Source organism: Amblyraja radiata, chromosome 35, assembly GCF_010909765.2.
Source record: "Amblyraja radiata isolate CabotCenter1 chromosome 35, sAmbRad1.1.pri, whole genome shotgun sequence".
NCBI classification, from domain to species: Eukaryota; Metazoa; Chordata; class Chondrichthyes; order Rajiformes; family Rajidae; genus Amblyraja; species Amblyraja radiata.
In genome coordinates, this window is record NC_045990.1 from 2,480,700 (window position 1) to 2,538,751 (window position 58,052).

At 46.3% G+C, this 58,052-nt stretch overlaps 2 protein-coding genes and 1 long non-coding RNA gene across 6 annotated transcripts; 2 read left to right on the forward strand and 1 right to left on the reverse strand.

The window, feature by feature from the left end:
• Positions 1-2,814: 2,814 nt before the first annotated feature.
• Positions 2,815-20,689, forward strand: LOC116966032 (TLC domain-containing protein 4-B-like). Its single transcript, XM_033012165.1, has 7 exons — positions 2,815-2,900; positions 9,673-9,828; positions 11,949-12,038; positions 14,534-14,592; positions 16,696-16,790; positions 16,911-16,984; positions 19,586-20,689. The coding sequence occupies exons 2-7, from the start codon at positions 9,686-9,688 to the stop codon at positions 19,893-19,895; spliced, it is 771 nt and encodes a 256-aa protein (XP_032868056.1). The 5' UTR covers positions 2,815-2,900; positions 9,673-9,685; the 3' UTR covers positions 19,896-20,689.
• Positions 17,539-26,459, reverse strand: LOC116966034. Its single transcript, XR_004409881.1, has 3 exons — positions 25,950-26,459; positions 19,029-19,031; positions 17,539-17,920 (listed from the first exon to the last, which is right to left on the reverse strand). It is a non-coding gene; the product is annotated as an uncharacterized LOC116966034 (long non-coding RNA).
• Positions 26,460-38,240: 11,781 nt separating this feature from the next.
• cnn1 (calponin 1) lies at positions 38,241-57,286 on the forward strand. 4 transcript variants are annotated; one of them, XM_033012162.1, is made up of 7 exons: positions 38,241-38,448; positions 43,916-44,037; positions 45,329-45,395; positions 53,632-53,769; positions 53,878-53,994; positions 54,598-54,744; positions 55,381-57,286. In XM_033012162.1, exons 1-7 carry the CDS (start codon positions 38,389-38,391, stop codon positions 55,690-55,692), a joined length of 963 nt encoding a protein of 320 aa, XP_032868053.1. In that variant the 5' UTR covers positions 38,241-38,388; the 3' UTR covers positions 55,693-57,286. The 4 variants fall into 4 exon arrangements, with proteins under 4 accessions (XP_032868053.1, XP_032868051.1, XP_032868054.1 ...); XM_033012163.1 differs by lacking the exon at positions 38,241-38,448 and adding an exon at positions 38,788-38,823; XM_033012164.1 differs by lacking the exon at positions 38,241-38,448 and adding an exon at positions 39,796-39,816.
• Positions 57,287-58,052: the final 766 nt, after the last annotated feature.

The following is a 58,052-nucleotide window of genomic DNA, read 5'->3' on the forward strand; positions in this document are numbered from 1 at the left end:
GCCAATGAACTGTGGCCTCAACTACCTTCTGTGGCAGAGAGTTCCAGAGATTCACCACTCTCTGCATGAAAAATGTTTTTCTCATCTCAGTCCTAAAGGATTTCCCCCTTATCCTTAAACTATGACCCCTTGTTCTGGACTTCCCCAACATCGGGAACAATCTTCCTGCATCTAGCCTGTCCAACCCCTTAAGAATTTTGTAAGTTTCTATAAGAAACATTACAAGAAACATTAGCAAAGTAATGGAAAGTGGTGTTGGATGTGCTATCAAACTATTTACTCACCGATAATCTGAACACTACGCCAAACGTGGATTTCACTAAGACCACGAGGCTTTAGACTTCATCTGAGCCTCGGTCCAAAACAGGACCAAAGACCTGAATTCCAGAGATGAGGTGCCGGTGAAGGAAATAACTGCAGGTGCAGATTTACACCAAAGAAAGACACAAAATACTGAAGTAACTCAGCGGGTAAGGCAGCATCTCTGGAGAAGAGGATTAGGCGACGTTTCGGGTCGAAACCCAAAAAAGAGTTTTGACCCGAAACGTCACCCATTTATTTCCTCCAGAGAAGCTGCCTGACCCGCTGAGTTCCATGAGGTTACAGTGTCTGTCATTGACATCAAGGCCACAGATCATGGTGTGCTGCATCAAAGATCCATGGTGAATCTGAAGTCAATGGGCATCAAGTGGAAACACATCAATGGTTAGAATTATACCTCCTGCAAAGAAATGTGTCGGAAGGAACTGCAGATGTTGGTTTAAACCGAAGATAGACTCAAAGAGATGGAGTAACACAGCGGGACAGACCAGCATCTCTGGAGAGAAGGAATGGGTGATGCCTTGGGTCGAGGGTCTGAAGAAGGGCCTCGACCCGAAACGTCACCCATTCCTTTTCTCCAGAGATGCTGCCTGACCCACTGAGTTACTCCAGCTTTTTGTGTCTATCATATACAAAGAAAGGTAGTCGTGGCTGGGGGAGCGCAAGGACTTCACTGCAGGAGTTCTTCATGATGGTGTGTGAGGCTCAGCCATCTACAGTTGCTTCATCATCAATGGCTTTCCATAGGAGGATGTTCACGGATTATTGCAGCTGTTGGATCCCAGCTGTTTACAATCTTTGTCAATGACTTGAGTACAAGTATCAAGTATCTATTCAATGCAGAAACAAGGAACTACAGATGCTGGTTAATACACAAAAGGACACAGAGTGCTGGAGTAACTCAGCAGGTCAGGCAGCATCTCTTCTAGGATTGAGCTCCTAGCCCTGAATCATCATCTATCTCATGTTCTCCAGTAATGCTCAGGGGCAGATTTACATATAAGCTTCACAAGTTGAATCTTAGGGGCTTGAGATCTAGGGGGGCCTCGGCAGGGCTGGATTTACCAACAGGCTTCATAGGCTGATTGGGAGGGGCCTTACATAGGGGATTGTGAGGGGCCTTTCTTCATCTAAATCCCACCCTGGTAATGCTGCCTGACTAGTTGAGTGTTCCCAGCTCATTGCCATCATAATAATACCCTGTACAACCCCTTTGCCTTGCTACTGCAGATGCTCCTGCAGATGCTCAGCTGCTCCCTCTGCCGACCACATGAGTTTACTACATACTCCCCTTGCCTTGTTGAAGATAGAAGTGCAGATCTTGCCTTGGGTACACTAGAATGCTGGAGAAACTCAGCGGCTGCAGCAGCATCTATGGAGCGAAGGAAATAGGCGACGTTTGGGGCCGAAACCCTTCTTCAAACTGGATCTTGCCTTGATCTTGATGATGTGGATTCAATCTGGACCAGGAGTTACTGCAGGCGTCCAGCTGCTCCCTCTGTCGACCACAGGCCGCTACTACCACTGCCCTTGATCTTGACGACGACTCCGCTGCGCCGCCGCTGGTGAGCACGGGCTACTGCAGAGCGCTCAGCTGCTCCCTCTGCCGACCACAGGCGGCAACTACTGCCCTTGATCTTGACGATGACTCCGCTGGTTTACTCCGCTGCGCCGCCGCTGGTGACCGGGCGCCACTGCATGGTCGTTACGTTACGTTGCGTTGTGCCGCCCCTTGCTGGCGACGCGCCGCCACTGCAGGTTCACTACGTTACGTTGCGTGTGCCGCCCCCTGCTGGCGACGCGCCGCCACTGCATGATCGTTACGCTACTTTGCGTTGTGCCGCCCCCTGCTGGCGACGCGCCGCCACTGCATGGTCGTTACGTTGCGTTGCGTTGTGCCGCCCCTTGCTGGTGACCGGGCGTCACTGCAGGTTCACTACGTTACGTTGCGTTATGCCGCTCCCTGCTGGCGACGCGCCGCCACTGCATGATCGTTACGTTGCGTTGTGCCGCCCCCTGCTGGCGACGCGCCGCCACTGCATGGTCGTTACGTTGCGTTGCGTTGTGCCGCCCCTTGCTGGTGACCGGGCGTCACTGCAGGTTCACTACGTTACGTTGCGTGTGCCGCCCCCTGCTGGCGACGCGCCGCCACTGCATGATCGTTACGCTACGTTGAGTTATGCCGCCCCCTGCTGGCGACGCGCCGCCACTGCACGTTGCGTTGTACCGCCCCCTGCTGGCGACGCGCCGCCACTGCATGATCGTTACGCTACGTTGCGTGTGCCGCCCCCTGCTGGCGACGCGCCGCCACTGCATGATCGTTACGCTACGTTGCGTTGTGCCGCCCCCTGCTGGCGACGCGCCGCCACTGCATGATCGTTACGCTACGTTGCGTTGTGCCGCCCCCTGCTGGCGACGCGCCGCCACTGCACGTTGCGTTGTACCGCCCCCTGCTGGCGACGCGCCGCCACTGCGCCACCCCCGACGCGTCGAGGAGTCCGGAAATGCGCGTGGCGTCTTCCGGCTGGGAGTTCTATTGATGTGGAAGAGCCACTTGAGCATGAATTCATCATAAATCAGTTAAGTGCAATGAATAATTCAAACAAATGCTGAGTTTGGGGGCTGTGGGTTGGTGAGGGGGGGAATGGGGAAGAGGGAGGAAGAGTTTTGCAAGGATTTAGACCAAAACTGGAGGAATTATGTTGGTTCAGAAAGAAATGGCAGGGAAATTAAACAGTTTGTGTCTTATCTGCACAGAAATTCTAGCAGAACCAGTGGAAATCACTGCTGAGCTGAGAGAAACTTGCATTGGTTTTAAAAGCATTGGGCAGCTTGACAGGGTAAAGGTGATGCAGCCCCATTTGTATCATGGGAGCAAGGTGGATAGGACAGGGTTAGAGGGAGTCTGGAGAAGGGTCTCGACATGAACCTTCTCTCCAGAGATGCTGCCTGTCCCGTTGAGTTACGCCAGCATTTTGTGTCCATCTGCGGTATACACTAGCATCTGCTGTTCATTCCTAAACAATCTTCTTGCAAATGAAACATAAACCAAAGGAATAGTTAGATCTCAAGCCGGGTGTTGAGCAGCCAGGTTGTTGTCTCTGTTGGTGTCAATGTCTGCCAGGCCCTGACACAGCTCCATTTGGTGGGTGGTAGAATGCGCACCCAGAGATGACATGGTTGGTTAAACAGTGAGGGGTTCAATCTCAGAGGAAAACCTGCAGGTGCTGTTGTACCTGTGGCTCCGCAGCCCTTTCGCTTCATGGTGATAGAGTTAGTGAATGTTGAAAGTTTGGTCAGAGTTGCCTGGGGCAAGTAATTGTGTAATCTATGTTTTCTATGTTTTCTATGACACAAAAATTTCTATGTTTTTGTGTAGGAACTGTAGATGCTGGTTTATACCGAAGATAGACACAAAATGTTGGAGAAACTCAGCGGGACAGGCAGCATCCATGGAGAAAAGGAACAGGTGACAGCTGTCACAGTCTCTCCATCTGAAGAAGAGGCCTGACCCCAAACATCACCTATTTCTCCAGAGATGCTGCCTGACCTGCTGAGTTACACCAGCATTTTGTGTCTAATGTTTTTGTGTGTTGTCTGAGTCTATGCATCTGTAATGCTGCTGCAAGCATGAATATAATTGTGTTCAAGAAGGAACTGCAGATGCTGGAAGATCGAAGGTACACAAAAATGCTGGAGAAACTCAGCGGGTGCAGCAGCATCTATGGAGCGAAGGAAATAGGCGACGTTTCGGGCCAAAACCCTTCCTCAGACATATTATTGTACTGAATATAATTGTACTTGTACCCCACCGTACTTGTGTACGTGACAATAAATGGGGCCATTACAGTGCTTGCAGCGCCAGAGACCTGTGTTTGATTCCGACTACAGGTGCTGCCTGTACGGAGTTTGTATGTTCTCCCTGTAACCGCGTGGTTTTTCCAGGTACTCCAGTTTCCTCCATGGTATTTCTGTGGCAGATCCCATTAGGTTTCTGGCAGCTGGTGGTTCAGGAGTTTTCAATGATGGAAGTGAACTTATACTAATTGTAAAGTAGCTCACCGGTCCATTCAGTAGGTTGTTAAAGATATTAGACACAAAAAGCTAAAGTAACTCAGCAGGACAGGCAGCATCTGTGGAGAGAAGGAATTGGTGACGTTTCGGGTCGAAAACCTTCTTTACATTTAATTTTTAAGATGTTAAATACCTTTGAAAAAGATCACCAAGATCATTCAATACAAGGCCACTGAATCTCAAGGACAGATGAAGAAACAGACACTGCAGATTCTGCCATTTTGCACAAAACACAAAGTGCTGGAGGAACTCAGCGGATCAGGCAGCATCTGTGGTGGGAATGGACAGGCGACGTTTCAGTTTCAGACTGAAGAAAGGCCCCAACCAAAAATATTGTCTGTCCCCTCACTCCCCGCCACACATGCTGCCTGACCCACTGAGTTGCTCCAGCACTGTGAGTTTAGCTCCAGGGCATCTGGTTGGAGATGCCCGTTACCTGCCACACTTGTTGTTGGAAGGAACTGCAGATGCTGGTTTAAACCGAAGACAGACACAGAATGCTGGAGTAACTCAGCGGGACAGGCAGTATCTCTGGAGAGAAGGAATGGGTGATGTTTCAGCTCGAGACCCTTCTTCAGACTGAAACGCCCCCCTATTCTTTCTCTCCAGAGATGCTGCCCGTCATCACAGATTAACTCCAGCATTTTGTGTCTACCTGCCACACTTGTCATTGCCATGGCACTTATACAGTTCAGTACAGGTATCACTCTACATAGGCACCTAGATACATATTACAGAAGCATGTCAGACACTATACAAGTGTGTAGCAGTAGTGTGCTAAGACAGTATACTGCAGCGTTTCTCAAGCAGGGTTCCCCGGAACGCTAGGGTTCCACGAGAGGTCGCTAGGAGTTCCGACAGAAATAGTGATAAATAGGCTAATCATATGTCAATGCATTTTTGAATCATTTTTTTGTTTAATTTCATATTTGTAATTTTATCATACACATGCGGCATGTTCTTGGGTATTCTAATAAAGTCCTCAACCTGTTATATCATTTTAAATGATAATAATCATAGGGAATATATTTAGCGATATCTATACGGCGCCAGTGTGAAACAGCCTTTAGTGGTCAATGGACAGGAGCTGTACGTGACGGATTTGTGTATCATCAAGTGACTGACTCGAGTACAGATGCAAGCACGGTACCATCAGTCCTGTCTGTGCTTCCTGCCGTGCAGGTACAGTCCCTCATTCACCCACAGCATCTAGTCATGTGTACCCATCATTTAGGGATGTTATATGAATTAAAAAAAATTTAAGTATGTTTATTTTTATTAGTTTATCAAAAATGTATTTATGTATGTTTTTGTTAGTTTATGCAAAGTTTATGCGTGTTGTCTCTCTGTCTCCCTCTGTCCCCCCCTGTCCCCCCCTGTCTCTCTCCTCCAAGGTTAGTTCTTCTGTTTGCCTTTATTTGCTTCAGTTTTGAACAAGCAGTTTGATTTCAGTTTTTTTTATTGCATTGTCAATAAACTTGAGAAAAACGTAAGCTATTTTTTGATTAAACCAGTTATCAGAAATATATATTATGTTTGCCCTATGAACTTTAAGTTTATTAAAGAGAAAGAGAGAGATTAATGAAGATACATGGATAGGACAGGTTTGGAGGGATATGGACCAAGCGCAGGCATATGGGACTAGTGTATCTGGGACATGTTGGCCAGTGTGGGCAAGTTGGGCTGAAGAGCCTATTTCCACACTGTATCACTCTATGACACTATCTTGAAAACTAAACAAGGGTGAGGTGACAGTAAATGCCCTTGACATCAAGGCAGCATTTGACAGAGTCTGATATCACGATAGCCGAATAAATCTGGTCTTAATGGCCATTCAAGTAATTGAAAACGTACCTCATTCAAAGGGATTGTCACTGGGCAATTACCCCAGACCCAAGTTATCACAGCAGGGGGGTTCTTCAGAGCAGTGTCCTGGGCCCGACCTGCTTCATGAACGACCTTCCATTCTAATGTAGACGTTCACTAATGAAACATAGAAATCTAAAATAGGTGCAGGAGTAGGCCATTCGGCCCTTCGAGCCTGCACCGCCATTCAATGTGATCAATGCTGATCATCTAAAATCAGTACCCCGTTCCTGCTTTCTCCCCATATCCCTTGATTCCTTTCGCCCCAAGAGCTATATCTAACTCTCTCTTGAAAACATCCAGTGAATTGGCCTCCGCTGCCTTCTGTGGCAGAGAATTCCACAGATTCACAACTCTCTGGGTGAAGAGGTTTTTCCTCATCTCCGTCCTAAATGGCCGACCCCTTATTGTTAAACTGTGACCCCCTGGCTCTGGGCTCCCCCAACATGGGGAACATTTTTCCTGCATCTAGCCTGTCCAATCTTTTAAGAATGTTGTAGGTTTCTATAAGATCCCCTCTCATCCATCTAAATTCCAGTGAATACAAGCCCAATCGAGCCATTCTTTCATCATATGTCAGTCCCGCCATCCCGGGAATTAACCTCATGACCATATGGTGCACTCCTTCACTAGCATTAATGTCCTTCCGCAAATTAGGAGACCAAAATTGCACACAATACTCCAGGTGTGGTCCTACCAGGGTCCTGTACAACTGCAGGAGGACCTCCTTGCTCCTCGGAGGTGATCAATTCCAGTTGCCAACTCCTTAGCAAAGGCAGCACGTCATGCCTGCATGCAGACAGACCTAGACAAATTAAATCTATGATTTACAGCAAGCAACCTTTCCTAAAATCCACGTAGACAACATCTACCCTCATCGATCATTTTTGGCACTTCCTCAAAAAACCCCCAAAAAACATATAACCTACCGTGGATAAAGCCACGATTACTGTCCCTGATTAACTCTCTCTTGAAGATCCTGGACCCGAAACGCCACCCATTCCTTCTCTCCAGAGATGCTGCCTGTCCCGCTGAGTTGCTCCAGCTTTTTGTGTATAGCTTTGGTGTAAACCAGCATCTGCAGTTCCTTCCTACACATTAAACCTATGATGTTGCGATCACTGAAATAACCAAAATGCTCTTCTGCTGAAACACCAGTTCGCTGACCAGGCTTGTTTCCCAATACGAGATTCAGTACCATCCCCTCTCAAGTTGGACCAAAGATCCTATAGCGGAGCCCGCTATAGGATCTTTGAGTTGGACTATCCACATACTGTTTCAAGTAACCCTTTTGAATACAACTAACAAATTCTAATGCATCTAAGCGTTTTGCATTAAGGAAGTCCCAGTCACTAATACGGTCGTTAAATCACCCACTTTGATAACCCTGTTCTTTGTAATCTTGTAATCTGTCTACATATTTGCTTCTTATCAGTATCTGTTCTGAGTCTAACCCATTTAGCATGTTTATCAAGTGGAGCTACACAATGGAAAGTGCCCCAGGGATTGGTGTTGGAATCTCAGCTGTATGCAATCAATGCGTTGGAAATATTAGGCCAAACACAAAATGCTGGCGGAACTCAACGGGTCAGGCAGCATCCGTGGAGGGAATGGGCGGGTGACGTTTCGGGTCAAGGCCCTTCTTCAAACTGACGGAGAAGGGAAGAGAAAGCTGAAAAAGAGAAGTGGGGTTGGGACGCAGCCTGGTACCAAGTGATAGGTGGATACGGGTGAGGGGGGTTTGATTGTTACTTATTACATGCATCTACCAAAGGTTAGAAATGAGGGAGAAGGCAGGAGAATGGGGTTGAGAGGGAGAGATAGATCAGCCATGATTGAATGGCGGAGTAGACTTGATGGGCTGAATGGCCTTATTTTGCCTCCTGGAACTTATGAAAAGAGTCAACAAAACACTGACAGGAGGGGGACAAATTGTAGACTTGTCCCTAGTGTGTAGGATAGCGCTAGTATACGGGTTGAACAATGGTCGGCGCGAACATGGTGGGCCGAAGGGTCTGTTTCCGCACTGGATCTCCAAAATCCAAAGCCTGTATGGATCTACAGCTTGCAATCTTTCAAAATTCCCTTCACTCTCGTGTGTTTAAAGCTCAGGAAAGTATCTTCACAACAGAGCTGGGTAGATATTTGAATATTAAGGAAAGAACTGCAGATGCTGGTTTCGATCAATGTTAGACACAAAATGCTGGAGTAACTCAGCGGGACAGGCAGTATCTCTGGAGAGAAGGAATGGGTAGATATTTGAATATTCAGCTTATCAAGAAAATTGGGTTGGTGCAGGAAGTATTGCTGTGCTAAAAGATGAGTTATCTTTTTAAACAGGACTGACATACCGTGTGTGTGTGTGTGTGTATCGAAGATAAACACAAAATGCTGGAGTAACTCAGCGGGACAGGCAGCATCTCTGGAGAGAAGGAATGGGTGACGTGTCGAGATTGAAGAAGGGTCTCGACCCGAAACGGCACCCATTCCATTTCTCCAGAGATGCTGCCTGTCCCGCTGAGTTACTCCAGCATTTTGTGTCTGCCATCAGTATAAATACTGTAAGAATGAATTGCCGTATAAGTTGCAGGATAATGTCTGACTTGATGAATAATATTCTGATTTTAGGATATTTGTTTTTACTTTGCAACCATCCAGAGTCTGTGAGGGTAGTTTGTTGAGAACGACCTTTTCTGAATGTGAAAGTGGGATTTGGCTCAGCGGGACAGGCCCTTAACTCTTGGACTGTGGTGAGCTCTTAATCCAGGAGCAAGCTGGAAATGGCCAGTGCTTCAGTTTTCAAGCAGAAATCGGAGAGGATTAACTTTGTAGCTGTGGGAACAAGGCACTTCTATTTAGTGCCGTGATCAGGCCACATTGGACCTGTCGCCCTTTAAGTGAGCAGTGCTACAAATTTGCAGATGCTGTTTTAAAGCAACGATAGACACAAAATGCTGGAGTAACTCAGCGGGACAGGCAGCATCTCTGGAGAGAAGGAATGGGTGACGTTTCGGGTCGAGGCCCTTCTTCAGGCTGACGTCAGGGGGGAGGGAGATAGATAGATGGATAAGGAAGTGTGAAAACAGGGCAAAGGGAATGGAGATCAATGATAATGTAGAATAGATTATTAGCTGGGAGAAGGTAACATCACACCAATCTTAATATAGTTATATATAATGTAGTCAGAGAGATAGTGAAACTGGTCGGAGAAGGGTGGAGAGAGAGAGAGAGAGAGAGAGAGAGAGGGAAAGCAAGGGTTACTTGAAGTACTACAAATGTGCTTGGCCTTCCTGTCCAGAGACGGGTGTTGGCGCACATACGGATGTACAACATCGGGCGGGAGTCGGTCATGCTCCTGAGATGTGAGTAGACGCGTTGTTCATTGTTCATTGGGTTGTGTTCTCTCCTCAGGGGTCCTGCAGGAATGGACAGCTCGTACCAGGTGGTCATCGGCAGCTTCATTGTCTTCCAGGTCCTCTTTCACGTGGTCACCCCGCGCCTCTCCGCACGGTTCAGCTGGGGATACAGCAACCTGTCTGGGGCGCAGAAAACCGAATGGCACTCCAGGTACTTGGTCTCTGCTCGACACAAGAAGCTGGAGTAACTCAGCGGGACAGGCAGCGTCTCTGGAGAGAAGGAACGGGTCGAGACCCTTCTTCAGGCGTCTCAACCCTAAACATCACCCATTCCTTCTCTCCAGAGATGCTGCCTGTCCCGCTGAGTTACTCCAGCTTCTTGTGCCTATCTTCAGTGTAAAGGTCGAGGTAGATTATCGGCGGCTGGCACTTGATCAATGCTCTCGGCTAGGTAGTGCAAAGGTCCAGGTAGATTATCAGTCGTCTACCTGCGCTGGCTTACTGTGCTTGGTCTGTATTTATGAGTCGCAGCAGTAATCGGAGACAGCGATTGTTATTACCAGCCTCTGGGTCAAACCCACATTCTGCAAACGTAAATGCACTTGAGATGTCATCGTTTGCATTTGATTTTAGTTTAGTTTAGTTTAGAAATCCAACGTGGAAACAGGCCCTTCAGCCCACCGAGTCCACACCGACCAGCACATTATCACTATCCTACACACACTAGGGACAATTTACACTTATACCAAGCCAATTAACCAGCAAACCTGTACGTCTTTGGAGTGATTGTCAGATGTTAATTTTTCCCTTCAGTTCTAATCTTGCTTGGTGTCAATTATTAACCATGCCAGGATGTCAGATTCTGAAACTACCCCAGATAACCAAAGAGGGCTGGGACATTAATAATAATAATAATGGATGGGATTTATATACCGCCTTTCTAATACTCAAGGTGCTTTACATCGCATTATTCATTCACTCCTCAGTCACACTCGGTGGTGGTAAGCTACTTCTGTAGCCACAGCTGCCCTGGGGCAGACTGACGGAAGCGTGGCTGCCAATCTGCGCCTACGGCCCCTCCGACCACCACCAATCACTCACACACATTCACACACAGGCAAAGGTGGGTGAAGTGTCTTGCCCAAGGACACAACGACAGTATGCACTCCAAGCGGGATTCGAACCGGCCACCTTCCGGTTGCCAGCCGAACACTTAGCTCATTGTGCCATCTGTCGTCCCGAATTGTGGCTAGAATCTTCACAATACCCACTCTTTCTTCCCTCGGTAACCTGGAATATCGCCCACTGACCCGAGTGATATTTTTTGTTTCGAGATACAGTGCGGAAACAGGCCCTTTGGCCCACCGAGTCTGCGCCGACCAGCGATTTCCCCCCCCCCCCCCCCCCCCCGCATACGACCACTAGCCTACACACACACACACACACACCGGGGACAATTTACATTTATACCGAAACCAATTAGCCTACAAGCCTGTGCGTCTTCGGAGTGTGGGAGGAAACCGAAGATCTTGGAGAAAACCCAAGCAGGCCACGGGGAGAACGTGCAAACTCCGTACAGACAGCACCTGTCGTCTAGATCGATCCGGGGTCTCTGGCGCTGTGAGGCAGCAACTCTACCTGCTACGCCACCGTGCCGACCCTATGAGAATAGATATACCATTCTTGAGTAAAAATGCTGAAGGAACTCAGTGGTAATCTGACGATGTGTCGTGACCCGAAAAATCATCTGCCCCTTCCCTCGACAGATACTGCCTGACCCTCTGAGTTCCTCCAGCACTCTGTGTGTGGTTAGATACTGGTCAATGCAGATGAGTAGTTCCATCCAAACGCAGTGGTTCATGTTAGTCTTAGTTACAGAAATATTGCTGCCTCACTAAAGGGCCTGTCCCACTTATGTGATTTTTTTTTCGGCGACTGCCGGCACCCGTCATATCGCAGCAGGTCGTCGAAAATGTTCAACGTGTTGAAAATCCAGCGGCGGCCAGAACAAGGTACGACTCTTTGGGCGACTGCTCACGACCATACTGGCTTCATTCACCCTGCGACATGTCGCCTGTACGGTCGTGAGTCGTCTCCTCAGTCGCCCAAAGAGTCGTAGCGTCTTTCTGGTCGCCGCTGGATTTTCAGCGACCTGCAACAACCTATGATGGGTGCCGGCAGTCGCCGAAAAAGTCACGTAAGTGGGACAGGAAACTCACCTGATGTAAGAGTCGTCAGCATTAGCACTTGTCCAGTCTAACCCAGGACTGAGCCACATCTAGCGCAGACAGTTACTGCGGCCTGGCCTCATTCTGAGCTGTCTCTCTTCAGGTGTGTTTCCACCGTCCATGCGCTCATCGTTGGAGGTCTAGCGTTGTACATCCTCTGGTTCGACGATGACGTAAACAGAGACCGCATCTGGTAAGAGCCTGAAATGTCACAGCTTGGACCTTGAAGTGAAACCTGCCGGATACAAAGAGTGAATCAGGACTCTCGGCAGGCACCAAGATTAGTAGCTGGTGCCAAGGTGGCACAAGTAGCAGCTCAGATAGTAGCAATGTCCACCAACCCTAAGTAGGGCTGGGGTGGTGGGTATAGAACAGCAGTGTCCCCCTAACTTAAGGTGGTGGTCTGGAGACAATATAGTGGAGCCCCAGCTCACGTTTAGCTTGGTGATACTGCCAGCTGTTGGCCCACTAACTGTCTCCATCTATATCACCACATTCAGTTTTATTTTCTCTATTTCCCCTTCAATCACACATTTCCCTCCTACTCCACTGCATGTTAAGATCTTATTGCCAGTTCATAAGTTCTAGGAATAAAATTGGGCCATTCGGCCATTCAATCATGGCTGACCTATCTTTCCATCTTAACCCTATTCTCTTGCCCTCCCCATAATACATGACACCCATACTAATCAATAATCTATTTCTGGCTTAAAGATATCCATTGACTTGGCCTCCACAGCCTTCTGTGGCAATGAGTTCAACTGATTCACCACCCTCTGACTAAATAATTCCTCCTGATCTCCTTCCTAAGGGAATGTCTTTTAATTCTGAGGCTGTGACCTCTGGTCCTAGACTCTCCCGCTAGTGGAATCATCCTCTCCACATCCACTCTATCCAGGCCTGTCATCTCACTATAAGCTTCTGAGGTCTGACATGTCTTGCATCTATCTCCCTCTGCCCCCCCCCCCCACTAATCTCTGGTTCAGAGCTCACCCTTGTATTCTCAGTAACTCGGGATCCCGATGTTTAACTATAGTTTAGAGATATAGAATGAAAACAGGCCCTTCGGCCCACCGAGTCTGTGCCAACAAGCAACCACCCGTACACTAGTTCTATCTCACACACTAGGGGCAATTTACAGAAGCCATTTAACCTACAAACCTGTACATCTTAAGAGTGTGGGAGGAAACCGGAGCACCAGGAGAAAACCCACGCAGGTAACAGGGAGAAGGTACAAACTCCGTACAGACAGCACCCGTAGTCAGAATAGAACCCGGGTCTCTGGCGCTGTGAGGCAGCAACTCTACCGCTGCGCCACCATGCCGCCCACATGGATGAACATGTCCTGGATTCTGAGCCCATGGGCAAGAATTGGGCATGGTTCCTAGTCTGCGGATTTCCACTTAATCCGCCTTGGATCGCGTGGCATCCCAGTTCTCTGCCAAGAAAGGTAGTCTTGTGATTATGGATTATCCCTCGGTCATAAGTGATAGGAGTAGGATTAGGACATTCGGCCCAACAAGTCTACTCCGCTATTCAATCATGGCTGACCTATCCCTCCCTCTTAAGCCCATCCTTCTGCCTTCTCCCCATAACCTCTGACACCCGTACTAATTAAGAATCTATCTATCTGTGCCTTAAAAATATCCATTGACTTAGCCTTCTGGGCAATGAATCCACAGATTCACCACCCTCTGACTACAGAAATTTGTCCTCATCTCCTTCCTAAAAGAACATCCTTTAATTCTGAGGCTGTGACCTCTGGTCCTAGACTCTCCCACTAGTGGAAACATCCTCTCCACATCCACTCTATCCAAGCCTTTCATTATTCTGTATGCTTATAGACATAGACAATAGGTGCAGGAGTAGGCCATTCGGCCCTTCGAGCCAGCACCGCCATTCAATGTGATCATGGCTGATCATCCCCAATCAGTACCCCGTTCCTGCCTTCTCCCCATATCCCCTGACTCCGCTATCTTTAAGAGCCCTATCCAGCTCTCTCTTGAAAGCATCCAGAGAACCTGCCCTCTGAGGCAGAGAATTCCACAGACTCACCACTCTCTGTGAGGAAAAGTGTTTCCTCGTCTCCGTTCTTCAATTATGTTCTCGCACTCTAACGATTATTACAGCAACTAGCCACACAGTCCATAGATGCTCTACAGGTGAGATGTTCCTTGAAATCTGTGTTAGAGATTCAAAGAGGAGGCATTTTCCCTGATTATTTAATTAATGACCACTTCTTTTCCAGGAAAGCCTACCTTGAAGAAGTTCTGATCTCTCAGGCAGGATTTCAGATTGTTTCGTTTAACTTGTTCATCTTCATTGCTTCCTGTTGTATCTCCGCGTGTTTGATCAAGTCTATCCAAATGTGCTTTCCTGGGCAATTGTTGCTTTCCTCCAACCCTGTGTCCCCTCACATTTCCCAATCGCACCCAATCGCTGCCGTTACCGTCAGATTCAGAGTCTACTCAAGCTGTTGCTGCCCACCTCACTGCCCTCTTTAACCCGCTCCTCTCTTCCATCTTCAAACATTTCCTCGGTCGGGAGTTTTGTGCCCTGAAGATCAGCTAATCTGTGAAATCTTATCTGTAAACTGTGCTAGTTGCCAATATGTGATTCTTGCTGATAATTGGGGTAATGAGCACAGGAGCCTTTGACAACTGAAGCTTTTGAACTTGTGTTTTACAGGGGGGATCCCAGGCTAGTGAAGGTTAACATAGCAATCGCTTCAGGCTACTTGATCAATGGTGAGCATTGCACACACACTCCCACCTAGTCTTTAGATGGACCACCTTCACATTTGAATCTCTCTCTCTCTCTCTCTCTCTGAGCTTTCATTCCAGGCCTTTGACTCTTCCCATTCAGGGTAGGTCATGCATTGTGAAGCTTCCATTCCTTCACCCACTTCCAGGGTTGGCACAAGCACAGGTTAGACAGGGAGTACATTTTCTCTACACCGCTCCATCAAACAACCCAGGAAAGAGACAGAAAAATGTTAGATACCGAATAAAAATGCCTCTTGCTCTGTCCCATCAAACACTGCCAAGGATGATGCAGTACAGTTAGATATAGAGTACAACTCACTCTAACTGTCCCATCTAACACTGCCAGGGCTAGTACAACAGATGCAGAATAAAGCTCCCTCTGAACTGTCCGATTAAATCCACCCAGGACAGATATGACATGTGTCATGCAGGTACGGGATACTGAGTTGGATGATCAGCCATGATCATATTGAATGGCGGTGCAGGCTCGAAGGGCCGAATGGCCTACTCCTGCACCTAATTTCTATGTTTCTATGTGTCGGAAAGGTAACCTTTGCCGAGCTAGGCAGTGAGCCTTCAGCCTCCGTGCCAACTCTGACCCCTCTCTGGAGTTGACGTCTGTGCCATGGTGTCCTTGGATAGGAAGTGCATAGTGTCCACTAACTTAGAGTGGTGTAGAGTATATGGATCTTGATGCACGTCTATGTCAGTGATGGGTGACATTATGATGGTGAGATGGAAGATCTAGTCAACATTGCTATCATGCAAATTCTCAACAACATACTTGGTTTAGAGTTCTTACAGATCCATAGAGTGATACAGCGTGGAAACAGACTCTTTAGTCCAACTTGCCCACACCGACTAACATGTCCCATCTGCGCTAGTCCCACCTGCCTGCGTTTGACCCATATATCCCTCTAAACATGTCCTATCCACGTTCTTGTCCAAATGTTTCTTAAACGTTGCAATAATACCTGCAAACATATTTGAAACCATTTGGACTAGTGGGTACTATGGCAACACGTGTATCCTAGACAGTGGCGTTAACATCTTAATTGAAACCAAGTTGATGTTTTTCTAAACTTTTTTATAACTTAAAAAAAAAGTTATTTTAAATAAGCACAAGACAGGTGCCCGGGGATAAAGGCCACAATAAAGAGAGATCGGATAGAGATGGAGCTTCATCTGTACTGTCCTGTCTAAAGCTTCCCATGGTCGAGACACCATGGGTTAAAAACTAAACAAGGCACACCCCCATCTATGCTATCCAACATTCCCAGGTGGGAAGAACATGAATGAGATTGTGTAAAGCATTGTGTGCCCATGAAACTTGCCTCAACTATTGCAGGTAGATGTTAAATGACTGATTATTCTGCACTTGTTTACTGGCCCAGAGATTGTCCAAAGACTATTTAACCTAATGTATCCACAAGATGCTGGAGTGATTCAGCGGTGCAGGAGAGAAGGAATATGTGATGTTTCGGGTCGAGACCCTTCTTCTCGATTCCTTCTCTCCAGAGATGCTGCCTGTCCCGCCCAGTTACTACAGCATTTTGTGTCTACCTTTGATTTAAACCAGCATCTGCAGTTCTTCCCTACAAAAAGACTATTTAGCCTAACCTTGTCACGGTCTTGAACTAACCTGGCTCGGGAGCGTTGCTGGCTTTGCACGTAGCTCACTGCCCTCTCTATCATTCACCCTCTCACTCCGCACCTGATGGGTTCACTCTGTTCCCTGGTGGTGCCCTCTCACCTCCTGCTCTGGCCGTTGGCTTTGACCACATGGACACCCGGCTCCCATTAGCCGCTGGCTTTGCCCGCTGCACCACACCGCTGCTCTAATTGGTTGCCCACTTCATAACCTTGCTCTCATTGGCTGTCGGCTCTGCCCATTTCTGCATCTTCACTCATTGGCTGGTGGCTTTGTGCCTTTTACACTCTTGCTTTTATTGGCTGCCGGCTTTGCCCACTTCACCCCTTGTGCGCTTTGTACTCTTGCCCTCTCTAGTTTGGTGCCCAGTTCACACACACTTGCTGCCATTGGTCGCTGGCTATGCCTGGCTTACACTCTCACTCTTATTACAGATTTAGTGCTTCTCCTGTGGCACTGGAAGACATTAGGAGACAGGTATTTCATCAGCCACCATTTGGCAGCGCTGTATGCCTACCAGTACGTGCTGGTAAGTTGAGGGGCAAGCAGCTTTCCTCATCGGTCCTTGGCGGGTGCAGGAATGAACCCAATGCTCTGTTCCCATCCCCATCCCGGGTCATCTTTATCACCTTGGTTCTCTCCTTCACAGGCTCGAGGTCTCCTACCTTACTTTGCTAATTTCCGATTGATTGCAGAACTCTCCACGCCCTTCGTAAACCAGCGGTAAGTTTCATTTCAGTTTTGGCCTGCTTTTATATCTGAGGTGGGGAGAAGGCAGGAAAATGGGGTTAGGAGGGAGAGATCGATCGGCCATGATTGAATGGCAGAGTAGACTTGATGGGCTGAATGGCCTCAGTTTCTCCTATCACATATGACCTTATGAGCCTATCTCATGTATCTCAGGTTACAGGAGCTCATGGGCCCCAGTTTCAGGGAAGCCTTCACTTTTCTCAAGGAAGGAAGCTATTGAAACCTAAAATAATGAACATCTTATTTACCTAGTTTGGTGTTTTGTTGGTTGGAATAAGTTCTCGTGCAGGCAGAAGAGATTAGTTTCACTTGGGGATACGAAGTGCTGGAGTAACTCAGCAGGTCAAGCAGCATCTCTGGAGAACATGGACAGGTGATGTTTCGGGTCAAAATCCTTCTTCAGACCCTTCTTCAGGTCGAGACCCGAAGCATCACCCGTCCCCATGTTCTCCGGAGACGCTGACTGACCTGCTGAGATACTCCAGCAATTTGAGTCCTTTTGTGTATTAACCAGCATCTGCAGTTCCTTGTCGCTAGTTTAATCTGGCATCAAGTGCAGCACAGAAATGATGGGCTGAAGGGCCTGTTCCTGTGCTGTACTGTTCTATGAATCTATTTTTCCAGTTCACATAGAATGTGAATCCCCACCTCTGTGGGCTCATAGCTCACACGTACTCACCAAAAACATGCCTTTATGGAGCTCCTTTAGCCCAGTAAAAGCCAAAGTCAATGGGCTGGCGGTGGTGGGAGATGTGTATTGTATGTGGTTGTGAGGAAAACAATGGTGGCATTTTCTATCTGGTAGTTATCAATGGGTAGGTAAGAGCAGAACCTGCTGGGGATAGACAATAGACAATAGGTACAGGAGTAGGCCATTCGAGCCAGCACCGCCATTCAATGTGATCATGGCTGATCATCCCCAATCAGTACCCCGTTCCTGCCTTCTCCCCATATCCCCTGACTCCGCTATTTTTAAGAGCCCTATCTAGCTCTCTCTTGAAAGCATCCAGAGAACCTGCCTCCGCCGCCCTCTGGATGTTCTACCAGTTGGATAACTATGGGTCCATACAGCATTGGACCTTCAGCCCGACTTGCCCATGCCGACCAACATACCCCATCTACATCTGCCCCACCTGCCTGAGTTTGGCCTATATCCCTCTAAATCTGTCCTGTCCACGTACCTGAAAGCAGCAGACCCTGCAGCCGACCACGGCAAAGGCAGCAATCAAGTCAAAGGGTGAGCAGCAGAGGTACCACATCTTAGACCATTGTCATTGAGGATTTCGATCCACTCGGGTTTGTACCTGCTGGTGGGTGGGATGCAGACAGGAAGTGATTGGCCGCTGTAAGGACGGCGTTGCGGGATCCTGCACTACAGCTGTGCGGCACGGTGGCGCAGCGGTAGAGTTGCTGCCTCACAGCGCCAGTGACCCAGATCCCATCCTGACAACAGGTGCTGTCTGTACGGAGTTTGTACGTTCTCCCCGTGACCCGTGTGGGTTTTCTCTGGGTGCTCCGGTTTCCTCCCACACGCCAATGACGTGCAGGTTAGTAGATTAATTGAATTGTTAAGATTATAAATTGTCCCCGTGGGTGTAGGATAATTCTAGTGTGGCATGGGTGAAGGGCCTGTTTCCGCGCTGTATCTCTAAACTAAACTAAACGAAGCTGGTGAAATGTATGGGAAGGAACTGCAGATGCTGGTTTGAACCGAAGATACACATAAAAAGCTGGAGTAACTCAGCGGGACAGGCAGCATCGCTGGAGAGAAGGAATAGGCGACGCTTCGGGTCAAGACCCTTCTTCAAACTGAAGGGTCTCGACCTGAAACGTCACCTTTTCTTTTCCATCAGAGATGCTGCCTTGTGCTGCTGAGTTACTCCAGCATTTTGTGTGTATGTTTGGTGTAAACCAGCATCTGGAGTTCCTTCCTAAACTAAGCTGGTGGTGGGAGGATGGTGCAGATGAAGGCCCTGTGTATTGCGTACAGTTTTGGTCTCCTAATCTGAGGAAAGACATTCTTGCCATAGAGGGAGCACAGAGAAGGTTCACCAGACTGATTCCTGGGATGTCAGGACTCTCACATGAAGAAAGGCTGGATAGACTCGGCTTGTACTCGCTAGAATTTAGAAGATTGAGGGGGGATCTTATAGAAACTTACAAAATTCTTAAGGGGTTGGACAGGCTAGATGCAGGAAGATTGTTCCCGATGTTGGGGAAGTCCAGAACAAGGGATCACAGTTTAAGGATAAGGGGGAAGTCTTTTAGGACCGAGATGAGAAAAAAAAAATTCACACAGAGAGTGGTGAGTCTGTGGAATTCTCTGCCACAGAAAGTAGTTGAGGCCACAGTTCATTGGCTATATTTAAGAGGGAGTTAGATGTGGCCCTTGTGGCTAAAGGGATCAGGGGGTATGGAGAGAAGGCAGGGATGGGATACTGTGTTGGATGATCAGCCATGATCATATTGAATGGCGGTGCAGGCTCGAAGGGCCGAATGGCCTCTACTCCTGCACCTATTGTCTATGTTTCTATGAGCAATGACGGTCCTGTACCTGTGTGTGCCCCCCTGCAGATGGTTTTTCGAGGTGCTGGCGGTACCCCGCAGTGCCCGGCTGGTGGTACTGAATGGCACGGCCATGTCAATCAGCTTCTTTCTGGTGAGGATCGCTGTGATCCCATCCTACTATCGGCAAGTGGCGTCCAGCTTTGGCACGGCTGCCTTCCACCGCCTTGGCCTGGGCCCACAGTGTGCTTGGATCATATCCAGCCTGGCCCTGGATATTCTCAACACAATCTGGATGTACAAAATCGCCAGAGGCTGCTGGAAAATTCTCGTCAGATCTCACATGCATCGGAAAACGGAACTCAGCAAGAGTTTCTAAGCACATGGACAAGATTGATCAGCTTCTACATTAATAATTCAATTGATCAGTGGCAAATCAACACTGTTTAAAGAAAAATTACTTCAAAGTCTCAATTATTATAGTAAATCCAGCAAATCTATAAATGTTGGTATTCCCAAATATAGACTCGGAGGAGACTAGAGACTGATTACTCCCAGATTTTTATTTCTGCAATCTCCCGGAAGTGCATCTCAGTTTCTCCATCTTGCCTGTATCTGAGCCTTGTGAGTGGGAGGTGCCTCGGTACAAAGGGGACAGGTGTCATCAACACTGGGGCCAGCTCTCTCCGCCCTGCGCTCCATTGCCAAGCCTGCTCACGCACTACAGAAGCCCGCTCCAGTGCAGTCCCGCGCAGTGGTCCCACACACCTGCAGCCCCGAGAATGCTGCACTGCACAATGCCTTATCCACCCGTCCTTGACTGTTAGTTGAGCTGTGCTCCAGAACGCAAACTGGAGTCAGATTTTATTTAAAAGAATTGTATCATACTTTAAGGCAATAACCCCGTGTGTCTCCCCCCCCCCCCCCCCTGTAGATCAATTGGCCTTTCTGATATATTCCCACACACAAACTATTCCCCAGCTACTATAGAGACTATGCAGCCTCCAAATGCAACCCCTCACCCTCACACTCCAGAGTTTTATGATTCCTGTTTCATTAGTTCATGTGATAGGAGCAGAAGAGATAAATTCATAAGTGATAGGGGCAGAATTAGGCCAGTGAGCCCAGCCAGTCGACTCTGCCATTCAACCATGGCTGATCTACCTTCCCCTCTAATTCTCAATCTCCTGCCTTCTCCCCATAACCCCTGACACCCGTACCAATCAAGAATCTCTGTCTATGCCTTAAATATAATCCATTAACTTGGCCTCCGCGGCATTCTGTGGCAATGAATTCCACAGATTCACCACTCACAGACTAAAGAAATTCTTCCTCATCTCCTTCCTAAAGGAACGCCCTTTTGTCCTCTCGTCCTGGACTCTCCCACCAGTGGAAACATCCTCTCCACATCCACTCCATCCAGGCCTTTCACTTTCAAGCCCCGTCTAAGGTTCATGAGGGATTTGCCTTCCTCATTGTAACGGACACTGACTCAATTCCTTGGCCTTCCAATGGTGAATGATGGTCAGGAGATGTTGTTCCCCTATCCACCAACTCACATGCAGTTGCCATCACGAGCAGTGCACCACACTGATTGTGACCAGCATTGCTTTAACCGTTCTAGCACAGGGATGTTTTATTTCAATTTCAGCTTAGTTGGTAAACGTAGGGGATTTACTGGATCACTATCACATGTTGAAAAGAGCGTTTATTGTTGCTCGTAACTATCTCCCACTGATATATTATAATTTCATCCGAGAGCCAACATGGACTCATAATTTGGACATCATGTCCATTGACTTTTCAAGCAGCTAACCAGCATAGTAGGTACGTGGATGCCTGTTAATGCTACTTTATTTATACAAGATGTTAAACAAAGTTTTACACAAGAAACTGTCAGAATATGTATGTGTATGGAATTGGATGGGGTTAGAGTAAATGAGTTTGGACAATGTTATGGGACTCATGTGGTACCGACAAGGATTTATGACCATGGCTCCAGGAAGAGAGGTCAACACTAGGTTAGTGTTCCAACACTGGATGTTGCAGAGAATGTTGTTCAGAGTGGGCAAAGCTGTGGCAGATAGAGTTCAGTGTGGGGAGATGTGTGGATCACAGGGTCCATCCAGATCTGAGATGGATCTGAATATTTTTTTCAATAGTGGAAGCCAGGAACTATGAAAGATTTAGAGAGTCGGTGTATAGAAACATTAAAAGCTACTGAACAGGAACAGAAAATAACGTACACACTAAAGGAATGTTAGTCATTAGCTATGGAGGACTGGGATGCAGTGATATCCATTGACTTACCTCCACAACGTTCTGTGGCAGTGATTTCCACAGATTCACCACCCACTGAGTAAAGAAATTGCTCCTCATCTTCCTAAAGAAACGTCCTTTAGGAAGATACACTGAAACTTGAGCTTCTCCCAGTGAGTGTGTGTGTGTGGAGTGGCTGTATTCAGTTCTGGGCACTGCAACTGAGCAGAGGAAATGTTACATAGAAACAAAGAAAATAGGTGCAGGAGTAGGCCATTCTGCCCTTCGAGCCTGCACCGCCATTCAATATGATCATGGCTGATCATCCAACTCAGTATCCTGTACCTGCCTTCTCTCCATACCCCCTGATCCCTTTAGCCACAAGAGCCACATCTAACTCCCTCTTAAATATAGCCAATGAACTGGCCTCAACTACCTTCTGTGGCAGAGAATTCCAGAGATTCACCACTCTGTGTGTGGAAAAATATATTCTCATCTCGGTCCTTTTTCCCCACATGTCCCCACACTGAACTCCATCTGCCACAGCTTCCTCAACACCAACATCCACAGAGATTTCCTTTCTTCTCCAAATGCCTGGATTCTGCCATTCACTCGTTCCCACACTCATCTTGTGTGGATCTTGCGAGACTTTCATGGGCTGGGCACTACCTCAGCAATCTCATCCCTGTGAGGATAGTCTCCACGATGATACCTGGAGATGTGTAGGTCAGTTTCCAAAGTCATTCTGGCTGTACCAGTGCCATATCCCTACATCTCTGTTCCTCCATTGCTTGCCCACTGTACTGTCTAAATTGAGATCTGACTTTCTCCCAACACACTGCTGGGAGGATCATAGCCATTGTGTCCCCACCCGATACGCATCCACCTCTCCCTCCCATACACAAACCAACCAGCCCCTGGATAACTAGATTCGTAGAAAGACACAAAAGGCTGGAGTAACTCAGCGGGTCAGGCAGCATCATTGGAGAAAAGGAATAGGTGACATTTTGGGTCGAGACCCTTCTTCAATCTCGACCCGATATGTCACCTATTCCTTTTCCCCAAGATGCTGCCTGACCCGCTGAGTTACTCCAGCTTTTTGTGTCTACGGTTTAAACCAGCATCTGCAGTTCTTTCCTACACATGACTAGATTGTCCCCAGTCTCAATGCTGATAGTTTCATGTGTTCTCCTGTGGAGAGGTCTCATCACTCCCTGCCCTTTCTCACTAAATCCCTCATTTGTGCCTGGTCACCTCCAGCCCACCAGGGATCTTTCCTCCAACGTTGCCTTGTTTGCCCACATCCTCTCCCAGAGAGAGGTTTGCACACAAAGCACCGTACGGTGGCGCAGCGGTAGAGTTGCTGCCTTCCACCGGTTGCGGGTTCGATCCCGACTACTGTCTGTAGGGAGTTTGTACGTTCTCCGCCTGGGTTTTCTCCGCTTCTTCCCACACTCCCAAAAACGTACAGGTATGTAGGTTAATTGTCTGGGTGTATGTGCAAATTGTCCCTAGAGCGTGTACGATAACGTTAATATGCAGGGATCGTAGGTCAGTGCTGACTCGATGGGCCGAAGGGCCTGTTTCCGCGCTGAGTCTCTAAACTAAGCACACTGAGATACGCTGCAGAATAATGTCTATTGTCAGCTGTGCCTTCACACAGGGAGCTTTGCCAACACACAACTAATAGTGAAGATAGACAAAATGCTGGAGTAACGCAGCGGGTCAGGCAGCATCTCTGGAGAGAAGAAATAGGTGATGTTACAGGTCAGAGCCCTTCTTCAGACTCCTTTCTCTAAAGGGATGCTGCCTGTCCCACTGAGTTACTCCCTTTCTCTAAAGGGATGCTGCCTGTCCCACTGAGTTACTCCAGCATTTTGGGTCTACGATATAAACCAGCATCTCCAGTTCCTTCCTACACACTACTAATAGTCATTTTTATCACTAAAATCAGTTCAGTACATTAAAAAGTTGGCATAAGAGATCGCAGATGCTTGATTCCTTAATGAAAAAGCAGAGTTGCTGGAGAAACTGATCGGTGCTAGTTCATGTTCACATTATAGGAGCAGAATTAGGCCATTTGACCCATCAAGCCTACTCCACCATTCAACCATGGCTGATCTATCTTTCCCTCTCAACCCCATTCTCCTGCCTTCTCCCCATAAACCCTTGACGCCCTTACTAATTAAGAATCTGCCAATCTCCGCCTTAAAAATACCCATTGATGGCCTCCACAATCTTCTTGTTCCCTGGATGGAGGTGAGGAGGAAGGTGTTACATCTCCTGTGGTTTCAGGCGAAAGTGCCAGGGGACAGATGGGTGAATAGACCAGGGAGTCAAATAGAGAGTGGTTCCTGCAGAAAAGGGTGGGGAGGGGAAGATGTGACTGGTGGTGGGATAGTGTTGTAGATGGCAGAAATGAAGAATAATGCCAAAGCTAACCCTAGATGAAGGATCTCGGCCCGAAACATCAACCATCCATTTCCCCCATAGATGCTGTCCAATCCACTTGGTTCTTCAATCTGAAGAAGGGTTTCGGCCCGAAACGTTGCCTATTTCCTTCGCTCCATAGATGCTGCTGCACCCGCTGAGTTTCCCCAGCACTTTTGTCTACCTTCGATTTTCCAGCATCTGCAGTTCCTTCTTAAACACATGGTTCTTCTGACAGCTCCCCTCTTGTTGCTACCTTTACAGATTTGTCCCTATGCATAAATGGACACAAAGTGCTGGAGTAACTCAGCGGGTCAGGCAGCGTCTCTGGAGAACATGGATAGGTGAGGTCTCGGGTCGAGACCCTTCTTCAGACTTTGTGTCCTTTTGTGTATTGACCAGCATCTGCAGTTCTTTGTCCCTTTGCACTAGTGTAATGTTACTTTGTGCAAATTGGCTGCTACGTAACTCCACTAGAAGATAACTAATTGTCCGCAAAGCACTTTTGGGATGTCTAGGAAATGCCACAATCAAGCCTTAAGACATGCTGTAGTTTCCAACTGCAGATATGAGCTGTGTCTTGGCTGCAAAGACAAGCAGCAGTAGTGAGCAGGTGTGCACAAGATGAGTGTCAGGGATTTGTCTCTAACATCAATAAACAATAGGTGCAGGAGTAGGCCATTTGGCCCTACGAGCCAGCACCACCATTCAATGTGATCATGGCTGATCATCCCCAATCAGTACCCCGTTCCTGCCTTCTCTCCATATCCCCTGACTCCGCTATTTTTAAGAGCCCTATCTAGCTCTCTCTTGAAAGCATCCAGAGAACCTGCCTCCATCACCCTCTGAGGCAGAGAATTCCACAGTCTCACCACTCTCTGTGAGAAAGAGTGTTTCCTCGTCTCCGTTCTAAATGGCTTACTCCTTATTCTTAAACTGTGTGGCCCCTGGTTCTGGACTCCCCCTACATCGGAAACATCTTGCATGGAACAATGGCTAATTCTGCAGCAGCTAGAAATGACATGAGGAGGGAGACAAGGACAGGGACATTACCTGGGGAGCTTGTCTTTCCCACTGCTGCACTAGCTGAGGTTTCTCCCTGCCCAAACGCCTTCAATTCTTTATTTTCACCCTGGCTCAGTTATTTTCTTATGTTCACTGGACTGAACTTGGTTCATATATTAAAAACTTTGCAGATCATTATCTTACAAATATCTCTTCAACAAAGTTAACAGCCCACTCTGTTTAATCTTGGCATTTAGAATGACGCAAGGCGTTTCCTTGTGTTCACCAGTAACCGTCCACCCATCAAGCAGCTGAGATATGATCATCTTTTCTCTTGCATTCTGTCCCACATGTGCCTTGTGCTGTAGTAGCCAATTCACCACAGGCAGAGGGTTAGTATTTGTAGTGTGTGTGTACTGAAAGACTGGTTTTGTGTTTCTCGACAAAAGGACACATGGTACTGGAGTAACTCAGCTGGTCAGGCATCATCTGTGGAGAACATGGATAGACAATGTTTCGGGTCTCCAGTTACTCCAGCACTTTGTGTCCTTTTGTGCAGCAGCTTCTTCAGTTTTCCGTAAGGGTGTCAGGGGTTATGGGAAGAAGGCAGGAGAATGGAGTTGAGGGGGAGTTAGATCAGCCATAATTGAATGGCGGAGTAGACGATGGGCCGAATGGCCTAATTCTGCTCCTATCACATGAACTTTCACTGTCCAGTTGATACCTGTGTGGATTGAACGTATACTTGGTGTGGATAGAGAATTCTACAAACAGGCCATGTTTCTTTGTCTTGTCTCTGTATGGATTTGAGTAAGATACCAGATAAAGTCCCTTATGGTCGACTAATCCTGAAGATTAAGATGCATTGGATCCATGGTGGCGTGGTCATATGGATTTAGAACTGGCTACTTCATAGAAGACAGGGTTGTGGTGGGAGATAGATATTCTGGCTGGAGGTCTGTGAGCAGTGGAGTATCACAGAGATATGTGCTGGGATCTCTCTTTGTGAGTTGTATAAACGACTTGTATGTAAGGTTGGTTAGTAAATGTGCAGATGGCGTCAAAATTGGTGGAATTGCAATCAGTGAGGAGGGCTGTCAAATTGTTCAGTTGGATCTAAGATTAGGTGTAGAAGTGGGCAGAGAAATGGCAGATGGAGTTTAATCCAAACAAGTTGCGAGGTCGAATGAAATGGGAAAGCTCCGCTCAGACAGCACCCATCGTCAGGATCGAACCTGAGTCTCTGACGCTGTAAGGCAGCAACACTACCGCTGCGCCACTGTGCCAGGTAGTGCAGTGGCGTAGCTCGTATCATTATCACTACAGTAACCAGGCTCAGTCCTGACATCCGGTGCTATCCAATGCTGTCTGTGACTGCGTGGGCTTTCTCCAGGCACTCCGATCTCCTCCGACAAGCCAAGCGTGCAGGTTAATTGGCCATTGCAAATCGACTGAGCAGGGGAGAGTGGTTGAGAATGGGGGGAGAATGGGTTTACTCTGTGGGCTGGTACAGGCTTGATGGCCAGAATGGTCTCCAATATCATGAGGAAACATGGAAAAAATATGATGTATTAGATTGTAGTACAGTGAGACAAGATGGGCTGAATGGCTTTCTGCACCTTATTGATTCCACGATTACTGCAAGATTTTCAATGTTCCTGCATCCAATGTGAAAGGATTTCTAACTAATAATCAACCTGGAGTCATAGGCATTGTATAAAATGTTATGGATTATGAGTCACACAGTACTGTAACTTACTGCCTTTTGTACTGAGATCATGTGAACTGATTGAATAAATTAATTTGAAATCGGTATCTGGTTGACTCTTTTCATAAGGTCTAGGAGCAGAAATAGGCCATTCGGCCCATCAAGTCTACTCCCCCATTCAATCATGGCTGATCTATCTCTCCCTCCTAACCCCATTCTCTGCCTTCCCAAACACCCGTACTAATCAAGAATCTGTCAATCTCTGCCTTAAAAAATATCTATTGACAGCTTCCACAACTGTCTGTGGCAATGAATTCCACAGATTCAACATCCTCTGAGTAAAGAAATTCATCCATCTCCTTCTAAAGGTACGTTCTTTCATTCTGACAACATGGTCCTAGACTCTTCCACCAGTGGAAACACCCTCTCCACATCCAGGCCTTTCACTATGCAGTAAGTTTTACTGGGGTGCCCACTCATCCTATGTTAACCCAATCATTCCCGTAAACCTCCTCTGGACCCTCTTCAACGTCAGCACATCCTTCCTCAGATGTGGGGTGCAAAACTGCTCACCTTACTCCAAATGTGGTCTGACCACTGCCCGATAAAGCCTCAGCACTGCGTCCCTCTTTATATATTCTAGCCCTCAAAATAAATGCTAACATTGCATTTGCCTTCCTGGTCTACCGATTCCTTTTGCTGGTTTAGAGACATCAGGGTGGATCAGTGACAGTTGCTGAGGGTAAGTGGTGGCTGCCTTGTTTCTCTGGCAGTTTTAACAGTAACAGCCATGTGCCGGGTGAAAGCGATTGCATGTCAGTGCACTGTGAGCCACACACACATGCGGGAGAGGGAGGTTGGAGTGGGCACTGTGGTCTGAAGCAGTCGGGGGTGGGGGTGTAAGTCTCCCTGTCGGTTTGCTCCTGGGCCTGGCGAAGATGACCATTCGTGGGTCCAGTCAGGGCTTCTGCCCGGGTCAACTGCCTGCCCCTCTTCCGACCCTACACCCCATGCTGGCGTGTTCCTGGAGAGGGAGCACGCACTGCCCTTGGGGACCCTGGAGGCCTTCCGTGAATGCTGGTCGCAGCATGGGGTCGAGTGTATACGTAGATAAAGTTGAGGACATTTCAATCTGATAATTGTCTTGATTTTGTAACTACTAGTGCTTCAGTGAATAAAAGTTCTTTGTTGTTCAAAAAACCCAGTGGTCTGAGGTAGCCAACCTGATCTAGGCCAGTGATGCGTACATCACATGCCAGCATCCATGTGGATATTATCAAGCTACCACTCCGAACACTTTTCACCGATTTGTCAGGTTGTGTCGAGAAGGTTAGCAATGACACGTGAAGCACTTGCAGCTGGAAGGAATTATAAACAGAAGCACAATTTCTCCCGCTTTAGGAAGCAAGTCAGAAGGAATACTACGGGGAACTAAACTCTTTGTAGACACTTACCAAATAGGGTAACAGAAGTACCCTCTCACGGTTTATGGGACACCCAGCCTATTGTTATCCATCAGCCTATAGGTCACTCTGACCTGACTGATTCTAGGGCGGCACAGCGATAGAGTTGCTGCCTCACAGCGCCAGAGTCCCGGGTTCAATCCTGACTACAGGTGCTAACTGCAGAATTCATATGTGGTTCTCCCTGTGACCGCGTGGGTGGCCTCCAGGTGCTCCAGTTTCCTCCCACATTCCAAGGACGGGCAGGTTTGTAGGTTAATTGGCTTCTGAAAATCACCCCTAGTGTGTAGGATGTGTAGGTGCATTGAACATGGAACTAGTGTACGGGAGATTGATGGTCGGTGTGGACTCGCTGGGCCAAAGGGCTTGTTTCCACGCTGTCCAGAACCAGGGGTCGCTGTTTAAGAATAAGGGGTAGGCCAATTTGGACTGAGATGAGCAAAAAACCTTTCCACCCAGAGAGTTGTGAATCTGTGGGATTCTCTGCCACAGAAGGCAGTGGAGGCCAATTCACTGGATGTTTTCAAGAGGGAGGTAGATTTAGCTTTTAGGGCTAACGGAAATAAGGGGTATGGAGAAAGCAGGATTTTAGATGATCATATTGAATGGCAGTGCTGGCTTGAAAAGCTGAATGGCCTACTCCTGCACATATTTTCTGTTCCTATGTTTTAACGTATCTCCAAACTGAACATTATTGTGCATCTTAGAAGAGAAAATGGGCAACATTTGTCCAACCATCATCCCTTTCGCTAATGCATTGATCTGGCCTCTTTCATCTCCCCATGCTCAGTCAGTGGAACGATTCTTAGTAGGGAAAGTGAGGGTGCAGCGATGGGACCGATGAAGTAGCAGAAGTGGACCATTCAGTCCCCCAAGCTAACTCCGCTGATCTGATTCTTGTACACCCAAGTTAACCTTTAGGGAGCTGATTCTGGAACTCGGGTGGTGCTGGTGGGCGGTGGCAAGGCAGAGTCACAAGCAGTGGCCAGTGTTTCGTTCTGGCCTTCTCTCACAGTCCGAAGAAGGGTTCCGACCTGAAATGTCATCTATTCCTTTTCTCCAGAGATGCTGCCTGACCCGCTGAGATACTCCAGCATTCTGTGTCTATCCTCGGTATAAGCCAGCATCTGCAGTTCCTTCCGACACATTTAAACTTTTACCCCTTTGCTCATCAAGAAACTATCCCCCTCTGCTTTAGAAAATATTGAAATGCTCTGGTGGTGACGGTGGAGAGACCTGGGATAGGGAGACCAAGCAAAGTAAAGTGGCTCCAACAGATTGTTACATGGTAAACAGACACAAAGTGCTGGAGTAACTCAGCGGGTCAGGCAGCATCTCTGGAGTAATGAAGTAGGTGACGTTTCAGGTCTGAAGAAGGGTCTCTGAAGATGAGATGCTGCCTGACCCGCTAAGTTACTCCAGCATTTTGTATCTATCTTCGTTATAAGCCAGTTCCTTCCGACACATTTAAACTTTTATCCATTTGCTCATCAAGAAACTATCTTGGGCAGCAGTGAGTGGCGCAGCGGTAGAGTTGCTGCCTTATGCCCCTCTCCCACTTTCCGGAGGTTTTTGTCAGTCTCCCTACCTGCTTCCATTACCTGCAACCTCCGGCAACCACCTGCAGCCTCCGGGAACCGCACGGAAACCTTGGGTGGGGCGTAAAGTCTCCAGAGGTTTCTGTTCAGGTTTCCTAAGTGGGACAGGGGCATTACAGCGCCAGTGACCTGGTTTCATGCCTGACTACGGGTGCTGTCTGTACGGAGTTTGTACGTTCTCCTTGTGACCAAGTGGGTTTTCTCCGAGTGCTCTGGTTTCCTCCCACACTCCAAAGATGCACAGGTTTGTAGACTAATTGGCTTTGGTAAAATTGTAAATTGCCCCTAGTGTGTGTAGGTAGGACAATGCTAGTGCACGGGGTGATCGCTGGTCGGCACGGACTCTGGCCAAAGGGCCTGCTTCTGCACTGTATCTCTAAAGTAAAAAAGTAAAGTATCTCCCACTGTATTAAAACATATTGAAACACTGCCGACATTTCTGGTCGTGACATTAGAGTGACCTGAGATAGGAAGTGGAGTGCCAACTTTGCCAAGCCAAGAAAAGTGGCTCCAACAGGTTGTTAGATGGGGAAAGTTCAATCACAACTGTCAACTTCGCAGATCCGCTAGCGTCCAAGTTGTAATTTTTTCAGTCACAGGCACCAAACTGCGAACCAATTAAATCCAGCCTCTTATCACTTCAGTATAAATCACTGCTGACCTGGTCATGGTGTTATTTTTAAATGTTAATTTCTTCAGGATTTCTGGAGAGCAGCTCCGGGGAATATGACGGAATGCCGGGATTGTCCAAATCTGCTCCTTAAATAGGCACATGGCAGCAATTCAAGTAGCAGAGCTACTGCAGGGTTGCAGGGCCAGCTCCCCCCAACTCCGTGACAGCAGCTCGAGAGAATTACTGACATCACCGGTCGATCCTAGACTAAAAAAGGAATCATTGGGCATTACAGCGGGGACTGAGTCAGAGATAGTCCATGATAGCCCACAATGGACCTACTACAGCAAAAGATTGGCACACAGCTCTGCTTCTGATGTAGACCCTGGGGATCGAGAATAATATGCTTCCATTCCAGTTGTGCGGAGTGGAAGATGGCTGCTGTTCAATCCCAATGTACTGACACATCCCTACATCAGAATGCTGTTCCTTTCTGCCTACTTATGTCATAAGTGATAGAGGCAGAATTAGGGCATTCAGCCCATCAAGTCAACTGTGCCATTCAATTATGGCTGATCTATCTCTCCCTCCCAACCCCAGTCTCCTGCCTTCTCCCCATAACCCCGACACCCGTACTAATCAAGAATCTATCTCTGCCTTAAAAATGTCCATTGGCCTGGCCTCCACAGCCTTCTGTGGCAATGAATTCCACAGATTCACCACTGTAGTCCAGCGGGTCACGTTATGTGACCCGCTGGACTACATAGTTGCAGAGTTGACACCACGAAACATTGCTTACTCCCCTCATAGATACACATGCACCATTGCCACCACTGCCCTGTGCGTCCCCCCCATCCTACAGGGCACACCCCCCCCCCCCCATGTCACAAAAACATAGTCTACTCGGTAATTCATTGCACAAATCCTTCAATAAACTTACACCCACGGAGGTGGCCTCCTGTGCCCACACCCAAGACATTATAAATGTGTCGTGCTACCAGTATGTGTGGACTTAAAGAGATTTCTGCAAAAGGGAAGCAGTTGAATTTGCTTCATGCTGAAGAAACTCCTGTGCGAGGTGTGATCCGTCTTCAGTGAGAGATTTAGCAGCTGATGTCTGATATCCATATAAAGCCTGAAATCCCCTGAAGTATGTGTTTATACGACTGTTGGCAAGAAGCAAGGACACCGTTCTGGATTTGTTCTTTCTCGTCTCCGGGCTGCAGCAGAGATGTACAGGGACATATAAGGCTGTGTTGTGTGAAGAGAAAGTCTGTAAAAGCACTCTGATTTATAGTCGGAACCTCAGCTGCGCCATCATTTCATCTAATTGTAAATTCTGCACAGGATAGTGTAGCTGAGTTAACCCTTGAACTACCAGCTCCGACACACTGTTCATTAGCACGAGTCCAGATCTGACGCGTGGCCTTATGTCCATCATATGATGTGTCAGAGATCAATACCTTGTTGTCACACGACTGTTCTGTCGCATATCTGGACTGGATCTTACTGTGCCTATTGCCAGATAGATCTCATAAGATTCCAGGTGAATATTCTAACATTAGTCACTATCCCCCTCAGATGCAATTTCACTTGAATTGAGAAATAACCAAAGAAATCTAGCGCATATTTTTTGACCTCAGGATAGTGTAAAACTACAGCCAATGAGTAGTTGTAAAGTTAGACTTTAGACTTTAAAGACTTTGGACTTGAGAGATACAGCGGGGCAAACAGGACCTCCAGCCCACCGAGTCCGCGCCGCGCGACCAGCGATCACCCCGTACACAAGCACTATCCCACACACACACCAGGGGCAATTTACAGTTTACAGAAGCCAATTAACCTACAAACCTGTACGTCTTTGGAGTGTGGGAGGAACCCGGAGCACCCGGAGAAAACCCACTCAGGTCACGGGGAGAAGGAGGAACAAATTCCATACAGACAGCACCTGTAGTCAGGATGGCAGCTGGGACCCTGGTGCTGTGAGGCAGCAACTCTACTGCTCCGCCACCGTGCCACCCCTAAGTGTACCCAATATTGAGACCCAGAAAATGTGGTCACTATTTTGCACGCAACAAGATCCCATAAATAACAATATCTTGAATAGAGTCAGAGTCGTACAACATGGTAACAAGTCCCTTCGGTCCAACTAATCCATGCACCCAAGCTGCCCACCTTAGCTAGTCCCGTTTGCCTGCAATTGGTCAATATCCCTCTAACCTTTCCATTCCATGTACCCATCCAAGTGTCTTTTAAATGTTGTTATTGTACCTCTGGAAGCGGATTCCACATACCCACCACACTCTGAATCAGTGACATTAATGTTGTGCAGCTCCGGGGAATATGATGGGATGTTGGGATTGTCCAAGCCTCCACCATAAATACTCCCAATGTCAATGGCCACAGACATGTTTCTAAGTCATACATGGAAAACTCCTTATGGGCCTGTCCCACTTAGGTGATTTTTTTAGGCAACTACAGGCGACTAGTTTGTCGCCACATGTTCGCCGGGAGTCGTCTCCTCAGCCGCGCCAAAAAAGTCGTAGCGGCTTTCTGGTCGCCGCTAGATTTTCAACGTTGAAACATTTTTCGGCGACAGTGGGTTTGGCGCCAATGAGCGGAGCTTGACTTCTCCTGACGTGGGTGCTGTCGTAGGTTGTCGCCAGGATGACGTAGGTTGTCGCCGGTTTTTCGGCGACCTGCTATGACTATGACAGTCGCAGATTGCAAATAATACAATGACGCCCAACCCAGGCGACCATTCACGTGCTGGCCACAGAAGCAAATCTACAGTCACATATTACAATCGTTCTACACTCTTAAATCTCTACTCCTGCAGCAACATTTCTTACTCTATCTACGATCTTCTTAAACTCCTCTCAGATCTGTGTTGTCTTGTCATGTATCTATACACTGTAAATGGCTCGATTGTAATCATGTGTTGTCTTTCTGCTGGCTGGTTAGCACGCAACAAAAGCTTTTCACTGTACCTCGGTACACGTGACAATAAACTAAACTAAACACAAGGAACTGCAGATGCTGGTTTACAAAAAAAGAGATACTAAGTACTGAAGACACTCGGCAGGACAGGCATGCCACTGACAAACTCTACTGGTGTTCAAGAGAAGGTTATTGAACATTACCTGAGAGAACTCTGGAAAAGATGACACCATAGGCAAAGCGCTACTTCTTAAATTCATAAGTGATAGGAGCAGAATTAGGCCATTCGGCCCATCAAGTCTACTCCGTCATTCAATGACTGATCTTTTCCCTCCGTCATTCAATCATGGCATATCTTTTCCCTCCTAACCCCATTCTCCTGCCTTCATAACCCCATAACCCCTGACACCCGTACTAATCAAAAATCTGTCTATCTGTTTGTTGCTTTCCCAATAACAAACCTTGGATTACAAGCAACATCAAGAGCCTCCTAAACGAGAAAAAGGAGGCTTTCAAGGTTGGTGATCGGGAAAAAAATCAATAGGGTACAGCACCACTTGAAAAGGAGTATGAAGCAGGCAAAAGGGGGCTATAAAAGGAAGCTGGAGAAGAAACTGCAGTACAACAACATCAAAGAGGTGTGGAGAGGAATGAAGACCATCACTGGCTTCAAGGAGAAGAGAAGCCAGCCGTCAGGAGACGTGGACAAGGCCAATGAGTTCTATAACAGGTTTGATCTGGTATCCCCTCCCACCTCTACAGGTGCAGCCTCTCCCCCACCATCACCTCCACGAGGCAGCCCCCCCAACACCACAGCTGCAGCACCTCCTATGCCGGCATCTCCTCAACTGTTCTTCACGGCGGACGAGGTGAGAGCTGAGCTGAGGAGGTTGCGCCCTGGTAAAGCAGCTGGCCCTGATGGTGTATTTCCCAGGCTACTAAAAGACTGTGCGGCTCGGCTGGCGGAACCGCTCCAGACCATTTTCAACCTGAGCCTCCAGTCAGGGAGGGTACCAGGTCTGTGGAAAACATCATGTCTCGTGCCGGTTCCCAAAGCAGGGCGGCCGACCGAGATCAACGACTACAGACCGCAGGGTGGCCCTTACATCCCATATCATGAAAACAATGGAGCGGCTACTCATTCGTCTCCTGAGACCACAAGTCCAGCACGCACTCGACCCACTACAGTTTGCATACCAGGAGAACATTGGGGTGGATGACGCAGTCCTCTACATGCTGCACCGGATCTACTCCTTTTTGGACAAACCCGGTGGCTATGTGAGGATTATGTTCTTCGATTTCTCAAGTGCGTTCAACACCATCCAACCCCTGATTCTGAATGACAAGCTTAAGAAGATGGGGGTGGATTCCACATTTATCTCCTGGATATACGACTACCTGACGGGTCGACCACAGTTTGTCAAGCTGGGGGACAGTGTCTCTGGCACAGTGGTGTGCAATGTTGGAGCCCCACAGGGAACGCTTCTGGCCCCGTTCCTCTTCACCCTGTATACAGCAGACTTTAACTATAAGTCTGACACATGCCACGTACAGAAATATTCAGATGATACAGTGGCATGTGTAAGGAACGGGCAGGAGGAGGAATACAGGAACTTGACCAGTACCTTTTGTGCCTGGAGTGAAGAGAACTGTCTCATCCTGAACACAACTAAGACTAAAGAGACGGTGGTTAACTTTGGCAGGTCCAAGCTCCCCCTTCAGCCGGTCAACGCTGCAGGGGCTGACATTGAGGTGGTGCAGACATATAAATACCTTGGAGTGCACCTTGATAACAAACTGGACTGGTCTGTCAACTCTGACTCCCTCTACAAAAAAGGCCAGAGCAGACTCTTTTTCCTCAGAAGGCTCAAATCCTTCAATGTGTGTAATGAGATGCTGCACATGTTTTACAACACGGTGGTTGCAAGTGTTATTTTCTACGCTGTTGTCTGCTGGGGCAACAGCATTAGTGCAAAAAACAACAAGAAGCTAGTCAAACTGGTTAAACGAGCTAGCTCAGTGCTGGAGGGGAGAGTAGACTCTGGGATGGATGTGCTTGAGAGGCGTATGAGGCACAAGGTGCAGGCCATCCTGAAAAACCCCGGGCATCCCCTCCATGTAATTCTGGAGAGTCAAAAGAGCACTCGGAAAAACAACCGGCTCCTCTCCCTGCCCTGTAGAACGGAGCGGTTCAGGAGATCCTTCACCCCTGCAGCCATTAGATTTTATAATTCGGACCGCTAGGCTGTAGGGGGATGCATTTTGCAATTTTTAATTTTTAATTGTTAATTATTGGTCTTTTTAAGTATTTATTGCTCTCAGGTAGTGTCCACATTGTATTCTATGTATTTTCTGTCTGCGTTCGTTTTGAATCTGTGGGTTTGTTGGTTGGGGGCTTCTGGACATCTGAATTTCCCTGAGGGGATCAATAAAGTATTTATTATTATTATTATTATTATTATTATTATTATCTCTGCCTTAAAAATATCCATTGACTTGGCCTTCCGTGGCAATGAATTCCACAGATTCACCACCCTCTGACCAAAGAAATTCCTCCTCATCTCCTTCCTAAAGGTGCGTCCTTTATTTCTGAGGCTGTGGCCTCTGGTCCTAGACTCTCCCACTAGTAGAAACATCCTCTCCGCATCCACTCCATCCAGGCCTCCCTCAGGACTCCATCAAACATCAGTTCAAGTCCCACTACTTGAGCTACTTGATACAGCTGCAAGAATGTTTTCCACACAGCCAAGATTCACACCCAAACATATATCGCTTCTTGCAGCTGAAGCTGCCACAAACTTCCTGAAACTATCAACACTTATGCAATGCTTTTTCTGAAATATTTTAATGCAACACTTAAATTAGTTGAATTCCTTCAAACACGCCTGTTTGGATTATTCCGTCCAAGTGGTTGTAACTTAATACCTGTCTTAGGAATTGGCCAAATTTAGCACCAGCGTCATTGTCAATCTTCCTAACTAACCAAAAACAAAGCTACAAGCTGATTTCAATCCCCAAAAATGCAATCATTAATAGAAAAAAACAACAAACGTAGAGATTTCAGTATCTGCAAAATGTTCCTAATAAATCCACAAGGCAGATTGCAAAAGCCTTTCTTCAACAGATGTGGAAAGGATGACCCGTTATCAAGCAGCCTTTCTTTATGGGATGGGGTCATGATATCTGGGCTATTTTCTGGTGCTCGTAAAAAATTTAAAATAAAAAAATCAGCTCATTCATTCTAGAGGGAAAAAAAGCCGCACCAATTCCAAGTGAATCACATGATATTGACTTTTACATATGACTAATCGGAAATCCAGATATGGTTGGCGTTGTGCTTCTGATGAGAAGGCATGCAAGACCCAGATTTGTTCAACAAAGGACAAAGGTTTAAGAATGCCCGATTTGCAGTGAATCGTAGTCAGATTCTATTTCAAGGCCAATTTTCCCCCAATGAGATTTCTTATGGACACGAATACTTACATTCCAAGAATTTCTTTGGAGAAACCTACTGCAAGTATTTTAGTTCCAAGAACTTCAGCAATGCTTTTGTCAAAGTCCCACGTGGCCAATCATATGGACCAAACGTGAGGAGTTGGGATTCATGTAAGTGGGTAGAAAGGTTGACAAGGATACGGTGGGCCAAAGGACATCGTTTCCCTTTCCCCTTTGGGATGTGGGAGGTAACCAGAGTACCCAGAGGAAACTCACGTTATCACAGAGAGAACGTGCAAACTCCACACAGACAGCGCCCGAAGTCGGGTTTGAACCCCGGTCTCCGGTACTGTGAGGCAGTAGGGGCTAGGGTGGGTAGAAAAGGATCCAGTGAAATTCAGTCCAGAGAGGTGTGAAATAAGGTGTAGTGTTGTAACTGCAGATGCTGGATTAAACCGAAGATAGACACAAAAAGCTGGAGTGACTCAGCGGCTTGTACACTCTGGAATTTAGAAGGATGAGAGGGCATCTCATTGAAACATATAAGATTGTTAAGGGTTTGGACACGCTAGATGCAGGAAACATGTTCCCGATGTTGGGGGAGTCCAGAACCAGGGGCCACACACAGTTTAAGAATAAGGAGTAAGCCATTTAGAACAGAGACAGGGAAACACTTTTTCTCACAGAGAGTGGTGAGTCTGTGGAATTCTCTGCCTCAGAGGGCGGTGGAGGCAGGTTCTCTGGATACTTTCAAGAGAGAGCTAGATAGGGCTCTTAAAGATAGCGTAGTCAGGGGATATGGGGAGAAGGCAGGAACGGGGTACTGATTGGGGATGATCAGCCATGATCACATTGAATGGCAGTGCAGGCTTGAAGGGCCAAATGGCCTACGCCTGCACCTATTGTGTGAATGAGAAAATGGGATAACAGAGACCTAGAGTACGGATTCGATGGGCCGAAGGGTCTGCTTCCACGCCTTATCTCCAAAGTAAACCACCAGGTATGCCCTGATGTGACATGGCAGTGCTACCCATCTTGGCCCGATAACACCTGATACTTCAAAGGCTGGAGCAACAAAAATACTCTTACTCATATCCTTCGAATTACAGATTTTTCTCCATGTATGAAATGCTGCTGCCAAATCAAACCAATCTCTCTACAGATCCAACATAAACAGCCAAGATGGAAAATGTGACGGCATTTTCTCAAATTCCAATAGGCTGGCGTCATTGGGATTGTCAGCCAACCTGATTGGGCTTCCTCTGAACCAATTGGGCAGTAGTCTCAGATCCAACTAATTCAAGAGTTTGAAAGGTTTGGGGAATTTTTGTGGGGTTTCCAGAACTAAACACCAGTGAGTGCAGGAAGTGGCTAGTGGGGATTTTAAAGCCTGCAGTTTAATTTACTCCACAATCCAAAAGATGTCAGCGCATTTCAACAAGGGCCCTGCATATGGGCTGTCAGCGGAGGTGAACCGTAAGGTAGGAAGACACTGCTCTTGTATTTTCACCAGGGCGGAAACTGTGCAAGTGCAGAGCGAGGGACTTTCGCCAAACCTTGCTGGCAATTGCGATCACGCCAAACCTCTCAATAACAATTCACATCTGATGTTTAATAGAGTTATTAGTGGCAGATGTGCAAGCATCATCTGTACAGATCATCGCGTCAGTGCTTGCAGCGAGCTGTTCAAACATTCTTTTAAATATTAGCCAGCTTGTCAATGAATGAAATGTGGCCCGCAGAAGTGAGTGGGTGGGGGGGTGGGGGGGGGGGGGGAGGAGGGGGAGATAAGCCAAGCTGGAGGAATTTAACCTCCTGAAGTATTGATTCTGCCAGATGCAAACAGCAGCCACCAGGTAAAATCTATGTAGAGTTAGTCAGAGGCAAGCTCCATGACTGAAACAGAGAGTCCGATAAACATTTGTACTTAAAACGTGTATGCGACTGGTGTGTGTTGCTGCAACTGACATTAATATAGTCTAACAGTAGTCACCGTTAGTGCAGCTCTGAATGCAGGGTGAGGTGGTTTGGGAGGAGAGCTTTATACCAACGGCAAACACCCCTGAATGAGGTGTACTATCAACTTATCGATTAATTTAGAAAAATGTAAACTTTATCTGCAAATCTCTCCTGAATCAATTCTGCAGTTTTTCCATGAACTTAACACTTTGTTCTGTTTGAATCATTTCAACTGTGAATGAAAGTTAAAAGTTAACCGCCTGATCTCACTATCAGGTGCACTCAGGGTAGGGATGCTACAAGCTCATTGTAACAACTTCTATTTACATAGCAACTTCAATGTAGCTACGTTTCAAAGTGCTTCACAAAAATTAATGCTGAGCTGTACGAGTTATTGGGTGTCAAGGACTTTGGGGACACCTGTAACATCCTTGACCATGTATCTGTACATGGCTCACTTGTAATCGCATATTGTCTTTCCGCTGACTGGATAGCACGCAAAAAAAAGCTTTTCACTGTACCTCGGTACACGTGACAATACATTAAACTGAACATCAACCCGGTGCCTCCTCCAGGACAACAGGCCGTTACGGGCAAGCTAAGACTCTGTACGCGTAAGCACTTTGAAACTTGAAGGGCACAAGGTGATGACTAAAGGGCCTGTCCCACTAACTCGACTTTACAGCGACTGTCTTCGGCCTTCAAGCTCGAGGGCACTCACCTTGAAAACCTCGAGCTAGATCGACCGTCAGCGATGAAACAGCGAGCCGGATCGACCGTCTGCGCACACACACACGCACAAACATATCGCTAAGGCGGGGGCCAGGGAAAGCGGGGGAGCGCTGTCTGAAATTCACAGCCGGAAGGTTAAAGATGGCTGGCACAGTTCGGTAAGTCCTTTAGAGAGGGTGAGAGAAGGGGGGAGAAGTCCTTTAGAGAAGGGGAGAGAAGGAGTGGAGACACTTTTAAGAAGCCAGACAACGTTTAATAAAGTTTCGCTGGCATTCTTACCTTTTTTTTCTCCACGAGCTTTACCTTCGATTGATTGACTTTGACTGCCTAAAAATAGCATCACGGCCTACTACGACCTACCTCGACTAAACCCATGAGTAAAGAAATATTGATTTTTTCCATGGCGACCAGGTGAGTGAGGTTGAGGGATAGAATGGCCATGATTGGATGGCAGAGTACATTCAAAGGGCCGAATGGCATAATTCTCCTCCTATGACTTACTAGAGGAGATACCTCCCTATGCTGGAGTGCTTATGACTGGGGGTTTAATCAGGGCAGACTTTGAGGAGCACAGAGTTCTTGGAGGAACACAGGACTTGGCTAATTACAGAGTTAGGGAGAGGCAGTCTTGAAGAGATTTGAGAAAAGGTGCCAATTTTAAGATCAAAGGTGAAACCCGCTGAGTTTCTCCAGCATTTTTATCTACCTTCGTTTTTCCAGCTTCTGCAGTTCTTTCTTAAATTTTAAGATCAAGGCTCACTTAATAAGGACCCATTGCAGGTCAGAAGGTGCATGGACACTGGATGAGCAGGACTTAGTGCGTGCTGGTATACAGGGGGCAGAGGTGTGAACGGTGGAGAATGCACAGCCAGCCCGTTACAACACGGGAGTATGTTGCCCTGGTCAAGTCAAGAGGAAGCAAAGGTGTGAATGAGGGTTCAGCAGCACTCGAGTTCAGAAAGGGGTGCAATCAGACATTGTATGGAGATAGAAAGGCAATCTCAGCCATGTTCATAAGTCATAGGAGCAGAATTAGGCCATTTGGCCCATGGAGTCTATGCCACCATTCAATCATGGCTGATCTATAGTTTGCCATTTAACCCCATTCTCTTGCCTTCTCCCCATATCCTTTGAGATTCTACAAATGTGATTGAGTAAAAGGAATTTCAAGCTCAGCTTCACTGTTAAATATGGCTTGGGGCCAGGTACAGGTAACGAGTTGATTGCTGTGAAGCTCTTCTTCTTCTTCTTGCGTATGGCACAGCCTAAAGTTGTAGGACAACTTGTTCTATTTGATCTTATTTGATTGTGCACGCCAGGTAGATTGCATTCAACGAAACAGGGCGGACCATGTGAAGGTTGCAATCTCCCACCCCACTGGGAAGCCCGTAGGCCTGGAACTGAACTGGGGTCTAGTTCGGGGCGCTAATCCTGGGCCTCCATGCACCCCTGGGCCCAGGCTTTCTGGCACCAAAGGCCACACCTCACTTCCCTTTCTAGTGAACAATCAGGACCCACTAACAAGATTCATGTGACAGAGACAGAGTGTGGAAACAGGTCCTTTGTCCCACCAAGTCAAGGCTGAATATTGTCCCCTATACACACTAGGTCTATGTTATGCCACTTTCATATCCACTCTCTACACACCAGGAGCATTCTAGAGGGCAATTAATCTACAAACCCACATGTGGGAGGAAACCAGAGCATCTGGAGTTGAGAAGGGACTGAAGAAGGTGCCTCGACCTGAAATGTCACCCATTCCTTCTCCCCAGATATGCTGCAGCCTGTCCCGCTGAGTTACTCCAGCATTGTGTGTAGAGCACCTGGAGGAAACCCACACTGTCAAAGAGAGAATGTGCAAACTCCACATAGGCAGCACCCGAGGTCAGGATTGTATTTGGGTCTCTGGCGTTGTGAAACAGCAGTCCAAGTGCCAGCCCTCACAGTGGTTCACTAGTTCACAATCGAGATTACGATATAACCAATTTAACCCAATTACTTTATACTCTAATAATAATAATAATAATGGATGGGATTTATATAGCGCCTTTCTAATACTCAAGGCGCTTTACATCGCATTATTCATTCACTCCTCAGTCACACTCGGTGATGGTAAGCTACTTCTGTAGCCACAGCTGCCCTGGAGCAGACTGACGGAAGCGTGGCTGCCAATCTGCACCTACGGCCCCTCCGACCACCACCAATCACTCACACACATTCACACACAGGCAAAGGTGGGTGAAGTGTCTTGCCCAAGGACACAACGACAGTATGCACTCCAAGCGGGATTCGAACCGGCTACCTTCCGGTTGCCAGCCGAACACTTAGCCCATTGTGCCATCTGGAGGCATATGTTGCAATAAAACTACCTGCTTAGACACAAAGGGTGGTTGTATATTTGGAGCACCAGTCTCCTGGGGGAGGCACAAGTTGATCACATGAAGGGGGAAAATCGCAGAGCTATATGTTGGAGGCGACAGAGATAGAAAGTTATCGGCATACAGTACGGAAGCAGGCCCTTCAGCCCAACTTGCCTATGCTGACCAAGATGCCCCATCTACACTAGTCCCACCTGCTAATGTTTGACCCATATCCCTCTAAACCTTCCCTATCCATGTACCTGTCCAAACATCTTTTAAACACTGTTATCATACCCGCCTCAACCACCAACTTTGAAAGCCTCTTCCATATAACCACCACTTTCTGTGTGACAAAGTTGCCTCTCAGGTTCCTATTAAATCTTTCTCCTCTCTCCTTATGACTGTCCTTTGGCAGCCAGCAAACCTCTTTTACAAATATTGACCCCAATATTTATACGAGCTTACCCCATGATTGGACCAGTTAAAAAGTGATCTGTTTAAATGAGACTTAAAGCTAAATGCTGAAAGCTAAAAGGTTTAAATTAAAGGTAGACAAAAATGCTGGAGGAACTCAGCGGGTGAGGCAGCATCTATGGAGCGAAGGAAATAGGCAACGTTTCGACCCGAAACGTTGCCCATTTCCTTCGCTCCATAGATGCTGCCTCACCCGCTGAGTTTCTCCAGCATTTTTGTCTACCTTCAATTTACCAGCATCTGCAGTTCCTTCTTAAACAAAGGTTTAAATAAATCCCGTCTATAACGCGTCCCAAATTTCCCATTGCCAAATTTACACGTGTCTATGCGTATCCGACTGGCACAAAATCTTGACTTACATAAGAGTTGAGCGATAGTGACCCTTATGTAAGAGAGACACAAAATTCTGGAGTAACTCAGCGGGTCCGGAGAATAGGAATAGGTGATGTTTTGGGTCAAGACCCTTCTTCAGACCATTACATAACTCAGGGAATGTCTTTTCCCTGACTGTGGAAAGCCAATGAGCCAAAAGCATTCTTGACCACCCATAGGTAGACAAAAATGCTGGACAAACTCAGCGGATGAGGCAGCATCTATGGAGCGAAGGAAATAGGCAACGTTTCGGGCCGAATACCTCCAATCCCACCGAACTTATTTCCACATACCTCGACTCCATCCTGGTTAAATCCCTCTCCATCTCTGATTTGACCACCCTGTGACACCCCACTGTCAAGGAACCATGTACCTGCACTCCTAGATCCCTCTGCTCTACAACACTCCCCAGGGCCTACTGTTCATTGTGAAGGTCCTGCCCTGGTTCAACTTCCCAAAGTACAACACCATGCACATATCTGCATTAACCAGTCCTCGGCCTGCTTTGGCAGCTGACCAAGATCCTGCTGCAATTTTTTATAACATTATCTGTGATACCGACCATTATAGTATCATCGGATGGCCATAGGGCCATGGAAGTGGTTTCAGCTGGTTCAAGAAGTCAAGAGGCATGGGAATATTTCAGCCCAGTCAAGGGATGCATTTTCAAGAGAATTCGGGAGGACAGAGGTCTATATTCATTGTGTATTTTGACACTGGTCTCATATTAGGTTATACCTGTTATTAATGTAATCCTGTTCAAGAAGGAACTGCAGATGCTGCAAGATCGAAGGTACACAAAAATGCTGGAGAAACTCAGCGGGTGCAGCAGCATCTATGGAGCGAAGGAAATAGGCAACGTTTCGGGCCGAAACCCTTCTTCAGCCTAATGTAATCCTGATCCCTATGTATCAATACCATTGTTATGTTTATCATTATTCTTTTTGCTCTGTTTTTTATGGGGGGTTTTTTTTGTTGTTTTTTTTGAATAAAAACAATAAAAAGATTTTAAAAGAAAGAGAATTCACTTTGTTTTCCTCGCGACCTACAGATTGCCCAGAAGTACGACCCACAAAAAGATGAGGATCTCCGGAGATGGATTGAAGATGTCATTGGAGTGGCTCTTCATGAAAGCTTCATGGATGGGCTGAAGAATGGAATTGTATTGTGCAAGTAAGCAAATCTAAACACTATTCCAGGAACCGAGTGTTTAAGAGGAGAATGTACTCACAACCAGTACTCAATGGTCAATGAAGATATATTTGTCACATACGTAACTGCACAGTGAAATTCCTTTTGCATATATTTTTTACATTATATTATACATATGCAATTTTTGGCGCCATTATGCAAAGTCCGGGTCGGCCTGCGCGCTCAGAGTACAAGAGCAGTTCCCGAGAACTGACGTCCCTCTCCTATCCTCATCCAGCCATCTTTGTGTCTGCAGCCGACATTGAAGGTTCACCCTCCTAACGGCCAACTCCTCGCATCCGACGGCTCCAGCTCCCAACGAGCCTTGAAGCGGATTAAAGGTCCCACGAGCCTTTGGACACAGCCTCATAGTGTGTGATGAATTACCAACCACACCAGTTCTACTGCACCTACACTGTACCACCAGCCACCAATGCCCACCTTCACGTGCAACCACTGTTATGGTCTTCCTACCCTGCAAAGCCCTACCCAGCATTGTTCTTCCTCGTCATGTAACCAATGTACCTCCACCCATTTCACCCGTCCATTTCAGTATATCTCTGCCCAGACATATTCAACCAGGCATCGCAGCCCTGATCTGCCACCTATGTGTGTCTAACCAACTGCTTATCCCAATTAGTTGGCAGTCTGTATCACTTGTGCTAGTAATACTCTCCTTCAATGAGAAGCCAGCCACACAATGACTTCGAGGTAACATTATATCACAAAAGCTTAATCACTATTGCCCTTTGTTACACAGCAATGCCCCTGTCCCACTTAGGAAACCTGAACGGAAACCTCTGGAGACTTTGCGCCCCACCCAAGGTTTCCGTGCGGTTCCCGGAGGGTTGTGTCAGTCTCCCTACCTGCTTCCACTACCTGCAACCTCCGGCAACCACCTGCAACCTCCGGGATCCGCACGGAAACCTTGGGTGGGCCGCAAAGTCTCCAGAGGTTTCCGTTCAGGTTTCCCAAGTGGGACAGGGGCATAATTCTTTGATGTACAAAAGGGATGTATTCTGAAATATATTTAATTAAGTGAAAATTTTGTAAACTAAAAGACTGGGTAAAATACACTGTGGGTTTTTTTGGTACAACATATTGTTATGCGCAAATAATGGCACATTATTCATTACAGTGAAAAATTGCTTCATACACTGAAGGTACATATTCAACAGTCAATAATGTTATTGCAAAAAATTAAGCATTCATAAATCAGGGAATTATTGTATTCATATTTAAAGTTCTCATCTTGCATTTCCTTCTCTTTAAGCCTAATAAATAAACTACAACCTGGCTCCGTGAAGAAGATTAGTGACTCCCCACAGAACTGGCATCAGGTAGGGTTAAAAAATTGAAAGGGTGCGTGTGGGATCAGCATGGATGGAGACAAGTGGGCAAACATTCTGGGGTTTTACACTCTGCGTGCTGGTGCGATTTGTCATCTTTCTGCCCCATCTGTGCACGTCTGCTCCCACTCCTACAGGCCATGTGTGAAACCCCTGCAAGCCTTCAATCCTTCCTATTGGTTAACACTGCTCCAACATTCCCTGCTACTTTTCCATTCCAGCAGACCCTGATTTAATCACTTCCCAGCTGGTGGCCATATGTTCAGCCTCCAACATTGATCCTGACGTTCTGGAAATCCCTCCCTGTATCTCTCTGCCTTGTTGCTCTTTCTTCTTAGCACAGACCTTCAAACTCACCTCTGAGACCAATCTATGGTCTTAAACTCCCTTTTTGTGGCCTGGTTTCAAAATTTCATTGAAAATGCCCCTTGGACCCTTAAGGCTATAACAAAATGCTGCCTTTTGTTCTGTTGCTTTACTGTTATAGATGCATACAGCGTTGAAACAGGCCCTTTGGCCAATCTTGCCCACGCCGGTCAACATGTCCCAGCTACACTAGTCCCACCTGCCTGCTTTGCCCCACATCCCTCTAAACCTGGCCTATCCATGGACCTGTCTGAATGTTTCTTAAATGTTGCAATAGTACCTGCCTCAACGACATCCTCCGGCCACTCGTTCCATACACCCACCCTTTGTACGAAAAAGTTACCCCTCAGATTCCTATTAATTATTTTTCCCCCCTTCACCTTGAGCCTATGTCCTCTGGTCCTCGATTCACCTACTCTGGGCAAGAGATTATGTGCGTCTACCTGATCTATTCCTCTCATAGAAACATAGAAAATAGGTGCAGGAGTAGGCCATTCGGCCCTTCAAGCCTGTACCGCCATTCAATATGATCATGGCTGATCATCCAACTCAGTATCCCGTACCTGCCTTCTCTCCATACCCCCTGATCCCCTTAGCCACAAAAGCCTCTCGTGCTTTTAAACACCTCTGTAAGGTCACCCGATCTTCCTGCGCTCAAAGGAATAGAGTCCCAGCCTACACAACCAACCCTCATCTTCTGTAACGTGAAGATAGACACAAAATGCAGGAGTAACTCAGCGGGACAGACAGCATCTCTGGAGAACAGGAAAAAGTGATGTTTTGGGTCGAGACCCTTCATGCATTTTACATGCTTGGACTTTTCAATTTTGTCTATCTTGCCATTTAACCTTGGATCAAGAAAGATGAGGCCTTTTCTTCCTTGACAATAATGTGTCATGTAGTGAACATATTTCCAGATCCATCTGTCTACATGAGAACATAGTGGTGGGTGATGGAAACCAGGCATACTCCCGCACAGCATCTGGCGGGCATTCTGCTTAGGAGGATGTCCCTGAATGTAACAGTCACACTCCATCTCATGTTCAGCACAAAACCTCAACAAGAGTCTGAAGATAAGATATACAAAAGCTCAGAGCTATACACCCAAAAAAGGCAATGTTTTTCTACAGCTTAAAATGCAGATTGACAGTACTGGGTGGAAACTGCAGTTACTGTATGTCGGTAATGCAGAAATATTATTGGATATTACTACTGATTGTGAGCAATAATTTAAGAGCAGCTTGAGATTAGTTAACAAGTCTAATGCTCGAGAAGAGAAGCTATCTCAGTAACATTGCCAAGAGCAGGCCAGCAAAATAGATATCAGTTACTTCTTTATGGAGAGGAGAACATATCTATTCTAGATTCGCTTGCGGACTTACAGACCCAATTTCAAAACTAGGCAATGCATAGAAATCGTCCCAATGTCAAAACAGTATCTACGGAGCAACACAAACAACCAGCGTGGAATCAGAAAGCAAAGATCTGTCAGACTATGTGTCGACCTTTAAGAATGTTAGCAGAATTATGCGAATTCTGATCGGGAACAGATTTTTAAACTTTCAGATATTGTTAGACAAAATGACGCAAAAAGAAAAACATTCCAGGAACAGAAACTGGGGTGATAATCTCGCTTGGCAATACTGTAAAATTACAGCGGAATCTGTGCTCCTCCATTTCCCCACCTGATCCTACATGTCCACTTTCTTCAGCAAATATGGTTCCCTCCTTCCCTTCCCCCCCCCCCCCCCCCCTTCAACCTACCTATTTCATTCAGTGGCCTCCTCTACATCAGTGAGATAATGCATAGGCAAGGCAACTACTCCGTTGAACCGAATGAATTAATAAGTTTATTGGCCAAGTATATTCACATACAAGGAATTTGTCTTGGTGCTCCGCCCGCAAGTGACAACGACAGTGACAGTTAGGAATGACACATAAAACATTAAACATTAATAATAAAGCATTATTGATTAAACATGTGAATTAAATAAAATACCAGAGCAAAAGGAGGCTACAGATATTTGGTTATTGTTTATGTCTTGCGCTCTGTCCATAAGAGCTAGCTGGAGCTTTCTCCAGCAAGCCATTTTAATTGCCTTTCCCACTCCCATGCCCACCTGGAGATAGGACTGTTCGGTCAACATTTGTAACTTTGTCGCGCCAAAACGTGGTGACACTTGTGCACTGCCTAGATGAGGTCTGCCATATACCGATTTACCTCGTGATATGCAAAACAAAGCATTTCACTGTATCTAGGTACATGTGACAACAAAGTACCATTAAAATCGTTCGAAACAACAGAATATCTCCTCTATTCTAAACAACCAACCACTTGTCCTGATTTTATGCCCTACACTTAAACGAAAGGAAAAAAATTCCCAGCTCGACCTTGACGGTTCCTTTCATAATCAAAGATAATTTTGTTTTCATCATTGGGGGACACAGTGGCACAGCGGTAGAGTTACTGCCTTACAACGCCTACAGCACCAGAGACCCAAGTTCCATCCCGACTACAGGTGCTGTCTGTACGGAGTTTGTACGTTCTCCCCATGATCTGCGAGGGTTTCATAATATAATAATAATAATAATATATCTTTTATTGTCATTGCACGTCAGTGCAACGAGATTTAGTGTGCAGCTCCACTGATGTACAAGAAAGGTAAATAAATACAATACATAAATAAACAAGCTGAATTGATTGACGTGACCATCTGAGGGAGACTGTCCAAAGGGGGTGGGTGGGGGGGCACTCATTAGGGCCGGTTCAGAGCCGCTATAGCTCTTGGGATGAAACTGTTCCTGAGTCTGGAGGTTCGGGCGTAGAAGGCCTTGTAACGTCTGCCGGAGGGAAGTAGTTGAAACAGACCGTGGCAGAGGTGTGATGAGTCCTTATGGATGCTGAGGGCCTTCCTGAGGCACCGCGTGTGGTAGATGCCCTCCAAGGCTGGTAGCTCTGTCCCGATGATCCTCTGCGCTCTGTTGACGACGCGCTGAAGAGCTCTCCTCTCCGCCTCCGTGCAGCTGAGATACCACACAGAGATGCCATACGTTAGTATGCTCTCTGTGGTGCAGCGGTAGAACATTGTCAGCAGCTGTTGGGGCAGACCAGTCTTTTTTAATGTCCTCAGGAAGAACAGTCGTTGCTGTGCCTTCTTGACCAGCGCGGCGGTGTTTGTGGACCATGTGAGGTCTTCTGAAATGTGAGTGCCCAGAAACTTAAAGCTGGACACTCTCTCCACACTTTCCCCATAAATGGAGACTGGGGCGTATTCTCCAGAATGGGACCTCCTGAAGTCAATAATCAGCTCCTTGGTCTTGGAGGTGTTTAGTGCCAAGTTGTTATTGGCGTTTCATCAGAGATCTTCGGGTTCCTCCCATACTCCAAAGACCAAGCCAAGTCAGGTTTATTTGTCACATACAATGCCTGCGGATTGTGCAAAAAACTACAGAACAGACGTACAGGTTTGTATGTTAATTGTCTTGGTATAAATATAAATTATCCTTAAGAGTATGTAGGATAGTGTTAATGTGCTGGGATCACTGTTCCGCGCTGACTCGGTGGGCCGAAGGACCTGTTTCCGCTCTGTATCTCTAAACTAAACCTGCAGTGAGTGCAGGCTAATCTTACCCAAACTCTCTGCATACGACATACCCAAGCATTGATCTAATGAAGCTGCACAGCTTCCAGGATAAATATATCCTACCTGCAGACCAAAACTGCACACAATACTCAAGGTGCTGTACCCCAAACCTTCCCATTGGTGTGGAATTGATCCACATAACTTAAAGGAAGCCATTAGTTGAGAATAGTTGGAATAGAGGCAATCATTACTGAGAAGAACACTCTGCTCAGACTGTACAAGATTTCTTCACTTTTCTTAACTCTTAGAACCAAGGCCAATATTCCACAAATTCTTAACCCCTCTATGTGCCTTAATATTTACAGCTTATAAACTAACATTTAAAAGTTTTTCTCTATTTATAAATACACTGTTTTTCTATTCTTCACACTGAAGTAAATAATCCCACTGTTCAGCATTTAACTAATGCTCTGCTACTTTGTCAATTAACTTAGCATTTCAGTGTCTGAACAGATGGTCTTCTCAGTAATGATTCTCTATTCCAAATAATGGTTTCCTATTAGTTCTGTGGATCAATTACATGCCAATGGGAAGCTTGTTGGAGACAAGGTGCAAGCTTGTGGCGAGAAAGATTGTAGGAGCAATGATGAAATTGTGGACTTGTTTATAACTACAGAATGATATGCAAGGCATGCAAATGTTCTTCTCGTGATTTACTACCATATCAAAATTCAATCTGTCTAAACAGCACAGCCACGTAAACAGTAGTCTAAATACACAATCTTTACCATTACCACCATAAATCATAGCACCGCTCTCTGATCTTTGATTACCACTATACTCTCAGCCATTCCAAACCTGCAGCTTCCCTTAAAGGATGTAAGAAGTAACTGCAGATGCTGGGAAATCGAAGGTAGACAAAAGTGCTGGAGAAACTCAGCGGGTGAACTTTCTCCAGCACTTTTGCTTCCCTTAAAGGATTTGCTTAAAGGATTGGACAGGCTAGATGCAGGAAAAATTTCCCGATGTTGGGGGGAGTCCAGAACCAGGGGGCACAGTTTAAGAAGGGGGTCGGTCATTTCGGACTGAGATGAGGAAAAAATTTGTCAGCCAGAGAGTTGTGAATCTGTGGAATTCTCTGCCACAGAAGGCAGTGGAGGCCAATTCACTGGATATTTAAGAGAGCGTTAGATATAGCTCTTAGGGCTAACAGAATCAAGGGATATGGGGAAAAAGCAGGAACGGGGTACTGATTTAGGATGATCAGCCATGATCTTATTGAATGGCGGTGCTGGCTCGAGGGACTGAATGGCCTACTCCTGCACCTACTTTCTATGTAGTTAATTCTGCTTCCCTCTCTATCACTCTTATCCCCTACGTTTATAAAAGCAAACAATGTACCCAAGACAACAAATCACAACTCCCTACAGACCCAGTAGATCAGCAACTAACCCTCATTACCAGCAATCGACTAGTGTAAATAAAATGGTGGCCGACTAGGAAAAGGGGAGATGCAGCGAGACCTGGGTGTCATGGTACACCAGTCATTGAAAGTGGGCATGCAGGTGCAGCAGGCAGTGAAGAAAGCGAATGGTATGTTAGCTTTCATAGCAAAAGGATTTGAGTATAGGAGCAGGGAGGTTCTACTGCAGTTGTACAGGGTCTTGGTGAGACCACACCTGGAGTATTGCGTACAGTTTTGGTCTCCAAATCTGAGGAAGGACATTATTGCCATAGAGGGAGTGCAGAGAAGGTTCACCAGACTGATTCCTGGGATGTCAGGACTGTCTTATGAAGAAAGACTGGATAGACTTGGTTTATACTCTCTAGAATTTAGGAGATTGAGAGGGGATCTTATAGAAACTTACAAAATTCTTAAGGGGTTGGACAGGCTAGATGCAGGAAGATTGCTCCCGATGTTGGGGAAGTCCAGGACAAGGGGTCACAGCTTAAGGATAAGGGGGAAATCCTTTAAAACCGAGATGAGAAGAACTTTTTTCACACAGAGAGTGGTGAATCTCTGGAACTCTCTGCCACAGAGGGTAGTCGATGCCAGTTCATTGGCTATATTTAAGAGGGAGTTAGATGTGGCCCTTGTGGCTAAGGGGATCAGAGGGTATGGAGAGAAGGCAGGTACGGGATACTGAGTTGGATGATCAGCCATGATCATATTGAATGGCGGTGCAGGCTCGAAGGGCCGAATGGCCTACTCCTGCACCTAATTTCTATGTTTCTATGTTTCTATATGAGAAAACACTGGAAAGATTATGCTAAATATTTAAATAAACAGCTTCTGTTTTTATTTTAGATTTCTAGCATCCGGAGTATTTGGTTTTGCATACAAATCATGACTAGGCCAATGAGTCAAAGCATTTCCAATGAATAGCAACCCCATAAATAGTAGCAATGACTTAGCATTGGTCCCTGTAGATAATAATCAAACCTTATAATCAGAAATATCTATTTCTAAGAAAGTCCCTATTGGTATACGTGAAGAATCTCACCCCATTCTTGCCATTTTTTATACCGGTAATGATGTATCATTACTGACATTTACCCAATGGTATAACTTGCTTTTCCTTCTGTTTGCGTCATTGATCCAAATTGACAGCGGCCAATTATTTTTAGACCCACACTGGGGCTCGAGTTTTAAGTGTTTTATTTTTTACTTCGTTTTTGGAAAATATTAGTAATTTCAGTTCTTTTTTTTTTTTTTTAAAGACAACAAGATGCATGAATTTTCAATCTCCAGACACACTACCACAGGGTCATAGAGTGATACAGCGTGGAAACTGGTCCTTCGGCCCAACTTACCCACACCGGCCAACAAATGTCCCAGCTACACTCGTCCCACCTGCCGGTGCTTAGTCCATAACCCTCCAAACCTGTTCTATCCATGTACCTGTCCAACTGTTTCTTAAACAGTGGAATAGTCCCAGCCTCAACTACCTCCCCCAGCAGCTTGTTCCATACACCCACCACCCAGTGCGTGGAAAAAGTTAACCCTTAGATTCCTATTAAATCCTTTCCCTTTCACCTTAAACCCATGTCCTCTGGTCCTCGATTCCCCTACTCTGGGCAAAAGACTCTGTGCATCTACCCGATCTATTCCTCTCGTGATTTTGTACACCTCTATAAGATCACCCCTCATCCTCCTGCGCTCCATGGAATTGGTTACACCCAGCCTACTCAATCTCTCCCTATAGCTCACACCCACTAGTCCTGGCAACACCCTCTTAAATCTTTTCTGAACCCTTTCAAGCTTGACAATATCTTTCCTATAACATGGTGCCCAGAACTGAACACAATATTCTAAATGCAGTCTTTACAATCTGCCAGAGAATGAGTTCAGCGCTGGAAGTGACTCCAACAGTCACAAGGTAGACAAAAATGCTGGAGAAACTCAGCGGGTGCGGCAGCATCTATGGAGCAAAGGAATAAGAGGCGTTTCGGGTCGAGACCCTTCTTCAGACTGATGTGGGGGGGGGCAGGAACAGTCACAATGTTTCTTTGAAGTCGATAGGGGGTTTGGAGCTAGAAAGGGGAGGTTGGGTTCAAGATGGTTTCCATTTACCGAGTATAACTAGATGTTTGCTCGATGCACCCATTGAGTTAAAATCTTTATAATATTTCTGGTAAAAATCTTCAACAGAAATCTTAATTTCCTGTGGTTTTAATGGCACAGAGTTTTGTTTTCCCACTTTTTTCACCTGCCTTTATACTCTTCTGATTGTCTTTGCCACTATCACACCACTAACCAGGACAGCCAATAAACAAATTCAGTGAATTTAGTTGGAAGAAATGTCCCAACTAAAAACGTTGCCTATCCACTCCTTCCGCAGATGCTGCCTGACCCGCTGAGTTCCTCCAGCTCTTTGTTTTGAAATAAATGGATAAATGGATTGATCAGTAGTTCGCTTGCATCAATCTGAAAGCAAAACTAATTCTGCAAGCTTAAGATTTAGTATTGGTATAAATCTTATCAATGAAATATATTTTGATGTTGAGATTTGGACTTTTATTGGGCGGAGCACCAAGGCAAATTCTTTGTATGTGAGTACTTGGCCAATAAACTTACTTACTTAATTCATTTTGTTAAAAAATAATTAAAATTGTAAAACTCAGCTCTAGTCATAGCTTTTCTAAACTTGCGTTTCAGCAGGCGATTCTCTGGTAGAAACAGCCCCTAATACTGGGTATTCGCTAGAATGTGCAGCCAGTTGTCAAGCTTGAAAGGGTTCGGCAGCTTGGTCATCACAATTGCTTTTATTCCACAGTTGGAGAATATCGGAAACTTCCTCAAAGCAATCACAAAATATGGTGTGAAGCTTCACGACAGTTTTGAGGCCAACGACTTGTATGAGAATTGCAACTTGACCCAAGTTCAGACCACACTCATGGCCCTAGCCAGCTTGGTAAGTGCCTCTACAGTGACCACCTTAATCAAAATGCTCTGCAACTATTTAATAGAACCTCTGACCCACTCTTCTCTTGCTGCTAAGGTAATCTCTTATTTCACACAGGCAAAGACGAAAGGGTACCACACCAAATCGGATATTGGTATCAGATATGCAGAAAAGCAGCATCGAGTTTTTAATAATGAGACACTGAAAGCAGGACAGAACATCATTGGACTTCAGGTATGGGCTGACCTTGCCATCGGGAGTGAGCCAGGTGGTGGGAAGCTATAACCAGGCAGAGGAAGGCATCATTAGGAGACTGTTTCAATTATCCATAAAGCAGGCCTTGTTCGTAAGAACAGCTATTGTGGAGGGTGACGTGGAGAAAATTAGTGAAGGCTATTCCATTGGCAGATCCATGCGAGCAATCTCCTGAGAACACATGGGTGGGAGAGAGGGTAACAGCAGGCAAGGATAATAGGAGGGTGGAGACACCCAATGCAGAGTTTTGATTTAATTGAGATCATTCTATTAGCGTTAAACAAGAGGCAGATATTGTTCCTTGATTTCCCCAAATCAAGGGATATGGGGAAAAAGCAGGAACAGGGTACTGATTTTAGATGATCAGCCATGATCATATTGAATGGCGGTGCTGGCTCGAAGGGCTGAATGGCCTACTCCTGCGCGTATATCGTTTATGTTCTGCTCTCAAAGGGAGGGACTAACCAATTAGTGTACAAACTTCACTCCATCAGTTGGGTTCTTTGCAAGACGTTTTCACCAAAATGGCAAGTTTTCATTCCATCTATGTATCCTATTTTTCATTTGTTCTTTTTCCTTCAGATGGGGACAAATAAATTTGCCAGCCAGCAGGGTATGACAGCCTACGGTACCAGACGGCATCTGTATGATTCTAAAACCGGAGTGGAGAAGCCTCTTGACCAGACAACCATTAGCCTCCAAATGGGAACCAACAAAGGAGCATCACAGGTGCGGGGAAGAGCATGCACAGGAATGAGATCAGAAAGACGCATTCAAGTGAACATTTTAGATACAGCATGGAAACAGGCCCTTTAGCCAACAAAGTCCACACCAACCATCCATCACCCCTTCACACTAATTCTATGTTATCCCACTTTCTAGTCTATTCCCGACACACAAGGGCAATTTTCAGAGGCCAATTAACCTACAAACCTGCACATCTTCGGGATGTGGGAGCACCTGAAGGAAGCAGGGAGGATGTGCAAACTCCACACTGATAGCAACAGAGGTTGGGATCAAACCCGGGTCTCTGTTGCTGTGAGGCAGCAGTTCTACCAGCTGCGCCACACTTGTGTGACAATGGAATCTCATCATCCTCCAATAGAATTGTTAACTGTGGAAGAATCCTGTTACTGCAGTGTGCTGTTCCTATAATTCCGATAGACACTAATGGAAAAGATGATAGTGGAGGATATTGGTATGGTTGAATGGGAGTGGAGAATATGGCAGGTGATGGAGGAGGTTGGAAGAACTATATAGATGTTGCAGGTTATGAACAAGGTCACAATGGTAATTCAATGGATGTGGAAGATTGGGTGAGAAATAGTACAGTTTACACTGATCATTTTTGATTGTTGTTTTTAGGCTGGAATGACAGCACCGGGGACACGGAGACACATTGTTGACAGCAAGATGGGCACTGAAAAATTTGACTCCAGTATCGTGTCACTACAGATGGGAACAAATCAGGGGGCCTCACAGAAAGGAATGACTGTGTATGGGCTAAGCCGGCAGGTATGTGATGCAAAGTACTGCTCCCCTTCCAACTTCCCCAACGAAGACGGCATCCAGTTGGCCTGCGACTCAGAATACAGAGAGTGCAACAACCCAGACTACAAACAAATCCAGTCCACGGATGGCAATCGCCCAAGGCAAATCTATCAGGACTTTGAGTAAGAACGCAGCGATACTGGTTAATGGACTGACTTGTGCAAATGTGCATTGCAGCCTTATGTGTATCCCTTCACTACAATGCCCTATGCTCAGTGAAAGCCTCCCCCCATCTATACCCATGTGTTAACCCTGGCCACTGCTACACAGAACACTTCCCTGCCAATGCACACTGCTGCAGAAACCCATGGCCAGCACCAATACCAAAAATGAGTAGGCAGACACCCCATTTTGCTATCCACCCGAGCCAGTAATGGGCCAGCCAATGAACATGAAATTATGGGAGAAAGCAAGAAAATGCAATCATTGGCAAAAGGCTATGCAACGATTGGGTTATATCTGGTTTAAAGAGCTTAAACATATCAGGTGTTGTAAAACAATCCCAAATCTTCAGTCACATACTCAGAATGAGTTTTATGAGTGCTATTATCAGACTGATATATTTTGTACAGGACTGGATTTCCAATTCCAATATATACCAGAGGGTAATTTACCGATTCAACATTCATTCCCACCCTCTCCACCTGAACCATCGGTTATTCCAACATTGCCATGTTGTATGATTAACAGTATGGATACTGGTGGATTTAAATATACAATTACAACTCTTGTAAAAGATGGAGCCCGGTGTCACTGGGAATGTGGGCTGTTTCATTAAGCCAACTTTGATAACGTTGAGTTTCCATCATAGTAAAATGTTTATGCTGCTAAACAAGCACTGAGAAAACCATCACTAAGGGTTAAACCATCTTAACCAACTCAGCACTAATCCAGTAACCACAGAAAAAGCAGGAAACGATAGATGGACTTTAGAAGCACCTAGATTAGTTTCTTGATTTAGAGAAGCTTTTTTTTTTTTTAAAGCAATGCATCAAGTATCTATATCCAGCATAACTAACAGTTGGAGATCCAGAATTTAATCTGCTCCAAAACACTTGCCTTTTCAATCTCGAACCCCCCCCCCCCCCCCCCCCCCCCAGATTTAGACAAACATCAGAGTTGAACTTTGCAAGAACAGCAAAGGCTGAGATCAGGCTTTATTGGAACTTTAGCCGGCTTACTCTTTGTACAGAACCACATCCAACCAAAGGACATGTGATCAACCTTACACAGGTGATCAGAGGTTAATATTTATATTCAATAAAACTGTGACAGCATCAACTGTAACATGGGCAACTATTTTCTTACTTTGTTCATTGTGAAGATGCAAACATGTAGCAGACCAAGGCCTGAAATCAGATTCAGCCAAGGAGCACATCTTTCATAAAAGACTCTTATTAGCTTAAAACAATCTATAACCAAGTCTCTCAAGCTGAGCTTCAGCTGTGCCCTGCCTCCCTGCACAGACCTAACACTGGGCACAAGTTTTGGTATCAATTCCCCAGTTTAATGTCCACCTGGCTGCCACTGCAGAATAAGTCAATGGGTAATGAAAGAGTGGTAAACAAAACTACACCAGTGTTTAACCAATCATATCTGGAAACCTTCAGGTGCTATCAATTCTTTGTTTGATGTTCAGGCATGTGATAGTTTGACAGCAGTGATTGAACTGTTAATCTCCTGTGACTAATTAAAGGTCCTTTTACTGCAGTAAACTGAATGTGAAATGTCTGTTATTGTTCTATACTAGAGTGCATCAAGCGTAATAAATCAATAGCATACCACATCACTCAGTGTTGGTTAATAAATTCAGAGTGTACATTTTAAATTTGACGTGGCCCCAGTCTATTTTCTCCAGGCTACATTGGAGCAACCTGATATTTATTTCACAAAACACTTTGGGACCGCTCCACAAAAGGCTGAATTGTGTACACCATCCAAAGTGTTACACAAAGACTCCCGACTAACATACGTCTTGCAATCCCACTCTGCATCCACACGTCATACAGGTATGTTACCCGAACTGTATATTGGAACAGACACTCCCACACTAAATCACATCTGAACAACATCACATGCCCTTAACAGCCGTGCATCAGATCAAGACTTGCATCTTCCATTATGCTACATTGGAACAATATTGCATTAGACCCACATGTCATGGAGATACCCATGCACCCAACAATAGCACTGGGCAATGAAACCATACACTGAGAAGGGCCTGCTCTGTTATTTTTTTTTGGTTTGACTTCCCAAAATGTAACACCTGAAGAATGGGCGAAGGGTCGGGGAAGGTCAAGAGTGAACAAGGAAAATGGAGGAGGAAAGAAAGGAAGAAGGAGCTGAGAGATAGGACTAAGAAAGGAGGGATAAGAGTGATAGAGAGGGAAGCAGAATGGACCAAAAAGAGCTGATCAGGATGCAAGTTGGGGGCAAGGAGAAGAAAGAACAGTTGTGCATTTATGTATCCACGAAATGTTCCACAA

Coding starts and splice junctions, on each gene's coding strand:
- LOC116966032 (XM_033012165.1), top strand. CDS start 9,686: ATGGACAGCTCGTACCAGGTGGTCATCGGCAGCTTCATTGTCTTCCAG. Junction 9,829..11,948: donor AAAACCGAATGGCACTCCAG/GTACTTGGTCTC, acceptor GTCTCTCTTCAG/GTGTGTTTCCACCGTCCATG. Junction 16,985..19,585: donor ACGCCCTTCGTAAACCAGCG/GTAAGTTTCATT, acceptor GCCCCCCTGCAG/ATGGTTTTTCGAGGTGCTGG.
- cnn1 (XM_033012160.1), top strand. CDS start 38,389: ATGTCAGCGCATTTCAACAAGGGCCCTGCATATGGGCTGTCAGCGGAG. Junction 38,449..43,915: donor CAGCGGAGGTGAACCGTAAG/GTAGGAAGACAC, acceptor CGCGACCTACAG/ATTGCCCAGAAGTACGACCC. Junction 54,745..55,380: donor CCAACAAAGGAGCATCACAG/GTGCGGGGAAGA, acceptor TGTTGTTTTTAG/GCTGGAATGACAGCACCGGG.